Below are 72,089 nucleotides of genomic sequence, written 5' to 3'. Positions count from 1 at the left end.
GTCAAATTTCTGATAAATGGGTTTATTAACAATTTCCATAAAAATGAATGAGTTTAATCGCTTCAACTTAAAAAGGAGTGATTTAAAGGACCATGATCTAATACACTTGCACTAATTTATTTCTGCTTTGTGAATTAAGAGCATAAAGCAACCTGCTTGATAATCCCTTGACAGACAAATAAATGAGAACCGGGTTTTTAAAACAGAAAAGTTGATATAATTAGAAAGCTATTAACTTTTTCTCCTACTCCAGCATCATGGAATAAGGAAGCCACGGGGGACCTGTCCTTCAAAATAATTAAATTTCCAAATTAGCTTTTTGGTTTAAGAATGATCTGATTTAATCATTTTGTTAAGTTGAAGTGTGTAACTGTGGTATTTGGAAGCTAGTTCCTGGTTTTTTTTTCCTCCCTATAATTTTGGGAGCTTCAAAGCATGTACTTAGGGATTGCCATGTGCTAAGCTGGTGCCTCCTGCTAGGTAGGTTTTTTTTTTTTTTTTTTTAAAGATTTTATTTATTTATTTGACAGAGAGATCACAAGCAGGCAGAGAGGCAGGCAGAGAGAGAGGAGGAAGCAGGCTCCCCGAGAGAGCAGAGAGCCCGATGCGGGGCTCAATCCCAGGACTCCGAGATCATGACCTGAGCCGAAGGCAGCGGCTTAACCCACTGAGCCACCCAGGCGCCCCTAGGTAGGGTTTTTTGACCTGCACAGCACTCTGATGACATAGAGAGTAGTAGCATTCCCATTTATAGGTGGGGACACTGAGGCACAGAAAGTTGAAGTTACTTTGAGTCCTGGGGCTTCAATCCATGTTCTTAAGTGATTCTCTCCACTGTCCTGTTAAATAAATACATAAGCATGTAGGAAAATTGAGATGGATATTTGACTAAATCTCAGGCAACAAAAGCCAGAATCCTTGAGGGAGGGAGAATAGAGTGGCCCTTGACATTCCAGATTGGTTCCCCAGGTCCCCCTCTAGGATTCTGAGGACAGATTCCATGGATTGACATTCCCCAGGTCCCCCTCTAGGATTCTGAGGACAGATTCCATGGATTGACATTCCCCAGGTCCCCCTCTAGGATTCCAAGAACAAATTCCATGGATTGACATTCCAGATCGATTCCTCAGGTCCTACTCTAGTAGGATACCAAGAGCAAATCCACCATTGGCTGAAGCACCTCTGGGTGTCTTTAGTGTTTCCTTCTTGAAGGTCTTCTTATTTTAGGAAGGCCTTTTCATAGTTCTTCGTCTTGCTCATCCCAAAGGGAACTCTGTAAGGGTGCTCATTTCCCTGTCCTTGCACCTTCTGCAGGGCGCCCACACTCCTCATCTTTTCCATCTCCAAAGCCGGTGTCATAGGCCTGGCTCTTCTGCCTCTCCTGCATTTAAGGACCTTCTGATTACATTGGGACCCCCAGGGTGATCCAGGCTCATGTCTCCCTCTTAAGGTCATCTCCCTAGTAACTGTAATAGCATCGGCAGCCTTCCCTCTGCTTTGCCATGTAACCTGGCATATTCGTAGTTTCAGGGACCACGGTTGGGATATTCCGGGGGGACAGTATTCTGCCAACCAGAGTGGGAGGACAGAGGCTTTCCAGGAGAAGCCACAGGGACACCTCGTTACTTGCACGAGGCGCCCTGAGTCGGGGCAGGGCCTCACCAACGCTGCTGTCCCTGTTTTGTCTCTACTTTATTTCCCCATTGAAATGATAAGATCCTCTGGGCTGGTTTCATTTCATGCCATTTTTCAGTGGAAATACTCCAACTGCAAATCTTGAATGAAATGGCTGTCTAGAAATTGAGGAGCTTGGGCAGAAGGAAAAGGCTCATGGTTCTTTCTTTTACTTCCATTCGGGAATCGCGTGCCATTGTGCTGGTATCAAGAACTGAGTATCATCTTCCACGCCTTCCAACTGTGAGCTCCGATCCGTGTTTCCCATGAGATTTTCTCCACCGTCCGTGAGGCCACATTTGCTCTAGGAAACATTTTCCAACAGTACCAAGCAGCCAAAACAAGGACGGTTTCCTAAGTCCCCGGCATTAAAGCACAATTTATTTTCTCTTTCAGTCACCATTTCTGGAAGGCAGGCACAAGTTAAAAATCCCAATTTGTTGGTTAGAGCTAGGGCCGCCCCGTGGCAGTCCTGTGTAACAGATCGTGTAAATGGATCTAAATGCGAGTTTCTTTGTTTCCCCTTATCCTCTGGATAGGAGCTACCAGGGCACTCTATGCGCTTTATCTTAAGGACGTCTGTAATTGTTGCTAAGGTTTGCAGAGCAGAACAGTTGTAAACAGATCACAGGTGATGTCATTTTGCAGCTGAGAGGGGTGTGGTGGGTCTCCTTCGGGGGCTTTGCTTCTCCCTGGAGTTAATAAGTATTAATAAGGCAGAAATACAAAATGCTGTGTATCCTTTGACAGCTTTTAAGTTTACCTTTCTCTCTGAGAATCTCTCTTTTTTTTTTTCCTTTCTGTAAGTCAGTTTCTCTTACCATTATGGTTAATTTCTCTAAGTGCTCCTTTGCAGGCACAATGAATCCAGGGGGAGGTGCTTTCTTGCCCCCCATACGTATCATTGCCTGGCTGGCGACCTCCCGCATGGCGGGGCCATGGGACATCTTTCTGGTTGCTTTCCTACTTGGGGTTGAGATTGAGTGACACCACGGTGTCTGTAAGTGACAATAAGTTCTCCATCAGCCCTCTTCTCCTCTCCCCAGGTCTTCTGAATTTGGGGAACTTTCTGAGATGCGATGGCTTGGGGAGGCAGCTGTGGCATTCTGCCTGTCCTGAGAGTCAGCCTGGCTGCTGTGGCCCTCGGAACTGAGATGGAGTTGGTTCTACGGAGAATCGAGTGTGACTGTCCCAGGCTGATTTTGGCCTTGCCCGTCTGTAGTTGCAAGAGCTGTCATGGACTCTTTGGCTCAACCAAATGATACCTTCCAGTTAACCAGTTCAAGGGCAAGAGCATAGACCCACCTATGTCATTTCAGCAGTAAGTGTTCAGATGCCTTCTTGCTCGAAGGCTTGAGGAGGATCTTAGAATTCTAACTGCCTCTGTCTTTTCTGCTTCATGGCATCACTGTAATTCAGATACTCTGCTCCGTGCATTCTGGGGTGTGGTGCGTTCTGCAGACAGCAGTTCTCAGAGGAGCAATATCCCTTATGTCACATTTGGGTTAGGTTCCTGAGCAGGCCTGCACTATGAAACTCTTCCCTCAAGCTATAGCGTAAACTTCACTTTGGGTGAAAATCATCTGAACTCTTCCTGCTAGGAATGCACCATGGGGCTCCGCTGGAAGGTCCCATGGCTGATCTTGTGGTTACACATGCAGCGGGTCACGTATGTCGAGAAATGTGCCCACAGGGGAAAATGCTACCTGTGGAACTTCTAGAGTGTGTGCTCTCTGGTCTGCATTTTGCCCACGGATGTGATCCCATTTAATCCTCACAAACTGCTGAGGTCGGCCATGCTTTTATTTCCAGTTTCCCCAGTTTCCAGATGTGGTCACTTTTCCAGGGCTATCCATGGACTGGGTGATGGACGCAGGGTTCAAAACCGCATCTTACTCCAAAGTTCATGCTTTTTACCACATCTACAGGCTTCCTCCAAGGAGGAGAGACTCTCCAGGGCAAGGGGTCTATAGATGAGGAAGTATTCATACATAGATATAAAACTGGGTCCAGCCTACCCTCCTGCTTCAAACAACGAGAAACATCAACAGCATGGGGCATTAGGAAATGTAAATTAAAACTATAGCTAGAACAACTGCACACATGGTGGGTAATGCCCGGGGCTGTGAAGACATATGTCATCTGGGCAGGGGTGGGGGGAGGAAGGCTGGTTCTAACCGATCAGGCGTTGATCAGAGCCAGAGCCCCGTTTCTGTGGCGGGCTGTCAGGGCCCCGGCACTGTTGTGGGCCACATACGACACCGCCCGTGCAGGGAGCCCCACCCGCCTGCGTGCACCAGCCCGTGTGATGCAGGAGACGGGTCTTGCGGTGTCCTCCATGGGGTCTCAGCGTCATCTGTGAAGTTACGCTGCGTGGAGTTATAGCCCCATGGAGCCGAGTGTGCGACAGAGCCTGGTTCCCCGGGGTAGGTGCTCCGGCTTGCTGTGGGCCTGCTGGCGGGAGCAGACTGTCTTCTCACTCCTTGAGAGAATCTTCTGTTTCATTCTTTACGCTGCACATCATCATGTTTTCCCCCCTCCGTATGCCGTGTGTTGTCATTTTCTTCTCCCTAGTGGGTGCAAGCACCCATCGGGATGAAGTTACCGCAGGAGCAGGGCAATGACAGCATGCCGTTAACGACAGGTGCTAGCCTAAATCCAGCAACTGAAGCGAGCCACAGCTGTACGCGCCCAGGTGTGCAGCAGCCACAGCGAGAGAAGCTCAGCCAGTGTCTCAGATCATGAGGCTCCAGAGCAGCCCTGACCGCTAGAACTTTCTGCCATTATGGTAATGGTCTGGGTCTGTGCTATTCAATATGACAGCCACTGGCTCAGGAAGCTTTAGCCAGAGGGGACTTCACTCACAACCCTCGGGCCTGCCCCCCATGCCCAAATGGTTTTAGGCGGGTCTGGTATCACCACCTGGTGGTGACGTCTAGTTACCATCCTGAAGCAGCGTGAAAGGCCTCCGTCCAGACCCCTGAGCCCTTCAAGTGGTGCTGGGAGTGACAGAGAGGGGTCCCTGCCTGTGTGCAGTCCGGGCTGAGGGTTGGGATGAAGACAGGGGGACTTGTGTGACCTCTGGAGCGCTGCCTGCCGTGAGAACCTCATGTACTGACGCTGTCCTCTGGTCGCCGAGGGCAGCGACCCCGTGATGTTCCGACCCAGGGTATTCTTATCCCTCCCTGAACTGGACGAAACCAGCCGAGTGAAGTTTAGCAACTCACCTGAGGCCACACGGGTCGTTTCCAACTGTGGATAACCCGGGAAGTTGCAGTGTAACCGGGACTCCCGTGATTACAAATGACAGCAAATCCAGCTCCTAATGGCTTGCTTAATAAAGATAATTACAGGCTCACGGAACTACAAAGCCCAGGCACCGAAGGAGCTGAAAACTTCTGTCCCCACAAAAACCTGCACCTGGATGTTTATCGCAGCTTTGCTCATAACTGCCAAAACTTGGAAGCAACCATGTAGGTGGATGGATAAACAGACTGTAGCCCGTCCAGACAACGGACCGTTATTCCTGGATGCCAAGGAATGAGCTAGCAAGCCAGGAAAAGACAGAAACCTCACGTGAATATTACAGAGCAAAAGAAGCCAGTCTGAAAAGGCTACTGGCTGTAGGATTCCAACTCTGGGACATTCAGGAAAAGGCAAGGCTCTGGAGACAGCCAAAGGAGCCATGGTTGTCAGCGCTAATGGGGAGGGATGGCAGCTGGAGCACCGGGGATTTGGGGGGCAGTGAAACTAGTCTGCGTGACATTCTAATGGTAGACACATGTCATTACCCATTTGCCAGAACTCCTAGAACATATAAGAGTGAGCCTTGTCGGGTGACCATCGTGTGTCACTGTAGGTTCATCGATTATAGCAAGTGTCCCATTCTGGTGAGGGTGTTGGTGATGGGCTCTGTATGCGTGGGGGCAGGCAGGACATGGGAAAGCTCTGTCCTTGCTGCTCAATTTTGTGGTGAACCTGAACCTTCTCTAAAAAGTCAAGTCTATGAGGGGCACCTGGGTGGTCAGTTGGTTAAATGTTCAGCTATTGGTTTCCACTCAGGTCATCATCTCAGGGTTGTGGGATCGAGTCCCGTGTGGGGCTCTGCTCACCAGGGAGTCTGCTTGAGATTCTTTCTCCCTCCCCTCTGCCCATCTCTGTCTCTCTCTAAAATAAGTCTTTTTCCTTTTAAATAAAGTCTTTAAAACGGAGGCACAACTGGACCCAGGATCTAAATGTTGCCATCGGGACGAACTTTTTGACCATCTTTTGGCTGACTTCCTGTGTCAGCTTCACCTCCAGAAGACTTGCTTTCTTCTTTCTTTCTTTCTTTCTTCTTCTTTTTTTATTTTTAATTTACTTATTCGTTAGAGAGATAGAGAGCCAGCACAAACAGGAGGAACAGCGGGCAGAGAGAGAAGCTGGCTCCTTCCTGAGCAGGGAGCCTGAAATGGGACTTGATCCCAGGACCCTGGGATCATGACTTGAGCCGAAGGCAGACGCTTAACTGACTGAGCCCCCCTTGGCCCCCCTCGGCCCCCCTCCAGCAGACTTTCTTTGTATACTGACAGCTGGAAGCCCCCGGCTCACCTCCCCATAGCTCTAAATCCCAGAGCAGAGAGATGCTCTTCACCTACGACTTCCGTAAGCTTTTCTTTTAACCTCCTGCCTGCAACTCCCTGCCCTAAGCAGTCTGGTGGGCATCTCCACCCACGTGGATAGAATGATCTGATGTGCAGGGCGAAGGCCCCGTACTCCCTCCTGCACTTGGGGAGCAGGGACAACCCTACCCACACTGCGTGGAAGCGGGGAGGGCTGGGATGAGAAGCAGTCGGGACCAGCTCACATATCCAGCCTGTGTGCCTGAGCCGTGGTTTGTGAGTGGGTACACTTTTGCGTAGAGCGATTTCACGGCTGGTAGCAGCCTCCAGGCTGGAAACATTTGGCTCCAGGCGCTCAGGAACTGTTTGCTTACTGTGAATGAGCCCAAACAGAGATTCTAGGGAGTTTCCTAGGTAGATCACAGCGGTGAGTTTTATTGTGTGAATCTGGACAGAGGCCTCAGAAGGAGAAGCCGTCCATTATGCTGTCCGTTTGGAAGTTGTGCTTGTAATTAAAAAATGTGGCTTCATGACCATTTAACCAGTCAGTGACTAGCTTGCAATTTCTGAAAGCATTTTCAAAATGTGATCTTGGAAAGAAAGGAAAATGTAGGCTTGCCAAGATCCCTCCTGCCATCATTTTGACTTGTTAACGATCTCCTGTGGCAGGGAGCTAGCCTGCTCTGTGGTGTAGGGACGTGTTCTGCTCAGATGGCCGGGAAAATAATTAGAGCGACAATAAATACAAATGTAATTCAAATGAGGCTATTAAGAATTGAAACTTAACATTTCACTGTTTAGCATTATTAGTTATATGTGTAACAAGCCACCGCACTAAAAACAAAATGATAGATCAGCTAGTGTAAATTAAAACATCCCATTCACCCTGCATAGAGTTTGCTGCTCCCCTTTCTTGCTAATCAGTCTGTTAAGCATGATGGCCATTCTTGGTCAGTGGCATCTCATCACGCTCAGAGTGTGGTTATCAGCAAGTGTTACCAATATGTGGTGTGACTCTCCGGCACAGAAATAGCAGAGACGAGGCCATCTGTACGCGGATGATGTAAACGGCAGCTGGGCTGCTCCTGGGCAGGAGGGCTCAGAGGGCAGCTTTCAGGGTCCCCTTGAGTTCAGATGGATTCTGGCTTCGGAGACCTGACTCCCCTGAGGGGAAGGAGGAGCCCTCAGGAGGGTCCTTGTCCCTGCGGCAGCACACACACGGTGGGCATGGGCTGCTTGACTCTGAGTCCCGTCTCCATGCTCTGGGTGCTTCCATTCTGACTGTATTAGCTCCAGATGAGGCTTGGTAAGCACACTGGGTATGTCTGCAGGGGCCCCACAGGGCAGCCCTTCCTCCTCTTCAACCTCCTACTTGTCTCTTCCCACCTGCGCCCTTGTGTTAAGGGTGTGCGTGTGCGTGTGTGCATGTGTGTGTAGATTGCTCAGATATGACGTGCTGTTGCTACCTCAGGGCCTTTGCTCTTGCTGTTCCCATGTCTCAAGCCCCGAGATTTCAACTCAGATGTCATACCCTCAGAAAAGCTTCCCTGCATGGAGTTCTACTTCTTCTGAATCATTATCTCCTCCTTCACATCTTCGTGTTTGCATGATCTCTGAGTCGGCCTCGTAGACCAGCTCATGCTGAGGTCCAGCAACTTTGAAGTGTCAGTGACTGTAAATAACACAGGTTTATTTCTCCCTCAGACCATGGGGTCATCTCGGGCCAGCTGGGTGGCTCTGATCACCAAAGTTGGCCAAGGGACGAGGCTCCAGGAACAGCTGTTGATTTGAATGTTGCTGGGCCTCGGGGGGTCTTTAATGCGATGAGTGTGAGTGAGACATGTCGCTGCTGCTCCCAGAGTAGTTGGAGAGCTTCCACGGGGCTCACCAGCCACGGGGGCCAGGAAGTACACCATGTGCCGGTAAGGTGGGGAACCGGAGGTATCTGGGGAGGGGCACTCAGGATGGTCAGGCACACTGCCTACGAATTACCTCCTCCCACTCAAGGAGCAGGGGCCACTCTTGCCTTGGTCACCACCCTTGACCGCGTGTCTGGGATGCCAGTCTGTCCGAGGCGCATGCTCACGTGGGACCAGCAGTGGCAACTGGGGGTCCTCGGAGTCAATGTCTCATCATAGAGGTGCTGACCTGGAGTTTCTCTGACCACCCCAACTTCAGATGTTCTGCTCCTTCAATAAGGCAATGCCTAAAAGACTACATGATTGGATTACCTATATCTAGAGTACATGGTCTCTGCACTCTGGCCCCCTTCTTTGGCACAAGTCAGTCAGCCTGCATCAGAGAGAGGACACGTTTTTGCTCTGGGGCTCAATAGAGTTTTTAAAGATGCTAGCTCCCAAGGCTCTGACCTTGACTCTTGTCAGCTGAAGTAGAAATTCACTCTTTGTTGAGATGCTGGCTCCATTTATATGCCAGTGTGCTCTCGACCCTCCCCCGTGGTGTGGCCCTCCGCGAGTGGCCAGGAGAGGGAAGCGTGCTCCTGATGGCAAAGGTCAGGCTCCCCCATGGCCACTGAATGGCCCACAGCCCCTCATTAGTGCAGAGAGGATGGCGCCGGGCCAGCTCAGCCAGGAGACGGGACGTCACCTTTCATTCTGGGGCTCATTAGTGGCCTTCGTCCTTCAGGTCTGGCCTGACACCAACTCCCATCCAGAATTTGTCACTACCTGGCATCTCTGTCATGTCTGAAAATACGCTACTGAAGCTGTCCCTGAAAACCCTCTCTCTAGCTCTGCCAGTGTGTTCCCGATCACTGGACTCGTTCTCCCCTCTCCTGGAACCCAGGAAAACAGTTCCTCAAGTGATGAACGCGGAGGCCATTTCTTATCCCAAACCACTTTGGTTTTCAGTGACAAGAGGGAGGCATACCACTTTGATCACCATGTGTCATCGCCTCCTACATGCATTTCACTCCTAATTACTCAGTTGGAACAAATGAATTTTTTCTCATTGAACAATTGCCGGTGAGGCTATATTTTCCACATAAAATATTTTGGGAGAGTTGGAGTGGATCCAATCAGCAAAGGAGAAGTAGGAGAGTCACAGACACATCGTTCTTTCTACCTGCCTGGTTAGACTGAATTACTTTAGAATAATTATCCTTGGCCGGTGGTTTGCACTGAGGCCATTTTGTCCCCAGGAGGTCATTGGGCGATGTGTAGACACACTGCTGGTTGTCACACTGGGATGTTACTGGCATCTACTGGGTAGAATCCCGAGGAGTCTTGAACATCCTACAGAGCCCAGGGCAGCACCCGCCTCCCGCCTTACCAAAAATAATTATCTGGTCTATCATATCAGTAGTGCCCAGGTTGAGAAACCCTGTCCTCTAAAAATGAGTTTGAGGCTTTTGTAATTAACACAATGAACCCAGGAGGAGATGTGACCGAATTATTGGATTTTCATTAATTGGAGACAGAGTATTTCATTTCTTCTGAAGGAGAGCTCATCACTTAGGACTATTTACACACTTTGGGTTTACAAGAGCCAGCAAATCCCTTCCATTGAATTTCTGCCCAGATGAGAAGTGCTGGAGAGACCCCAGGTTAATTGAACATTATAAGAATTCTGCTTTGATTTTTTACTCAAATGGCGTTCAGAACGCCATTCCACTTGTGGGCTCATCCTAACTCCCTCCCTAAATCCTCAAGCTTCCTGGAACTGGAGGCACTATTGAGGTCTTTCTCTGTAGCCCCAGTGTCCTTGCACTCAGGGGATGTGTAGAACACATCCTTTCTTTGAATTACAGTTTTGAGTAGTTCATTTGTGCTTGTTTTCCTGAATCTACATGTGTACGTGTGTGTGTACACGTGCACACATGTGTACATGTATGTATATATACATACATATATAGGCACACAGACACATCTTAGTCTGGTGTTTAATTTCTGTCTTTGTTCTAGTGACATTTAAATGATCACCGGTGGTCCCTGGGATTTCTGCTGTGCCAGGAGCTCCGGCTTTCTTGGAGAAAGCTGGCTATGTCTGGCCCTTGTGATCCCCCTGGGAATGGTCGTTTTGATTCTCCTTTTCAGCATTGAGTCAATTCTAACAAGGCCTGCCTTCACAACATGAGAATTTAATTGCTTGCTTTGCTGGTGGACATTAAGTCATCCTTCTTTCTGCTATGATATTCTTCCCATATACTTATCTTAGGTGGATTTCCCTACCTTTTGAGAGTAACAAATATTTATTGAGCATTAATTGCCTCACAGCATCGCAGGGGATTTAGCAACAAACTTGAGCTGGTCTTTGCTTTCAGTAGGTTGAACACATGGCCTCCACAGCCCCCCGAGGCATCAGTATATCCAGCCTTCGTGCCCCAGAGAGGAAGTTGATTCCAGGACCTACAGTCTTCCTTTGTGCTGGGGCTGGCTACTCGTGGGTGCTTAGTAAATGCTCCAGGAGAAGGTCATTGCACCAGGGGCACAGATCCCCATTAAATGCAGGGACCCAGCCTCATACTTGACCACTTGAGATGTCCGTCTGCTGGCCTTACCATTTTCTCCCTCTGGACAGTGGAAATCTCTGCTTCTGTTAAGGGGCAGTGAGGATTAACTTGCCTGCCAAGAGCCTGAACAGAGGAGTGTGGGGAGATGATGGTGGACACAGACCCAAGAGGAGGACAGGGGTGTGGGCAGTGGTGGGCTCCCAGGCGGGGGCTGGAAATTTGAACTGATGGTAAGACCAAGGGATTTAACACAGGGAAGTGGGTTTCCTCTGATGCTCACTGCGGAGCCTTCACTCCTCATTTGTTCCTTCTTCATTCTTCATTCACTTACTTATTCTCAATATAGCTATGGAGTGCCCACTCTGGGTCAGCCACTAGTAGGGGAACAGCAGCCAATGCGGTAGAGAAATTACCTGTACTCATGAAACGTTCCACCCGGGAAGACACACGATAGACGTAGTAAGTGAGTAAAATATCTGGGATGTTAGATGGTAACCTCTCTGCAGTGGAAACAAAGCAGGAGTGGGGGAGCGTGGGGGAGTAGGGAGTACCAACCCAGGGGAGGGGATTTTAGGTGAAGTCATCAGGAAGATCTCACTTAGAAGGGGTCTTGTGAGTGAAGAGCTCCTTACCAGGTATGTGACGTGCAGAATGTTCCACCCATTCTGTGGCCTGTACTAGTCGGCTTTTATAAGTATTTCCTGGGTAGAACTAACTGCAGGCTACTGATGGTGCCATGTGAGCTGCTAAGGACAGATGGGACTTGCAGCCGCTCCGGCCAGTGACGCTGTAGCAGACATGTCATGTGTCACCGCCGGGTCAGGGGTTTCCTTGGCCACTGGAGAACCACCAGAGTTCCTTCTCCCTTTGGGCCAGACTGAGTGTTAGGGCTCTGCATAGTGGATACCCTTTGTGCAGAAACAGGATGAGAAGGACCATGCCCACTTACTCATTGTAGGTGCATTGCCTTATCTTTGCTGGCTTAAGAAACATAACACTTCTGACCTAAAACAGGGGTGTGGGGGAACCGGGGGACAGCCGTGGGAGATGGAGTCCTCACTGTATTACTGCTGTATGTCCTTGGAAATTTTAATTCAGAGTATCACTAAATTAAATGAACCGTAATGCCAATTCCCAGTTCCTGGCTTGGACAAACCCAAAAGCATTCACCCCAGGGACAAGGAGATTACAGACTGAAACCCATTTGTTGCGAACTCTGTCAGGGTCTATCGCATTCTTTCTTAAGTCAGTAAGCTCAGATTTCATATTCCACGTTAGTAGACTCAGAAATAGCTACACTTCCAAGGGATATATAAATTATTATGCATGATAAGAGCCTTCATTCAGGACATTAATGGGGAAATCGGAGAGAGGGGCAACTCCTACAGGCGACATTTAGAGAATCCGTGTAAGATGATTTCTGCACCTCCCTTTCCTGGAAGGCTTTTGGGATGTTGCCAAAGACCGAGATGGAAAAAAAATATGCAACTGGGTCAACCGTCTTAACTGTACCCAGGCTTGTCACGGTGATTTCTGCAAAATCTGGGGAGCCCGGAAGTTAGCACGGGCTGTTAGTGTGAGAAATGGCTGTGGGTTTGGCAGCCAAGGAAACTGAAGCAGCCGCACATTTGCTCATTATCAAGAGTTATTGTTTTTGGCGCTAGAGAAATGTTAGCTAAGCAAAAATAAGGTCACCCGAACCAAACCACAAGGTAGATTGTGCTTTAATAGACTAAAGGAGAGGAAAAACAGAAAGCACTGAAAATAATTTTCCTGTGGTTGTGATACAGGGGCAGGGGCTCAGGGTAGCTGTTATGAGAGGAATTGAGTCGGGGAATTGCTTGGAGCGTTTCTGATGGGGTGTGTCTTCGAGACTCAAATAGCCGAGCACCATCCACAAAAAAATGAGAACCGCGATGACAGCATTCTATTTTTAAGTACTCTGTTTCCTGTTTACCCACAGCCACACACTGCAGTGTGGCAAACAGCCATGCACCTATCATTCTGTTTATCAAATCTTAATATTTTCCCCAATATCCTATAGTTTCTTTAACACCCCATGTTCAAAACTGTTGTGTTTAAGACATAACAGAAGCACTCAAAGCCTAAAGTACCAGTTCCCTAACTGCATCCTGGTCTCTCCCTCCCCGGAGGGAGCTCTTCCGCTGAATTTGGTCATCTTGGAATATAGTATAGATATTCTAAAACATAGTGTGCGTGTATGTGTATATATGTATGTATGTGTTCTCTCTATGTGTGCGACATAGGCACTATGGATGTATACATACATGTGTATGTATACACGAACACATACATACGTTCTAGAGATCAGTTAGCTTTTTCCAGAATTTTATACAGACGGGCATTATGAAATCTTACTTGCAAGCCTTTTTTAAAAATTTGTGTATTTATTAGAGAGAGAGAGAGAAAGAGTGCACACAGGGAGGGAGAGGGGCAGAGGGAAAAGGAGACTCTCAAACAGATTCTCCATGGAGCATGGAGCCCACATGGGGCTCGATCCAGGACCCTGAGATCATGAGCCAAAATCAAGAGTGGGACCCAGGGATCCCAGCCTCCTTCACTCACTGTAGTGACCTCAGGTTTCATCCACGGTGTCCTTTCTTGCTGATGATGCTCCCTATGGGAACATATCAAAACTTGTTTTTTAAATCATCTGTCAGTTGACATTGGAGCTGTTTCTAGTTTTTGGTTTTAAAAACAAAGCTGCTCAACATCCATGCACAAGCCTTTGTGAGCGTGTCGAAGTTGTTTTGCTCTTAGGTAAAATAGCTAGAAGAGGAAAGGCTGGTCGTATGCTGTGTATGTGCTTAACATTAGAAACATGCCTACCTGTTTTCCGAAGGTACTTTGCCTTCTATTATTTCGTCCCCAGTGTCTGAGAACAGCTCCCTGCTTCCTCTCTGCCAGCATTTGCTATGGTCAGTTTGTCTGTTCACTTTAAATTTAGCCACTGTAATGGGTTTGCCACATTCTCTTATTTAGATACTAATTTGCATTTCTCTATTGTCTAATGATTTCAAGTATTCTTCCTGTCCTCACTAACGATTCTTGTTTCCTTTTCTGTAAAGTGTCTTTTCAGATTCTTTGTCCATTTTAATGTTGGGTTGTTTGTTTTGTTGTGAAATTACAAGACCTCTTTGTAGGGCGTCTCTATCTGGTGTATGTGTTGTGAATATTCTAAGCGTGTGGTTAGCCCTTTTGCTTTCTTAATGGTCCTTTTCAAGATCCCAAGTTTTACATTTCAATGAAGTCTGATACGTCATACTCTGTGATTCATACTTTTAGTGTTTCGTCTAAGAAACATTTACCATAGTCAAGATTGCTAAAAATTTGTCATATATTTTCTTACAGAAATTTTATAATTTTATAAGATTATATTTAGCGATATGATACAGCCTGTGTTATTTTTTATGTATGGTATGAGATAGGGATGGTGTTCACTCTTAAATACGGATATCCAGATGACCCACTACCATTTGTTGAAAACACTTTTCTTTCCCCAATTGAATTATCTTGTCATGGTTGTCAAACATCAAGACCACACATGCATAATTATGAAATTACTTTTTTATGAAATTATGAAATCTACTTCTAAATATCCCATGCTATTGATGATTGTGTCTACCTTCTTCAAACATATCTGTTTTAAAACTTTAGAGTAAATCTGGAAATCAGATATGTTAAGTCCTACATCTTTGATTTAAAAAAAATACTTTAGTTATTCTAGGTTGCTTGAATTTCCACACAAACTGTAGGACCACCAGGTCAATTTCTACCCAAGTCTGCTGCTGTTTTGATGTGAGCTACATTGAATTCAGATCAATACATTGAGAATTAACATTGTAATCATTCTGAGGTTTTCTATTTTTACTTAGATAAATTTTACTTCTCTCAGCAATGTTTTGTAGTGTCTAAACCTTGAATGTTTCTGTTAAATTTATTCTTAGAGTATTTATATTTTGTATTTTGGATCCACTGTAACTTTTTTAAGATTCTGTTTTCCAATTGGCTGCTGTTCGTAAATCCAACTGAATATTTTACTTTATTTTTTTATTTTTATTTTTTTCCAACTGAGTATTTTAAATGTTTATATCCATAACCCAGCAAAAATCTTGCAAAAAAAGTTTTAGTAACTGTTTTGTAGATTCTCTGAGATTTTCTCACGTGTAAATAGAACAATTATCTTCTGACCTCCAGACTGATTTTTCTTATTTGATATTATGCTTTCTGTTCCATTCCATTCCATTCCATTCCATTCCATTCCATTCCATTCCATTCCATTCCAATTTTATCTTTCTCAGAGCTCTGAGATCTCCAGAAAAATTTTGAAGAAAGGTAGTAAGAGTGGATGTCCTTGCCTTATTTCAGATTTGAGGGGAAAACAATGATGAAGTCTTTGATCATTGCTTGGGAGGTTTGCCGAGGTTTCACATAACTGTCTTTTACCATTTTGGGGGTCCCAACTTGCCCCTGTTTTCTTAGAGCTTTTATAATGGATGGTACCTGGAGTAGAGGCACTCCCAGGTAATGGAGAGAAAGGCTACCGTGGGATCAGACTGACTTGTCAACCTCCCCACTGTCTCCCGAGCTATCTCTGGCTCTGGAAAATGTTCACTCTTGGATGATAAAATGAGTCATTCTAAGCAATGATTGATGATAAGGTCCTGCTTTCTCTCCAAGCAGAGAGGAGAGCTCACAGATTGAGGCAGTAAATTGGGTCAGATAATAAGCTGCCCAGGCTGTAGAAGACCTAATGGGACAGAGCACAGTCTAATCTCAGAGGGGTCATGCCTCCACACTATGATGGCCGTATCCCAGATTCCCTGTGAATCTCACTTGTGAGCTTCTTTGGATTAGCTCTATATAGCTAGCATCATTTCTTCTGGGTGGATCTGGACACAGTATAAGAAGGCTGTCCTTGTTCCCCAAATCAAGCTGGCTTTGACTTTTCTTCATTCCTTCCTCCCTTTCTCCCTCCCTCCCTTCCTTCCTTCCTTTTTTCTTCCCCCTTTCTTTCTCCTTCCTTCCTTTCCTTCTTTCCTCCCAACCATCCTTCCTCTCTTCCTCCCCCCTCCCTCTTTTTTTTTCTTTCTTTCCCTGCCAAGTTTTAAGGAAACAGGGTTCCAGAGCACTGCTCCCCAAGAGTGGCTGCACCAGACTATGTCTCTATGACCATGTGCTCTCAAAACCCTGCTTGGAGTCATGACATGTCTATGGTAAAAGGAAACTGCTACTCAGAAGGTAGAGGATCTCCAGGGGGAATGTACCAGTGTGAACTTCCAAACTGTGTGGGGGCAAGAAAACTCACCCAGTGAGGACCCCTGCCTGCTATGACTCCTGACTTCTGTGGGGATCATTTTAGCTCCTGAGGGCATGGCCATACTCCTGTGTTTGTGAAACATGGGGCTCAGCACAGGGCTTTGGCATCATCTGTCTAACAGTCTTAAAATATAATTTCTGAGAAGCAGGTGTGTCCCGTAGATGACAGAACGTGATGGAGTGTGAGGGAAATTAGGGAAGAGCAGAGACGGACAGACTAGAGAACATGTGCTTATTTAAATAAAAGAGGCACAGGGACCCAGTCCAGCTGATTACCTATGTGAGGGAAGGGGAGTCAAGGAAGGCCAGAACCTCCATTTTTTTCAAACACAAGCCCTGGCTATTTCAAACACAAAAACTGGCTATTTTTAAAATTAACGTATAATGTATTATTTGCTTCAGGGGTACAGTTCTGTGAATCATCAGTCTTACACAATTCATAGCACTCACCATAGCACATACTCTCCCCAGCGTCTATCACCCAGCCACCCCATCCCTCTCTGACCCAGCAACCCTCACTTTGTTTCCCAAGATTAAGAGTCCCTTATGGTTTGTCTCCCTCCCTGGTCCCATCTTGTTTCATTTTTCCCATCCCTTCCCCCCATGAACCCCTGCGCTACCTATCAAATTCCTCATATCAGAGAGATCATATGATAATTGTATTTCTCTGATTGACTTATTTTCCTTAGGATGATACCCTCTAGTTCCATCTACATCATTGTGAATGGCAAGATTTTGTGGTTTTTTTTGATGGCTGCATAGTATTCCATTGTATATATATACCACTTCTTCTATATCCATTCATCTGTTGATGGACATCTAGGTTCTTTCCATACATTGGCTATTGTGGACGTTGCTGTTATAAACATTGGGGTGCATATGCCCCTTCGGATCACTACATTTGTATTTTTAGGGTAAATATCTGGTAGTGCGATTGCTGGGTCATAAGGTAACTCTATTTTCAACTTTCTGAGGAACCACCATACTGTTTTCCAGAGTGGTTGCACCAGCTTGCATTCCCACCAACAGTGTAGGAGAGTTCCCCTTTCTCCACATCCTCGCCAACATCTGTCATTTCCTGACTTGTTAATTTTAGTCATTCTGGCCAGTGTGAGGTGGTATCTCACTGTGCTTTTGATTTGTATTTTTCCCTGATGCTGAGAGATGTTGAACACTTTTTCATGTGTCTGTTGGCCATTTGGATGTCTTCTTTGCAGAAATGTCTGTTCATGTTTTCTGCCCATTTCTTGATTGGATTATTTGTTCTTTGGGTGTTGAGTTTGATAAGTTCTTTATACTTTAGCCCTTTATCTGATATGCCATTTGCAAATATCTTCTCCCATTCTGTTGGTTGTCTTTTAGTTTTGTTGACTGTTTCCTTTGCTGTGCAAAAGCTTTTGATCTCGATGAAGTCCCAATAGTTCATTTCTGCCCTTGCCTTTGGTGATGTTTCTAGGAAGAAGTTGCTGCCGCTGAGCTCGAAGATGTGGCTTCCTGTGTTCTCTTCAAGGATTTTGATGGATTCCTGTCTCACATTGAGGTCTTTCATCCATTTTGAGTCTATTTTTGATGTGTGGTGTAAGGAAATGGTCCAGTTTCATTTTTTTGCATGTGGCTGTCCAATTTTCCTAGCACCATTTGTTGAAGAGACTTTTTGTCTTTTTTCCATTGGACATTCTTTCCTGCTTTGTCGAAGATTAGTTGACCATAGAGTTGAGGGTCCATTTCTGCGCTCTCTATTCTGTTCCATTCATCTGTGTGTCTGTCTTGATGATTACAGCTTTGTAATAGAGCTTGAAGTGTGGAATTGTGATGCCACCAACTTTGCTTTCCTTTTTCAACATTCCTCTGGATATTCATGGTCTTTTCTGGTTCCATATAAATTTTAAAATTATTTGTTCCATTTCTTTGAAAAAAATTGATGGTATTTTGATAAGGATTGCATTACATATGTAGATTGCTTTAAGTAACATAGATCTGTCCACTTCAGTGAGGGGGGAATTAAAGTCTCCTACTATTATTGTATTATTGTTGATGTGTTTCTTTGATATTGTTATTAATTGGTTTATATAACTGGCTGCTCCCATGTTAGGGTTGTAGATATTTAAAGTTGTTAGATTGTCTTGTTGGACAGACCCTTTAATTACAATATAGTGTCCTTCCTTATCTCTTATTGTAGTCTTTAGCTGAAAATCTAATTTATCTGATATAAGGATTGCTACCCCAGCTTTCTTTTGGTATCACTTATCTCTCGAATTCTCCCCTCATGAGCCAGTAGTTGTTTATCTTTCTTTTTCTAAGCTTCTTTAATCTCCATCATTTGGTCTTCTATATCACTAATTCTCTCTTCTGCCTCATTTATCCTAGCAGTAAGAGTCTCCACTTTTTATTGCACCTCATTAACAGCTTTTTAGATTTCAACTTGGTTGGATTTTAGTTCTTTTATTCTCCAGAAAGGGATTCTGTAGTGTCTTTCATGCTTTTTTGGAGCCCAGCTAGCATCTTGATAATTGTCATTCTGAACCCTAGTTCTCACATCTTACTAACATCCATATTGATTAGGTCTCTAGCCATCAGTACTGCCTCTTGTTCTTTTTTTTTGAGGTGAGTTTTTCCACTTTATCATTTTATCCAGATAAGAATAGATGAATGAGAAAACAAAATAGTAAAAAGGTAGCAACAACCCCAGAAAAATATAGTCTAACTAACCAAATTGGAAGAGACCTGAAACCAGGGGGAGAAGAAAGGAGGGGGGTAAATATACATATATATGTATGTGTATATATATATATGTATATATATATGCATGTATAATATATATATGTTAGATTATATATATATACATATATACATATATGTATATATATATATATGCATGTATAATATATATATGTTAGATTAGACTGGTGAATAGAACAGAGCCACTCAAAATTTTAAAGAAAGAAAAACATGTATATATACACACACACATACATACACAAAATAAGGGTAAACACAGTAGTGAAGGGATGGAATATGACTGTAAAGATGAAAATATAAAAATTTTTTAAAAAAGGAACTGCTAAGATGAGAAGTTGGTTGAAAGAAGAAAAAAAAAAAGAGGAAAGAATGTGATCAAGCTGGAGACTAGAACAAAGCCATGTGCTAGATTTAGGGTATATTTTGATCTGTTAGAAGAAACTGTATCCCAAAATTTTAAAGAAAGAAAAACCTATATGTATGTATAAAATAAGGTTAAGTACAATGAAGGGATAGAATATGGCTATAACAATGAAAATTGAAAAAGATTTTTTAAAAAGGTATTGATAAGATAAAACAGTTTAAAAAGGTTAAAATAGGAAAGGGGAAAAATAATAAAAAATAGAATAAGAAAAAAATTTTAAATTTAACTTTGAAAGACTAAAGGATCATGGGGAAAACCCATGAATTCTATGTGCTGAATTCCCCTAGCACTGGAGTTCCGCAGTTCTCGTTCATCGGTGAACTTGGTCTTGGCTGGATGTTCTTGCTGATCTTCTGGGGGAGGGGCCTGTTGCCGTGATTCTCAAGTGTCTTTTCCTGAGGCAGAACTGGACCGCCCTTGCCAGGGGCCAGGCTAAGTCATCTGCTCAGGTTTGCTCTCAGGAACTTTTGTTCCCTGAACACTTTCCATACCAGTTTGTAGGACGACAATGAAAATGGGGGCCTCCCAATCTCTGACCATGTAGGATCCGAGAGCTCCGGGGCCTCCTCCTCAGTGTGTCCTCAGAGAAAAGCAGTTAATCCCTCCCATCTCTCTGGTCTCCGACCACACTCCATGCTCACCCAGCCTGTGATGGAGCATTTTTATCTCTGGTGCACGGCCCTGTTTGGAGTCTCCAAACCCAGCAGTCCCACGCTGCTCTTCCTGAAGGAGGAAGGTTAGTCTCCCTGGATCTGCCACTTGTGGTCCCTGCTCGAAAAGCAGTGTCCCAACTGTGTCTTGGATCACAGTTGAAGGTGACCCCAAGCTGAAAGCCCCCCTTCAGCTCCGTGTCTGCAGTCGGCTTACCCACTCTGAAACCTGGGGGCTCTGCCACTCAGTCACCCCTGGTCTTTCTGTGACCCCGGGGGCCTGAGACCATGCTGTCCTCGCAAGGGCTACCCCCCACCCCCTTAGCCTCTGGAGTGAAGTCCCTCCATGGAGCTGACTTCTAAAGTTCCGATTTTGTGCTCTGCTGCTCCACCGCTTGCTGGGAGCTGGCCGGCCCCTCCCCCCACCATCTCTCTTCCCGTATGTCGCCTCGGATTCACGTCTCCGCATGTCCTGCCTTCCAGAAAGTGGTCGCTTTTCGGTTCCTAGAACTGCTGCTCTTCTTCTCTTCGATCTCCTGTTGAGTTCATAGGTGTTCGGGATGGTTTGATAACTAACTAGCTGAGCTCCTGGGACCTATGATATTTAGGTCTCCTATTCCTCTGCCATCTTGCTCCTCTCACAACTGGCTATTTTTTTTTTAAATTTACTTATTTTAAAAATTGATTGAAAGAAACAGCACCCACATTGGCAAGCTCTGGAAGGTTATGGGTCAGCAAAGAGCATGGACAGTACCTGATGGGTTTTCATCTGCATGGTCTGCAGAGTGCCAGTGCAAGGGAGGGACTTCGAGGGACTGTGTCCACCTATCCCTGGGGAGTGCTGCGTCCCACGGCCCAGCCATATTGCTCATAAGATCCTGTGCAGGTGGGACGTGGGTGTGGCTGAGAAGAGGGCATGTGTAAACCACCCTCCCTGACCAACTTGCCCATATGGGGTCTGGGCTGCCCCACCATGGGCTGGAAGGTGGACGGGGAAGAGTCTCTGAATCTGAGGTGGTGTGACAGGGCGCTGGGGTGTCAGGGGAGCCAGTGCTGAAGGAGAGTTGCAGGGAAATCATGAGAGGAACCAAGGATCCCGACAGTTTCGGGAGAGTTGTCTTCCCCGACAGTGGGCCAGGGTGATTGCTTCCACTGTGAAGCTCTGTGGTTGCGCATTCTGATCCATGTCTGTCCTTACGCAGTTGTCCTCAGCCTGGGGGATCCTGCTGCGGGAGACAGAGACATCTGCCCCTTCACAGCTGGGAAGCATGTGGACCCACATGTCATGGGACCGAGGTTGAGACATTCTGCTTCAGGGACGCTGAGGCCCCGAGATATTGTGGCCACCCTGATCAATGTGCCTACAGTGGCCCCGTGAGTGTTGATTTCAGTTTTTAACCAACCCGAGTCCCCTGCTTTGAGGGAAAGGCCCTGATCTCTTTTTAGTCTTCCCTACAGGTGACTCTGAAGGTGATCAAAAGCCACATTTCTGGGTGGCAGGCACTCAGCAAGACAATCCCCATGCATGACCACTAACTGTCACCTGTGAGGCCCGAAGACAGTGTGCTGGGCTTTTTCCATGGGAAATCCGTAACTCCAGGTAAGTAATAAGAGACAAGCATTTATGGAGAGATTACCAGGGCCAGTGATGCCTCTGTTGCTTCCTGTCCTGTTGGTGGAGGAAGGGGAGATGAAGCAGAGAGAGAAGACACCCTTGCCTCCATGGACAGGACAGGCCACACGGGTTAGTGCCTTTCTGGTAAGCTCTAGCAGGAAGGCGGGAGAGGGGGGATATGGCACCTCGGTGACGGTCAGTGCGCTCTGAACCAGCTCACCATGTTTAATTAAGCATGATTTCTGTCTGTAGCACATGGATGTATACAGACCCAAACAGAGACGTCTGTTGGGGAAGCAACAGCTTTTACTTAACACATAGCAGGTGCATCGCCAGTGCAAGCCACTGGGGCTGGGTCATCCTGTGATGGGCTGTTCTGGATGCTTGCTCCTGGCAGAGGGTGGGATGCTAGGAGCAGATCCACCTGCCAGGGTCTGCTGCAGACACCACAGCATCATCTGGTCCTGTCGCCACTTTGGCTGTCATCTGTCTCTGAGCAGGAGAGCTTGACCAGTCGATGCAGCTGGAGGAGAAGTGGAAGGAGAGGTAGGGAACACTGCAGTTCAGAGACTTGTACCCAGGTTCAGGAAAATCTACATTCAGATCTCTGCTGGGCTGTGAGCACCAGGCAGGTTCCCCTGAGCCTCAGTCTTCCCAGCTGGTTATGGGGATGGTGCAGCTCGGCTAAGAGGGTCCAGCACAATGTCTGGGTCAGTTGTAGAGGAACTGTGTTGTTGACGCACAGCGCTGAGTTTCGTGCCCGCCTCAGTCTGTGTGCTGTGCATTTCGGGTTCTCGGCAGAGGTGGCCTGCGGGCACACTGGGTTTGACCATGCAACATATCACATCTTGTGCATTCATTTTCAAGACTGGAGGTTAGGAATCTTACCCAATGTTGAGATTTCTGACTTGAGATAGTTGGAGATCTGGTGACTCTGACCAATGGGCTTGTAGCAGGTGGAGGCACAATATAGTCACCTGAGTACATGGCCATCGTGTGGTGTGTGCTCTTGGAAGGGTGGATTTTTCTCCAAATTGCCCCAAGTGTGCAGACGTCTTGATAAGCAACACCTGACTTCCCGCGTGTGACATCGATTTCAGCCCTTGTTCTGGAACTGAAAAGGCCAATGCTTCCATTTATCTCAGAGCTTTCTAGTTCTGTCCTTTGTTTGAATTCCTTCTGGACAGTTCTGTTTGGTGTTTGGCGGTGATGTTCATCACAAGGGCAGAGCTGAAGAGGAAGCTTTTGATCTCATAAAGTGGTACAGGCGGCCAGGTGATAATGACCGTCTGCGTTATTACAGGGATCCCTCCTTCCCAAGTGCTCGGTTACACAGCCTCTGATGTGATTCTCACCTCTGAGGTGCCTAGGGAAGAAATGACGACACTTCTTCTCAGCATCTGACGAAGCTGATAGCTTGATCCTCATTCAGACATTTTGTTCATGTCCCATCTAGGACTCTCCTCTTCCTCTCAGCTTTTTAGAAGGTGTCCTGGGGTCCAGCAAAGCTGGAAGACCCCTGATGGGACGAGCCATATCTGTCTCCTCTTGCTGCTATAGCAAATTAACTACAGACAGTGGCTTAAAACAAAGCAAATGTATTATCTTACAGCTCAGGGTATCTGAAGTCTTACATGGGCCCCCTGGGGCTCTAATGAAGGTGTGGGCAAGGCTGTATTCCCCCCAGGGTCTGTAGGGCAGAATTCGTTCTCTTGCCTTTCCCAGTGTCCAGAGGCTGCCTGCATCCCTTGGCTGGGGATGCCTTCCATCTTTGAACTGGCCAGACTGGTCGAGGCCTTCTCAAGCTACTTATGATGCTGACATTCCTGTTCCTCTCTTCACTTATAAGGACCCTCGTGATTACATTGGGCAACATAGTCACAACTTCTGAGGACTGGGATGTGGGCATCCTGGGGAACGTTATTCTGTTTATTGCATGAACTTAAATAGGTTCGTTACTGATGAACTACTCAGAGCCTTTAATATACAAAAGGCGTGTGCTAATCCACAAAGGGAGCAGTGGTTAGTGTCCCCACGGCCACAGGCCTCACCCACTATCCCACTTACAGTGCTGTCTTGTGTTCCATCATGCTCGGAGCACATCCCACTTTCTCCATTGGGAGCCATTGGGAGCAGTTCCCTGCCTCCCACTTCAGTGTTACATTGAGACAACCTCCTTGTCCCCTGCTGAGGGGCAGAAGGCACTGGCTTTCTGCTCTTCTGTTGTGAGCACCCGGCTCGACTCTGACTTCAGCTGTTGCACGAGGGTTCCCGGGAGAGCCTGCTCCCTAAGGCATTTTCCTAGTAAGCCTATGTCTCATTCAAGTCTCTGCTCAGCTGTCATCTTCCCAGAGTCTACAGTGGATCCTTCTCGAGTGCCCCTCCCCAGTGAGAGGCTGGTTGGAAGAGGAACTCAAGGGGCCATAGAGCCAACGCTCTGAGCTGACTCATATCAACCCATCGAGTAGCGCTGAGTTACAACTTGGTCAGTCTGAACCCCTGCCAAGCGAGGGAAATCTTTAGTGGACGGTCGTGATGCTCTGTGTCCGTGCTTTCACCTAGCAATGCATTTGGGATCAATGTGAAGCTGTCTTTAATGATTTCATATGTGTTTGTTTATTTGTTCTTCAAGTGGGGGGATTAGTGCCTTCTCTAGACCCAAGTCAGCCAATGAGTATGTTTAGATCGATTTGTATTCCCCAGGACCAGTCCCACGGGCCAGAGATCGACCAGGAAAGCCTGTGGTCCAGGGACTGTGGGGATGCCTGATGAGAACTTTGCTTGGCTCATCCTTTGTTTTGCTTTGTAGCATTTTCCTTCCAAAACAGGTCTCACCCACGCTGTGTGCTGTGTGTTGGGGGCTTCCCTGAGGCCGTCCCCTGAAAGCCCCTCATTAATGACAAAGCACAAGTGGGTGTGAAATTTTGCCTTACAAGTTCTGTGTGGTGTGCGACACTGTCCTAATCTGGGTTTACCTCTCCCCAGCACTAGTACCCTTTATAAGACAGATCTCTGTATGGGCATGCTCCTGTCTGTGCCAGGACGAGGGAGAGGACGCCGAGTCTCTAGAAACGCCTGTCAGTGCAGAGTCGACAGCAGCCCCCCAACCTTGCTCAGTGTGCTCTCCCACTAACTCCCCAAACCTGGCTCCTTCCCTGAGCCCAACTTCTTTCGTCTTTAGCCTGAGATGGTGTTTAAAGGGATGGCTTGGGCCATTTGGGGGAGTACTGTTTTCCTGGATCTCTCCCAGTACAGGAGGTAGCATGTTCTTAAACCTGTTTTTTTTTTTTTTCTCCTGTTAACCTGTTAGTGCCCAGGGATCTCAGCCGAGAACCTGGAAGGGCAGAGGGGAAATTATTTTCCCTCCCCTATGTAGTCATTAGTGCTGTTCACAGATCTTTCCAGGTTTAGGGCACAGGGATCCTATGATGTAGGGCAGTGCAACTGAAGATTGATGTGTGACCAGAAATCAACCATGTGGCTTGTGGGCTGGATGCGTTATTGCCATCATGAGAAAGCCCTGAGATTTCCTTGCATGTGCATGTCACTGTCCCATGGAGGGGCTTCTGTCAGCCCGCGTCCCGGCGCATGGACCCAGCATATCTGCGTGTGCGTGTACGACAGCCTTTAGCTAACCTGCGATGGACACGTAGGTGAGGGGGAAATCGACCTTTGCTGTTTGAAGCCCTGATATGCAAGGGATTTTTATTTTTTAAATTAATTATTTTATTTTATTTTTTTACAGCAGGGTGTCTCCTCTGCCCTGTTGGATTCACCGTCTTGTAGGGGTGTCTCCAGCACAAATCAGTAAGAAGCATGGAGGGCCAGAGGGGGGCCTCCCATGTGGGAGTGACCGGAAAACACAGCCCCTCGACTGTGTGTGGTAGGTCTGCTGGAGCTTGGTGCTCTGACTGGCCAGCCTGTCATAGCTGGAGGGGACGCAGTGAGAGTGGGTGACCTCTTCAGAAGAGGCAGCGAGCCCAGTCCACACTAGATGCTGAAGATGCTGTTGGCACTGTGATCTGCTGGGGAGAGCTCTGGATGGGGAGTCAGGAGGCCAAGCCCACGGCTAGGGAGACCCCTTGAGAGCTCTGTTTGGTGGCCCACAGCTGTGGCAGGAGGGGTTGGAGTAGGTGGGCTCTCATCTCATCTTACCCCAGTGACGTCTAAACTGGGTCTTTAGTCACACACAGGGTAGCTTCTCTGTCTCGCTGTTTCAGAGTGTGGTTCTATGGAAGCTTCTGTCCCATCTGAGGGGGAGCAGAGCAAAGGACCACAAAATGTGCCACTTTGCCACGTGGGTTACTTTTGAGCTGAAGCGATGAAGAGCTAGCAGCCTCAAGAACAACTTTTACCTCCCCCTTAACTACCTATAAGAATTTAGATCAAGAATTAGTCCCAGAGATCGCTTTTTCTCTGAAAGACTGATCTGTGTGGCAGACTCCTAATCACCTGACACTTCCCTACCACCTCGTCCTGGGAGTCAGCCTCCTCCCCTTTGCAGCCCCAAGCCCTCTCCCCTTCCTCGGCTCAGGATGGCACATAAGCCCCAGCTGCCCTGCTTGCCTTGAGTCTCCTATCTTCGGGGAGCTCCTATACTTACAAAATGAAATCTGTTTTCCTTCTGTTAGTCTTCCTCATGTCAATGTGGTTATTAGACCAGAGAACCTAGAAGAGAATGATCTCATCTAGAGATAAATAACCTAGAGAATTATCTGGCCAGAGAACCTAGAGGAGAAGAAGGGAAAATTTTCCCACCCCTGCAGATTAGAAGGAGGACCCATCCTGTTGCCTGAGGGACCATTTGGGCTGGGAGACCCTGCACTGTGGGGCCGAGAGAATCCTGGCTCTCCCCTCCTTCTAGCTCTGGGACCCTGGTGAGCTTGTCCACATTCTTCAAGCTAACTTCCATTTCCTTGTGCACAAAGTCATTTGGTAACTTGGTGCAGTGAAATAATTTTGGATTCTGAGGCTATGCCAGGCACGGTTCTAGGCAGAGGAACAGGGAGCAAACACCACATGGAGTTTACAGCATAGTGAGTGCAGTCGTACTTTTATTTCTTTTTTATTACGTTATGTTAGTCACCATACAGTACATCATTAGTTTTTGATGTAGTGTCCATGATTCATTGTTTGCGTATAATACCCAGCGCTCCATGCAATCCGTGCCCTCCTTCATACTCACCACCGGGCGACCCATCCCCCACCCCCATCCCCTCTGAAGACCTCAGTTTGTTTCTCAGAGTCCACAGTCTCTCATGATCTGTCTCTCCTTCCAGTTTCCCCCTGTTCATTTCCCCCTTCCTTCTCCTAATGTCCTCCATACTATTCCTTATGTTCCACACATGAATGAAACCATATGATAATTGTCTTTCTCTGCTTGACTTGTTCCACTCAGCATAATCCCCTCCAGTTCCACCCGTGTTGATGCAAAAGTTGAGTATTCATTGTTTCTGATTATCTGAGTAATATTCCATTGTATATATGGACCACATCTTCTCTATCCATTCGTCCATTGAAGGGCATCTCAGCTCTATCCACAGTTTGGCTACTGTGGACATTGCTGCTAGGAACATTGGGGCACAGGTGCCCCTTCTTTTGGCTACTTCTGTATCTTTGGGGTAAATACCCAGTGAGGTTGTATCTTAATCTGTAGATCCTTTTGGCAGTGGGGGAGGGGAGCATCCTGTAGACTTGGCTCACGTTCGTGTGCTTAAATGCATACTTAAAATACATAGCATTGTGAAGGCAATGAATTACGCGGAGATGGAGTTACCAAACTCTGTGAAATAGGAGCACATGCACTGCTCTATTATTGAATTAGTAACAAGATCGAGTGGCAGGTCCAACAGCTACTGTAATTTTGCAGTAGTGCTGGGTGTAATTGACGTTTTGAAACATCTGCTGTGACTATAAGATGATAGGAAAATATCTGTAATTTCCACTGGTGATAAAGTCGCAGATACTGCTAAAACTACCACTATGGTTTGTTGCTTATATTTATAATAGAATCCTGCAAGGGAAATGTTAAATTTACATTAGAAGTTTATGAACATAAAAACACCATTTTTATTGGACCCAAGATCATGAAATCCATCTCTGGATTCCCCAGTGTCTTCAGATCAATAATCCTTAAAGTGGGGAGATGAAAAATTGAAAGACCCAGAAATAAATATATGCAATGACAGGATGTGTATGTTATAAGTCAAAATCAATCAGGGGCCAAGGGAGAGTGGGTCGGGGTGAGAGGGTTGCTCTGGGGTATGGTCACGGAGAGACTGGCAGGCGAGTGGTGTCCAAGCAGAGAGCTGGAGGCAGTGAAGGAGGGAGTAGGTCTTTATCTGGAAAAGACCCCTTCCCAGGACAGGGAAGGAAAAGACCCCTTCCCAGGACAGTGCAAAGGGCCTGAGGTGGGGGCGTGTTTGGTGTATTTGGGGAACTGGAAAGTGTTTATATTCACGGTGGAACAAGTGGCAGCAATGGGGCCTGTGCCTAGACAGTTCACATGGGGGTGGCACGCAGGGTGGGCTTACAAACTGGGGGCACTTGTGCCGCCGTCAGTGTGCTGCGGACGGAACCGAGTATGCAAGAGCTTTGAGGTTTCTGTGGGGACCGAAAGCACTGTGACAGGGTGACGGGTGGCATCATAAGTAAGATCATTAGGAGGTGTTCATTGCTCAGTCCCTCTCCCCCTTAAATAGATTTCAACTCAGAGACCAATTTTAGGGTTGTGGAAAACTGGGTGGAAAGTGCAGAGTTCCCTCATTGCCCTGTTGCCCAGCCTTCCTTGGTGTTCAGTCCAACCCAGGAGTCGTGCCTTCCTGACGATCCTTCTTTCTAAACCCAGCTGTGCCCTTCAGCCTCAGCCTCTCGGAGCCATAGGACCCACCTTCAGCTTATAGGACTGGGTTTCTCTCGCCACGTCATTTTCAAGTTTCCGTTTGTGGGTGACAAGGGATGCCGACATTTTCCAGTTATGTAACAGGAAACGTTAGAATACTTTTATTTAGGGCGGCCTGGGTGGCTCAGTCAGTGAAGCATCTGCCTTTAGCTCCAGTCACGATCCCAAAGTCATGGGATGGAGTACCGCATTGGGGGCTCCCTGCTCAGTGGGGAGTCTGCTTCTCCAACCCCCCGAGATCCTTCTCACTCTTGCTCTCTCTCAAATAAAATCTTAAAAAAAAAAAAAAAAAAAAAAAAAAAAAGCTCACCTGCTCCAGCACAGTGGTGGACATCTGCTGGAGGTGAGAGGTCTTGGTCTTGGGAAGGGGCAGGTGGCCTAGCAGAGGCATTCCAAAGGTCTGAGGACCAGGGTGCTGCCCAAGGGGGGTCGCTCCCGATCCGTGCTGGGGGAGGACGTCCTTCTCTTTCAACCAGCATGACCAGCCGTATTCTTCCACGTGGCCCCCTGAGCCCTGGACTCAGGACTTCCTTGCTGTGTGACCTCGGGAGAAGCCCTCCCTGTCTCTGGGCCTCAGTTTCCACTCTGAAATGTGACTGTGGACCAGATGGTTTGTTTCTTTTCACTTCTTGTTTTTATTCTCCCAACGTTTTATATCTGCAGAATATTCAGCATATCCTGCTCTATGTGCCTCTGACTGTAGTTGCCTTCCGGCTACACACACGCATTTACAGGGTTTCCCTGTTTGCTTCCGATGGCTCATTTTATATGTTGACAAGAATGCGTTCATTCTCCACGCACGTCTTTACAGCTTAACACTTCCCACTAGAGGTCAGTAGAGGAGACCTGAAGCCTTCTGTCTGTCATAGTTCGTAATTCCAATATACATAATTTATTCCACCTTCCATTTTATTCAGACGTTCACACTATTCCCAGGTTTGGGTTTTATTTTGTCTGTCTTTTTAAAAAAGATTTTATTTATTTATTTGTCAGAGAGTGAGCGAGCGAGCGAGAGCACAAGCAGGGGAGCAGCAGGCAGAGAGAAGCGGGCTCCCCATGGAGCAGGGAGCCCAATGCAAGTCTCGATCCCAGGACCCCGGGGTCATGACTTGAGCTGAAGGCAGATACCCAACTGTCTGAGCCACCCAGATGCCCCTATTTTGTCTGGTTTTGGTTCTCTCCAAACAAGGAGGCCACAAGCCACGTATTTCCCACAACCTCCTGTTACTCATGCTGATAATTTTTTCACACCTGGAGATCAGACAGCAGGATCACAATGTTTGCATCCTGGCTCCCGTTAATTCTGCCAGGTTCGTTTTCTTGCGAGCAGCATGGAGGATACAGATTCCTTCCCACCCTTGGCTGTGAGCTGTCACTCTGTTTGAAAATCTTGCCAACCTGGTGAGTGGTTAGACCCCAAAGTTCCATCTGACAGCCCCCGCATGCCAAGGTCCTTAAACAAACAAACAAACAAACGAGAAAACCACATGTGAAGATCAAGGTCACACAACAGCAGCAGCTCAGGCCATTAAAGCCACTCGTGGGGACCATGGGTTGGGGTGCAGAGAAGCCCCAACTTGAGACCCAGATGGTCGGGCACGTAGCAGCCCAGCTTGTCCCATGCACAGAGCTGTGACATGGGGACCTGGTGGGAACATGCAGAGCAGTGTCGGCTCAGGTCTGGCAGATGGCCCTGTGCTGAGGCGTTCTGAGCCTGAAGATCTCAAGGTAGAGCAGCCACGGGGGCCCTGGGGGGCAGGTGTCATTGTGGCAGCAGCTCCAGGTGGGGAGGGTGGGCAACACAGGGACTCTGGCAGCCCGGCTCAGCATTGGTGAAAACTGTGGGGTCCATTGTAGCAAAAGGGGGAGTGGGTGTGGGGGGGTTTCCTGGTGGCGAAATCCCTCATAGCGACCCTCGACACTTGACCCTCATGGCTCTCAGGTCCTGAGGACTGGGGAATGGGGTGCTGCATCCTTCGCTTTTCCTCACGTCCATTCCATCCTCTGTTTGGAGTCCGCACTTTCCGGGCTGCTTCCCCCGGCCCGGAGCTTCCCCAGGGCGATGCTGGTGGTTGCGGCGTTTACTTGTTCTTGCTGTTCGGACGCGCAGGCCACCCGGCCCTCTGACCTTGTGCCCCCCTGTGGGAAGATCCGTTGACCGTGTGTGCATTCATTCAGGGGCCGTCTGTCTGTCTGTCTTCTGTCGCTCTGTGTCAGCTTATGCCTGCCCATGCCATGTCGGTTATTATGACTGTGATACCGTTGGAGGCCGGGAATGGGAGCCTCCAGCTTTGTTCTTCCTCTAGGTGGTTTGAGGTTTCGTTTGTTTACAGGTAGTCAGCTCCCACACGAGCAGCGGCAGTGTGACAGCGAGGCCCGCGGGCACCGTACGGTCTAAGTCACCCGATCTGGCAACGGCCTGGGCCCTTCCCGTGTGTGTCCCTGGCCGCCCAGCGTCGCACGCGAGCCCTACACTGCTTGTGTCAAATGGGAACGCGCATGACATTTCCTTCCAGGAACGGCACCGGCTTCCAACAAATGACTGACATTGTCTTCGGGGCCTCCTTCCAGACGGAGCTTACAAGAATTGGTGACATGGGCTACATGCTTAGCGGAAATCTCCAGCTGGGCCCATTTAACGGGGTCCTCTCATTGTCCATCTCCTCTCATTTCCATTCCCAGGGTGGCGCAGCTGGCATCCACCGCAGCGTGTTTGTAGGGAGGGACCCCTTGAGCACAGCGAGGAACAAGGTTATTATGAAGCAAACGCATTTCAGACCTTCAGTTCCCGTTGGCTTCTGCATCCCAGCGGGTGGCGTCTTTTAGGGAAGAGTGTGTGATCGTCAGCTTTGACTAGGACAGGGGTAGTAGCAGACACTGCTCAATTAATGGTCCGGGGCTCTTATAAAAGTAGACACACGTCCTAATCGAGGGGCGATCCTTGGAAGCATTGGGGCTGCCTTTAAGATCGCTGCCGGTTGGTAGGGGGCCAAATACTGTGATTCTGTAACAGAGACCGAGCCGCCTGCCTCGGACAGTCCATCCTTCTGGGTTTTAAGAGTCCTTTGTAAAATCAGAAAAGCAAATAAAAAGCCAAAATGAACAGTTTCCTCCTGTCTTGTTAAAGGCTGAGAGAGGCTGGGTTTTTCTTTTAATAAGTGTTTTTCTAAAGAGGAACGGGACTGTTTACTACCCGTGCTATTTTAGGGGGTCTTAAGAAAAATATCAATGGATATTCAACTGTGTGGGGCAGGATCATGGCCACACATGGAGATCTGAATTCAAATCACTTCAAAACTCAGTTTCTTGGTCACACTGGCCACATGGCCAGTGCTCAGTAGCTCAACTCTGCCTGTTAGGCCCAGGGATAGAGCATTGTCATCTCACTGCACAAAGGTCTGCTGCAGGGTGAAGACACGATGCCGTTGGATGGGACGGGATGCGGGAAGCTGAGAACGGCCTTTTGCGGGAAGCACTTCCATACCTCTGCCCCCCTGTCCTGAAGTATGACGTGAGTGTGTCCGGAAGGCACGGCAGAATTTCTTGGGATTACAATAATTGAGCAGAGCGTCTGACTTAGACATTAAGCTGCTTCTGTTGATTAATATTATTGCTGACCCCTTCTCTTTGAAGGAGAAGTCAGTTAATTGTGGATCAAACAGAAAAAGAAAATATTTGTCCTAATTGTCCTCATAAGTTTTTATTTTGTAAATGAGGCAATAGAACAATTCCTTCATGTTCTTCTGACATGCATGCTCTCAGGCTCCACCAACCACCACATGCTCCCTTTTGGTGAGTTAGATGTGGCAGAAGCAGTCCTGTAACTTGTAACCTCCAGTGACGTGTAATTCACATCAGTGTAAGTTTCAAAGAACATTGTTCCTTGCCCTGTTCTTCTCCAGAAGAGACGGGTTGAGTTGATTTTGATGAAGGGAAGGGATCAACATTCTCCATTATATTTTCCCTCGAGGATAGTGTTTTTCTCTTCTTTTTTTAAACAGCAGGGTATTCCCCAGGTGGGTCGTAACTGTTTCTACTCTGCTGCGATGCTGGCTCTTGAGTCACTGTGGAAGGTCCTGGGCTGGGGAAGGGGACAGTGTGCTTTGCCCTACCCCTCCACACACCCCCGGTACCGGACCCTCAACCTCAGACACGAGTCCACAGAAGACGACCTGTGCTGTTCTGTGTTCTGTCCTGAGGTGCCCCCTGGGTTTCGGGCCCTCCCCCACACGTTGGCACACAGAATTAGCGTCAACATCTTCTTTACCTTGGCAGCTCCCAGGGCAGCCTGGGGGGCAGGCAGACATGGGGCCTTTATTGGGGATGGGACGTTAACCCCAGAGCAGCCATTGGACCCCGCTGGGCACCAGCCGACTTACAGTTTCTACGACTTATTTAAATAATGTCTTTACTTCAGGCTCGATTTTTAACAGTTTTATGCCTTCCCTCTGGAGTGTTTTCCCTCTGTGGTGCCATCTAATCAAGTTTTAAGCTTTAATTAAACATCTGTCATTTGCTTGTTAGTCCTGTGGCAACCTGGATGTTTTATTAAATTTTAATCCAGCCCAAGCTGGGGGAGATTTTTTCAGACAACGAAGACATGCTGTTAACAGGGGGTGGTAAAGAAGAGCAGAGCCGGCAGGAGTGCGAGGCAGGGGCAGCGAAGGGACTGGAGATAAGCTTGGAAGGAATTATCAGGAAGCAGGGGCGCGTGTGGGTGAGTGGGGGCGGATGGACAGCACAGAGGCTGGAGACCAAAGGTTACGCTGGCCTGTTCTCTGCCGTGGCCCCACTGCCCCTCCAGCTCCCGTCTCTGCCTTCCCCTCCTTCTGGGTCTCCAAACCTGAGCCTCCTCCCCGCACATCAGTCTGTGCCTGTCCGTCTCTGCTTATCTACACATCTAACCTTCACTCCCTTTCATTGTTCCTCCTTCTGTCCCAGGATAAGCCCGCTGAGGAGTGGGTGACTGACAGCAGGGATGCTCCCAGGTTCTGGAGGAAGCCTTCCCTCCCCCTGTGATAGAATTACCTTGCTCGTGAGCAGAAATAACGTTCCCAGGGGCGGTATTCCCTGATGTGTGTTCATGCCACCTTCACGGTTTGGCCAACGGCACACAATGCTGTGCCTTTATATAGTTTCTTGTTTTTCTTTAAATGAATTCACCTTTTAGACTTAAAAAAAAAAAAAAAACAACTCCCCCACTGCCAAAACACCTTAATTTAGCGACACTGCAAGTTGCCAGTCCAGAAACATGAGTTTTGTGTACATTACATTTCGTAATACATGTTAAAATGTAGGGGCCCCCAGGTGGCTCAGTTGGTTAAGCATCAGACTCTTGATTTCCGCTCAGGTCACGATCTCAGGGTCGTTAGATCGAGCCCCACATCAGACTCCATAATCAGAGTAGAGTCTGCTTGGGTTTCTGCCTGTCCCTCTCCTCCTCCCCCTGCACATTCTCCCTTGTTCTCTCTCTAGATAAATAAATAAATAAAATCTTTTTAAAAATTTTAAAAATACATGTAAAAAGTAAAAAGTAAAAAAACATGTAAAAAGTAAAAAAAAACAACAACAACAAATTAATTAAAGAAATAAAACCACAAACCAAAACCAAAGATGAATCCATCTATGTGATGAATTATACTTGGCTCAGTCACAGACTCGTGAGGAGAGAATGGAAGCCCGGTTGAGGATGCTTTCCCAGGGTCGAGCAGGTCTGGGAGGAATTTCAGCCACCCTTCAGTGGAGGCCTTCGAAGGCAGCCATACCTCCCACTGGGGAAAACTTTGGTAGCCCACATACCCAAATGGACAATTTCAGAAAGCTCAATTTCTGCTTCTCCTGACGAGCTTAAGCGAGGGTCAACTCCTGGGTGGGCAACATCACCCCAGACTGCCTAGCACCTGACCCCGTCACACAACACCTGTACCCTCCAGCCCACCTGAGTGTCCCCCAGCAGCATGGGGTCCTCTCCATGGGGCGTTTCTCACCACACTTCTAATAGGACAGTTCACTGAAAAGTGGAAAATTCTTATACACTGGTCTCTATTAAAAAGTGGGCAAAAATGACAGACCTCACTCTGTCCCCCTCGGTCCCCCCTCTGTCCCCCCCGCCCTGTCCCAGGATTCTGTCTCATTCCAGCTCATGAAAGTGATGCTGGGCAATGGGAACATACTCATCCAGAGAGCATTTGGGGTGCTGAGGGCTCAGGGAATAGGATGACTGGAGAAAAAGGTGAGGGATGTAAAGTGCTCAGCCATCCCCGGCATGTAGTCTTTGGCCAGAGTTTTAGGCGTGATTTCAAATGTGACTTCACGGCTTTGTGGCTCTTCAAACTTTGGCAGGTTCCACTAAATCTTGATGCCTTAACATCCTTTGTGTGGCAGGGAGAGAACAGTGGTCTAGCTGAATCCACCTATGCACAGGTTATCCCTGCATCAGAGCATGTAAGGCAGACCCGCCAAGCATCAAACGAACCTCTGAAATTCCTTATATTAAATTTCACTCACAACGATTTGGGCTCTTTGAGACTCCAGACGCAAGAGTTAATCCCCTTTATTCTCCTTTTGCATTTGGTTGTTTCTTATTTCCTTGGGTCCTTATGGGCCAGACGTCGTGGAGGAAGTTTAAGGGGGTATAGGAGGAGTCCCAGATAGATTTCGTTTTTCTCTCTCTTTAATTCTTAGCATATGTAATTGAATTGCCACATGTTAAATGTGTAAGTCGTTCGCTCCCTTCTGGGGGAGAACCAGGGAAGGCTGCATTTGTAAAAAAGACCTCACAAATGTTTGACTTGCCATATGTACTTCTAGGTATTTGTATGTGCTTACGTTTTCATCTCACCCGATTGGAAGCTTCATGGGCTCTAGGATTGGGTCACAGGGGAGGGAGGAAAGAGGAAGGGAAGGGGGAAAGACAAGCTGAAAGATCCAATGATGACATGAGCACCTACATGAGTTGTCCCATGCTAGATATTTCCTGGAACATCGGGGAATTCCTTCTCACTGGAGGTGATCCTAGAAATATGGAGCCTCTATGGTCAAGTGGGTTTTCGGTGGGTCAGGGCTTGGACCTAGTTAGATACCATGATCCAAGTTCTCTCTGGTCCCCACGGAGCGCCTGTAATCCAGAGAATACGGAACCTCCGTCTTCACAGAACCTCTACTGTATAGTGTAATGCTTTCTGCTCTGAGTAGCAGGACATAGACAATGGGTATTAGTAGTGAGACTTTCTTGTTGGCCAAGCCCCATTAGATGCACGTCAGCTGAGTCCGCTCATTTATGCCTCCAGCAGGACTTTAAGGTAAGGAATGCTACTAGCTCAGTTTTACAGATGAGATAAATGACTTCTCCCAGGTCTTCTGGAGTCAGAGTTCCCAGCAGGAAGCTCGCTCCGAGCCTGTGCGTGATTCCTCCATCATCGTTTGGGGTTGTGGAGGACAAGGTGAGAGACACCGTCCCCACCACTCCCCCATCAGAGGGGTCAGCGGGCTGAAAGTGAGCTTTGCTGCATTTGTAACATGCTCTGGTTTTCAGGCACACCACCTTAAAGACACATTTTCTTTTCGTTGCCTTGAAGATCTTCCCAGGAAGGATGAGACATGCATTTCCAAAGTGGTGATCTTTTCACACCTCTTTTTCTGGTGAAGGGAGGGGTTTTGCTTTTATGGGCTAGTAAATTACACTGTGCCTAAATTATAGCTCCTGGGACTCCCAAAGCCCACCATTCATCATTAGCAGGCCCTTCACTCTTTTCCTTTTTGAAAAAGAAATATAGAAAATTCCGTGCTGGCCCAGAGACAGTGCCCACCAACTTATCTTGGCCATAATTGCATCCAGGCCTCTGGTTTCTGCTGGACTAGACAATAATGAGATGCTAAAGACCTAATAAGAAGATGTTAATGTGTTTAAGACTTCCCTGCCCCAGGGAAGTCCTTTGTTTTTGAGTCTGGTTTGTGAGCGCTTAAAGCAGTGTCTTCTGATGGATGAGCTGTTGTATGGAAAATTAAAATGTCCCTGCTCTTTGTTCAACAATGTGCAGAAAGCTGGCTTCTAAGGGAGAAAGATTTTGGCTTTGAAATAGCATCTGCATCCCATGGGTTAAGGCCCCGCACTGAGGAATGAGCTCCTGGAGGCTGGGTGGACAGAGCGTAAGATGACAGGAGTGTGTTTTCTGAATGGGACCCCCTAGAGAGGACACTTTGAACCCTAGGAACCCACACAAAAGCCTCGCTAAAGATTTAGGTGGAGAAGTCACAGACAGTTGTGGGAGGCAGGATCCGGCAGCTCTCACACAGGTCTCAACATTAATTAGACTATTTTTGTACAAATGAGGAAAACTCACATCGCATTTTGTTACGCTTAAAAAGGACATTGGTTGGATCATGGAGCTGATGTGGGCTGGTAAGGTTTATGGCGACGCTGGATTCAGGGCTTTCTTAGGGCTTGCTCTCTCTGTTCCCTCCCCCTGATTCCTCTGCGCTGTCCTCATTCGCTGTTGGGCTCCACTCGAGCTGGGACCCCCACAGTATTAGGGCTTACATCATGGTATCTTTGAGTCCAGCGGGAGGAGAGCCTTGGTTCCCAGCCATTTCAACACGAAGCCCTTGCTCTTGGGCCCGGTGTGAAGCAGCCGCTCTGTGGCCATGTGCTGGACTGTGCTAGCCGGCCAGACTGAGCTTGCGCATCCAGACGTGGGACTGTGAGGAGAGCTCAGCGGAACACAGCCACTAGGGGCACGCGCTCTGGGCAGGCCGAGAATGACGGACATGGATTGGGTTCCCCAGGAAGAGTGCCTGTGAATGTTCCCTTTCCTCTAGGAAGAACACAGCCAGCAGGCGCTGCTAGAAAGCCCACCATGGACAGGCACCACGGCGGATCTCCAGATCTCTATCTGCTAACAACTGGAGAAATGCTCCACACCGCCCAAGACTGACAGAAGGTCTCACTACATAACACATCACCCACAACTTAGCTACTCAGGAAAATATGCATGTATTAACACAGACTTCGAGTGGGTCAGGAATCTGGGAATGGCTCAGCTGCTCTGGGGAGTTACTCTGTCCCGTGAATCTCTTCAAAAGGGCCACTTAGTTGTTCTTGAGACATGACAGCTGGATTCCCCAGAGTGAGCGATTTGAGAGAGACGGAGACAGACGCAGAGAGGGAGGGAGGGAGAATTCACAGAGACTTCAGTGCCTTAATTTCAAGGACACGCACTGTGACTTCTGACATACTGTATTCAAGACAAGCTACTCAATCCAGCCCACCTTCAGTGAGAGGGTGTCATTCTCCACCTGTTAGAGGGAGAAGTGTTGAAGACTTGTGGACACACCTTAAAGAGCTAACCAAAGTCTACCCTCTGGCCCCAGATGATGTATATTCCTCCTCTATGCAAAATACGCTTACCCCTTCCCAAGACCCAGAAACTCACCCTTCCAGAGCACCAGCTCAAAATCCAGGACAGTGGAATCCATACCAGATGAGGGGCTCAGCGTGACCCATCAGGGAATCATATTTGTCCCAGCAAAGGATACCCTGTGTCCGAGAGGAGAGCAGGGATTTGGAGTTAGGCTGACTTCAGTTCTGTTCTTGGCTCGGTTCTCACTGCGGAGCACTGTGATCATGTGATGGGCCGGGCACAGGCAGCCACAGGGACCGCCTGTGTATGTAACAGTGTCTGCGAGGGTGTGTGCTGATCAGACCCTTCCTGTGTGCTAACGTCCCAGGCGCTGTTCTCCGTGCTGCTTGTGTTCTAACTCATGTAGCCTTCCAATGACACCGTGGGGAGAATACTATTGGGAATCCTGTTTTCCTGGCTCGGGAAACGGGTGCGTGGGGAAGGTGGGTGGTGTGCCCCAGGCGGCCCAGATGGCAAGGGACTGAGGTCGGCTGTGAGCTCCAGTGCCTGCCGAGTTCGTCTCCCCCATCCCATGAGCAGGCACCCTGGCCTTCCGCAGAGTACAGCCCAGAGTGAAGGGTGGTGTCACTTTTCATGGGCACTTCTGTTTTATTTTCTTGCTCTGGAATTGTCCACCAAATAACTTGTTTTAAGTAAGATCTGACAGTTTCGAGTTAACGGTTTGTCAGAGCTGGACACGTATCCTCTTCTTTCTAAAGCATCGCAAACAGCTGAATGTATATTGGCTTAGATACAGAATTAAGGAACACACAAGATCCGGCAGAGAAGATCCTGAAATCTTTCCTTGTCAAAAAGCATTTGCACCGCCTGAGGCAGAGATGAGAGAGGACGCCTCTCTTACTGCTCCTTGAATATGCAGGGAGTTTAGTGACTTAGTGGCTTTTTATTGATGCATATCACTTAGATCATACGGATGCTGAGAAGGTAGTTCTGGCTTTAGGAGCTGGAGGAAACATAAATCATAGCTGAACTGAGAACCCCATGAAATGATACAGCAAGAGGAGATTTTGGATTTACGTAGCTCAGCCATTAAGCGGGGAAGAGATTTTCTCTTCTAGTTATCAAGTGGGAAAAGCAGCCGGCAGAAACGATCGTTTCCATCCATCTCCTTTGTTCCTTCTCTTCTGATCACTTCTCCTAAACTGCTGTTTGCATTTACCGTGGAAGTCGCCGGGCCGCTAGGGCTGGGCCACACCGGTGGGGGCACCGCGCGCCTTCGTCCGTAACTCCTCTTCACGCTCACGGCATGCGTCCGCCTTCTGGAAGGTCGCCTCTCCCAGATCAGTCAGCACGGTGACAAATCAGGTGTGTCTGTGTTACTGAACTTTGCTAAAGCCCCGTTGTCCCGACCTTATGTGATTTTTTTTTTCCCCAAATTAAAGCACTGGCCCACGTTCTGAATAAAGTCAACTTCGAACACTTCCTCTGGCCAGCAGCTCTGCTTGTTAACCAAGGGTTTCAACCTTGCCATGTCCCAGGAGACATGTCACCCAGCGCGGGGAGGCAAGTAAATAACATATGGCCTAACATCCTTTGAGTGTATCGTTCAGTGAATACGTGGGTTACACTCTTGATGTGTTTTGAATACGGTTGTGCACAGACATCCTAGACATCCATTATCTGAGAACCCACTGTGGGGTTTGCGTTTCCCGTACTCCCCATCCGCAGCCCTACGTGCTGGTGATCACAGGACTATGAGAAACTGCAGATTTGCTGGCTACAGATCTCCTTCCCGATACTGCAGCCTCTCCAGGGGCAGAAGGAACTGTGGCCTGGAGTATCGGGTCCCCACCAGAAATTTGTGATGCCTTAAACAAAACAGTTACATTAAGCTTCTCTGGACAAACAGAACCAATACACTATACGCAGACACATAGAAAAAGGTTTGTTATGAGAGATGGATTCAACAAATCATGCAGGCTGAGAAGTTCCGTGATCCGCCCTGTGCAAGCCAGAGGCCCAGGAAATGCTATGGATTCAAAGGCTAATCTCGTCCAGAAACGCCCTCACAGACACACCCATAAATAATGTCTGACCAGCTGTCGGGGCTCCCCTCAGCCCAGTCAGGCTGACACATGAAATTAACCATTGCAAAAGTGTATTAAAAATAACCTATTACAGAGCCTGCCAAATGGTAAGCCACCAATAACCGTTAATAATCATCCCTATGATTGCACATTCTTTTCATACAGATTTCTTCTTTTTTTTATAAAGAGATGGATAGTAGGAAAAACCCGATAGATCAGGGTGTCTACCTCCTGCTTTGCCCTATTGGTGCTGCCCACCTGCTGTTAGCCAACCACCAAGCATCTCTGCCTTTTTTTTTTTTTTTTAATTTTTAAAATTTATTTTCAGCGTGACAGTATTCATTGTTTTTGCACCACACCCAGTGCTCCATGCATACGTGCCCTCTCCAATACCCACCACCTGGTTCCCCAACCTCCCACCCCCCGCCCCTTCAAAACCTTCAAATTTGAAGTTCACGGTTCACCTCCCCTTCCAATTTCCCTCAACTCCCTTCTCCTCTCTAATTCCCCTTGTCCTCCTTGCTATTTGTTATGCTCCATAAATAAGTGAAACCATAGGGTAATCGACTCTCTCTGCTTGACTTATTCCACTCAGCATAATCTCTTCCAGTCCCGTCCATGTTGCTACAAAAGTTGGGTCTTCATCCTTTCTGATGGAGGCATCATACTCCATAGTGTATATGGACCACATCTTCCTTATCCATTCGTCCATTGAAGGGCATCTTGGTTCTTTCCACAGTTTGACGACCGTGGCCATTGCTGCTATGAACATTAACAAGACAGGAAACAACATGTGTTGGAGAGGACGTGGAGAAAGGGGAACCTTCTTACACTGTTGGTGGGAATGCAAGTTGTGCAGCCACTTTGGAGAACAGTGTGGAGATTCCTCAAGAAATTAAAACTAGAGCTTCCCTATGACCCTGCAATTGCACTACTGGGTATTTACCCCAAAGATACAGATGTAGTGAAAAGAAGGGCCATCTATACCCCAATGTTTATAGCATCTCTGCCCTCATTTTACTCTTCTGCCAAAAAGCGGCGGCAGTATCTGGCCCGGCTACCTCAAGCAGAAAAAATTCTTATGGCCCCTAACCATCTATAGAATGCAAGGGGGATTTATCTCCCCGTATAAGTAAATATGTGCCATCCTGGACTTGCAAAGTGAGACCATTACAACTGTGTGCCACTGTGTCATCTTCCCGCGGCTGGACAGCAGGGCCTCCCCCAACACCTTCCCTCTTCCCTGTGGCCAAGATCTAGGTCCACACCATATATTCAGAGAGCTAATAAATCTAGATGAAAATCTGTCAGTCTTCTTACTAAGAATTATTTGTTTAAAATTTTCTAGTCCCCTCCCCCCCTTTCAGAGGGCTCTTCCTCACCCCCCACCCCCCAATTCTGAAGCAGGACAGAACAGAGACTCAGATTTACCACGTATCTTCCAGGGGCTTGATGCTCTGGGTGGGCTGTTTCATGGGAAAGCCACAGTAATTATTTATAATGAGTAATATTGCCTCAATTTTCTGGACAAGGAGATGAAGGCTCAGAGCGGCTTCGTGTCTAATGGAAATGGATCTTGATTTTGGGTTTACCTTACTCTGGGATATGTGCTCTGTTGGGTGTGTGGTGGAGGCCATGATCCATTCCATAACATTTATGAAAGACTTAGTGGATCTCAAGGATTTCTCATTGGAGTTAGGCTGTGTTCTTTGTGCTTTGGAGATGATGGCAGGTACCCAGCATCTTTCCACTGAAGGCTGAAGGATATGGTACCCATGAATGCTGTGGTTAATCAGGGCTCTAAAATGACAATTTGATTCCCTGGAAAAGACTGGGCGAGAGCAAACACTTTCCTCTTGGACCACCCAGTACACGAGAGTCATTCTCTTCACAGAGCAATTGCATCTTACTGCTGGCCGAAAGGGAACAGACGGCCAGAGACTACCGGGACCTCTCCCTGCTAAAGAAGACATCCTTCTTGTTTGGATCAATGGGAATCTACTTGTTGTGTGCATTGTTTACTGGTCCACTGAAGAGAAATCAGTGATTTGCACTAATCTATAGAACATTAGTGACGGCGGCCTGTTAGACAACACAAAGCCCCAAAGCCAGCAGGAAAGTAAACAGCCACTCTAATCGAAGAGTGCGATATTTGGAGCTCAATCGATAGGACCCCATTTCTAGTCTGAATAAAACATGAAACCCTAACAGAGTTATTTCAGAAAGTCAAGTCTAATGGGCCCTGTAGTTCCCAGATTTAACTGTAAAGATCAGCTGTAATGATTATAAGAATAGGGACAAACGGGATGAATGAAATGCATTCACCGTTGGTTCTGGTGCAGGCAATGTGCAAATGGAAAGCAGTTGACCGGAAGCAAAATCTTCCCCCTTTGTAGTGCCATCACTGATTCCCCACAATGTGGATTCTCCTCGATAGGGAGAGCAGGGCACCACAACAGCCTTCAGGATTAGCAGGAAAAGTGAATGAATCCAGATTCCTAGCCTCCCAAAACAGTTGGGTAAGGAAGAATTTATCCGCCATCAGACATGGGGTCCTCGTGGTGAGAGTTAGAAGAAGATGACGCACGTCAGGGTTCTTTCTGTTTCTTTCTATGCAGCAGTTTTATTTCCCCAGACAAACTAACTCTTCCACAAGGAAGACATTGAGGCCAAATGCACAACAAGGCTCCTATTTGTACAGACTTGGAGGAGGACGAAGTAAGGCATTTTAATACCAGTTCCAGTTTGAGCTTCCTGGGGAAGAGCTCTCACCCTGCTTGGGCTCCCAGCCTACGGCCCAGGCCAGTTGCTGGCAGGGAGGACTGCTGAGGGCTGGCTCGGGCACCCGCTCCTCTGCACAGGGATTCATGCATGGCCTGCCGAGAGTGGAGGCATTGGCAGGCAGTCACAGAAAAGGAGAGCCCTTCTGCAAGGGTTTTTGTTCCAGAGAAACGAGTTGCAGACGTGAAGCTGTTTCCAAGCTTAGCCACCGATGTGGGAAATTCAGACACAAAGGCATTGACTCTAAGTTACTGGAAACTTCTTTGAGAATTCAGAAGTGGAAGAAACATAGATGTAGAATTGGTTGTTACTAAACTCTATTTTGATGACTTAGGGGAAAGTCTGAATTTGGTCTTAATGGTTATATGAGCGTGAAGTAGATAGTGAAAAAAGAGTCTCCTCTCGAAGGAACAGGTTTATTTATTTGAGAGAGAGCGAGAGAGAGCAAGAGAGTGCAGGGCATGAGTGGTGGTGGGGGGGAGCGGACAGAGGGAGAAGGAGAAGCAGGGTCCCCTCTGAGCAGGGAACCTGATCCTGGGCTCCATCCCAGGATCCTGAGATCACAACCTGAGCTGAAGGCAGATGCTTCACTGACTGAGATACCCAGGCTCCCCAAGGAACAGCTTTAATAAAATCTTGCCTCCCTGGCAGGAGTGCACAGATTATAGGGGGCAGGTCAGGGGGTGAGGTGGGGAGGGCATAGGGGCCAGACTGGGACAGTCACATCAGTCAGGGGTGGACTGTATCCTGTCACCACTGGAGAAGCACTAGGGAATGTCAATTGGGAGAAGATTTTAAGAAAGTCCCGGAAACAAATGAAATTTGGCAGGATGTGGATTGGAGAGGATAAGAAATCCTTGAAAAGTTTCTTTCTTCTCTCTGAGGAAGAAAAATCCACTGGAACACTCAAGTGGGGGGAAGAAAAAGTAATTATGGGATAATTCGGTTGAAAGGTTAATGACCCAGCAGAACGGGAACGATGTGGTCTTCACAAGTTCTGCTGGCCTTTACTTGTTTAAAGGTAAACAAGTACCTTGTTGGCCTAGAGTGGGAACTCTAGGCCAACAAGGCTCCAAAAGACCTTCCTCTGTACACATTTTCTTGGTGAGGGTCTCTCCATGCCACTGTCAAGAATCACAGAGGGGCTGAGATTCCAGCAATCTATCTTCCTCATTTCCAGGACTGCTCACAGAAGACATGAGACTCTAGGGCCAGAGACAAATGACTATGAGTCCCAACATGCTGTACATCTGCCTCATTTCTCCCTGTGCCCCATGACTCTCACAGGCGGGATGCAGAAGGGCATCTGTTTCCATCAAGGAGCAGAGTTCATTCCCCCTACGATGCTTCTCCTGTCACAGTAGACAAAGCTTATGGCTGTACGTGCTAGCAGTGGAAACGTGTTTAAAAGACCCATATCCACTTTGGCAATGTGGAGGATAAAGGGGGAGCTTGGCAATGAAGGGAAATAATTTAATAGCTAACACACTCCTCAAAAGACTCTGGTAGTCAAATGAGGTAATTCAGTGTTCTCTAAAGTGAGGTCAAATGGTTTAGAGGAAGCAGATATCCTTTTTAAAAATAATACTCGGGTGGGGTTTTTCAGTATATACCTTCACTGATAAGGCTTTAGCATTTGATTAAAGAAAAGAGAACCAAGCCAATTTAAAGGGAATTCTTAAGAAGCATTAAACTGATATTAAAGGTGGTGCCAGGTATGGAGATGGTCTGGAATATGGCACACAAATGGCCGAGGTTTAGGAATAACCACAATGGTTGAATGAACTCACCTTGAAAGGAACTCAGTTTTATCAATGGTGCTATTTTGCTTTTATTTTCATTATAATTATTACTAAGATAAAGGATGCTAAAAAGACACAAAGTAGCTGAGATTGTAGCATCAGGCAGACAACTTGGGATTTAGGTGTGGAGTGAGGGAGACACTACAGAATTGGAGCTCTGTGTTTCCTGGTTGAGTTTCCTTTGCCTCCTTTTGGAATAGCGACACGTGTTCTTGGTGGACAAAGGAAGCGGCGCTCGGATGGGCACTCAGGATTTCAGTGCACGAGATCAGACAAAGCACCCGAACCCCTTTCCTGGAGAAGGCTCTATCCCTGTGTGTTCTGCAGGCTATTCCGGGCCTTGACGTCACCCAGGCCTCTTGCCTACTCTAGCATTTAGTGGGGACCCGGCTTCTTTGTGGTAGGCGGTGCTGGTGACCTCCTTCGACAAGGATGCCCAGGGGCCATTAGGCATGGGTGTCCATATATTAAAAATGATTACTGTGATTGTGAATTGTACTTCTCTGTGATAAAAGGGAGAATCGATAACTAATTCCATTTGTAAAGGAATAAAAGAGCATTATGCAGGCTGCAGTCTTGTTCCAATAAAACTGCTCTGCATCGGCTGCGAGAGGCTGGTATTTAGGATATAAGGACTGTGTGTCACACCATCTGTTTGAGCGATCTTCATGATTCTCACCAAGGAGGAAGCGCTGTATTCCTGGGGCTTCTGCTTAATTGTCCATAAAGAAGATATCCTCAAGTCAACGGCATCTTCAGCATGATGGATGGCTCATCTGTGCAATGTGTCAAATGGTGTGCTTTCAAGAACAAATCACTGAAATCATTGTTTCCCCAAGCATGGTGCATATGCCACTGGAGGCCTATAATGTGGATTTTGGTGATATAGGGACAAGCTTGTGTTTTTATTTAATATGTATTTGAATATGTGTCAGAAATTAGTGTAAGCATAACATGAAATCAATGGCTAAGGGAAATGAGTGCTGGGATTATAGGTATGTGGGCAGGTGTGTCCATGGATGTCAAACTTTGGCACGTAAACATTGCCTTTCATCTCAGCAGATGGAAGGAGAGAGATCGGGTCATGAAGCAGCAGCTGAGTTCCTCACTTTCTAAATTTAGAGCACCATACTAGGTTGTGTTCTTTTCAGTGTCACATAAAAATTGTGAGTGATTTCTAATATGTGGATATGGCAGAAATTGTGACAGAATCACACGAATAACCAAATTTTGGGGAAATTTGACTTAAGAGAAGTCATTGACTTGCATTTCTGTGTGGTATGGAGTAATCACTTCATCCATCCCATCTACCCATCAACCCATCCACCCATCCTCCCATTCACCCACTCATCTGTCCATCCGTCCATCCATCCATCCATCTGTCCATCCATCCATCCACCCATCCACATATCTGTCCAACCATCCATCCATCTACCTGTTCATCAATCCATCCATCTATCCATCTACCCACCCACCTGTCTGTCCATCCATCCATCCATCCATCCACTCACCCACCCAGCCACCCACCCACCCACCCACCCACCAGTCCATCCAAAAGCACAGGATCTGTTTCTGCCTAGATGCTAGGGATACACAGGTGATTAAGACATGATTTATGACCCTGAATAGCTCACACTGTATTAGGAGAGACATAAGACCATTTAAAAAAATTCCCTGTAAACATGGGCACAAAGCATAGTGGGACATAGAAGAATCAAAACCAGAGAGCTAGGGAAAATACACAAAGGAAGTGCCTTTGAATCCAGTGGTGAATTTGAGTGGGAGCTGAGCAGGCAAACAAGATTAAGCAAGGATGGCATTTCGGACAGTGAAACTCGTATCAAAAGTTGGGGGCATGTAGGAATGTGGTATGTGATACATCTTTTTGTAATGGAGTGCAGGGCAGGGAGGTTGTATGAGGTACACATTGGGGGAAAGGTATTGGCAGCATATGAGGCTATAAATATGGGTGAGGTCTTCAGAAACTTTGAAATGTGTGTTGGAATTTGGACTCTATTTGCAAGCCCAGAATGGCAGAGATAAGACATGCGTGTGGCCATCCTCCCTAGTGTGTGCTCGTGGCAGACGTAACTGACCAGTCCCAGTGCTGCTTCCTGTGAGAGCCCATTCCTTCTCAAGACAGAGCTCTCTCCAGCTGCCATTGGAGATCGCTTTGACATGCAAGTGGGGTGAAACCCATCTCCTGTTTCTGGCAGAGCATGGAGCTGGAAGGAGCTTGTAATAAGGACTGGAGCGTGATGCAGATGAGGCCAAGATGGGTGCTCCGAAGTTTTTACACTTAAAACAAGCAAGTGAGCAAACTAATAGGAAAAAAAATGAAATCGCCACGTCCGTGCCTTTCTGGTGGAATCAAAATGGCCCAATCAGGGGTTACAGAATGATGATTCTTGAGGCAAATATAGCTTCAGATCTGCATTGTTTGCTTTAGAAAACATTTGATGATTTTTTTTTTCTTACTGATAATGAAAAACTAGGAGAGTCTCAATAGGAGAGTTTCAATTTCTTGAAAACATTAGATTTTTTTTTTTTTTTTTACCAATAATGAAAAATAAGAAGATTCTCAATTTCTTGTTTTTCTTGAAAAGTTTGAAAATTCGCAGGCACTGTGTCAGCATTCCCATCTGGCAACACTTGGGCCCATTTGATCAGTGCTGTTCTTCTGGTGGGAGCAGGATCACTCCCACTGGCCGCCGTGGACAGCGTCCTCTAACACTGATCCTGGGCCTGCTTCACGGATTCCTGTTATTCACCTGGACCATATACGGATTTTTTTTTTTTTTAAATTTTAGCTCCTGCTTATGTGTCCAACAGTATCTCATGAACTATTCCTAGATAGTGATGCTGAAAAAATTATGGACAGATGACCTTTTGTAAATCGGATATTGAATTCTGTTACAGTTAGATGAATTTGAGGTTTTGTTTTTTGTTTGTGTGGTTTTTGCTCATGCAAATTCAGGTTTTCCCATATCATAGCCTTTCAAATGAAGGGATTCTGAAGTTTTGTTCTGAGAGGATAAATTCTCAGGCTGTGTACAACAAGACAGCCGTGGATTCTTACCAACCCTTTTAACAGCAAACACAACTGAACACAGCAACTTATAATAAGGCTTTCATTTCTTTTGCATGAAGAGAGGCTTAAGATTTTCAAAGCTGGGGTACTTGCGTGGCTCAGTCAGTTAAGCATCTGCCTTCGGCTCAGGTCATGATCTCAGGGTCCTGGGATTGAGCCCCGTGTCGGGGTCCCTCCTCAGTGGGGGTCTGCTTCTCCCCCTCTCTCTGCCCTTCTCCCCTGCTCATGAGCGTGTGCATACTCTCACGCTCTTGTGCACTCTCTCTCTCAAATAAGTAAATAAAATCTACCCCAAAGATACAGATGTAGTAAAAAGAAGGGCCACCTGCACCCCAATGTTCATAGCAGCAATGGCCACGGTCGCCAAACTGTGGAAAGAGCCAAGATGCCCTTCAACGGACGAATGGATAAGGAAGATGTGGTCCGTATACACTATGGAGTATGATGCCTCCATCAGAAAGGATGAATCCCCAACTTTTGTATCAACATGGACGGGACTGGAAGAGATTATGCTGAGTGGAATAAGTCAAGCAGAGAGAGTCAGTTATCATACGGGTTCACTTACTTGTGGAGCATAAGAAATAACACGGAGGATATTGGGAGATGGAGAGAAGTGAGATGGGGGACACTGGAGGGGGAGACAAACCATGAGAGACTATGGACTCTGAGAAACAAACTGAGGGTTTTGGAAGGAAGGGGGTTTGGGGGGTTGGTGGTGGGTATTAAGGAGGGCACGTATTGCATCAAGTACTGGGTGTGGTGCATAAACAATGACTTTTGGAACACTGACACACATAAAAATTAAATTTAAAAAAAATCTTATAAAAGAAAAAAAAAAAAAGATTTCCAAAGCTAGTTCTTATCCTGTGGTTAACATGGACTATGTTTGGGATTCCATGTCTGTCTCAGTCAGTAGAGACATCCAACTCTTGATCTTGGGGTTGTGAGTTCAAGGCCCATATTGTGAGTAGAGATTACTTAAAAAAAAAAAAAGAAAAAAATAGGATGTAATGAAAATGCCTTGAAATGTTGGCAAAGGTACAAATTTTCAGTTATGAGATGAGTAAGTTCTAGGAACTAGATGTGCCATGTGGTGACTACACTTGATACTGCCTTGTGTGTTTGCTTTTGGCCAGGAGAGTAGATCTGAAGTCTTCTCACCACATGTGAATGCGTGCAAACACACACACACAGACACACACAGACACACACATAGACACACACATACTAACTATATGAGGTCTTGGATGTGTAAACTCGTAATCATTTCACAATGTATGTAATGTATGCATGTATGTAATATGTATCAAATCATTGCACTGCAAACCCTAAACTTTCACACTTCTTACTAGTCAATTCTACCTTGGTGCAGCCAGGAGAAATGTCTTGAATCAGAAATTGGGGAGGTAGGTTGGGGAGCGAGCAGACATGGAACAGGTGGGGGTGAATGAGAATTGGAAATCTCTTCAAATGAAGTAACTTGAATTTATTGCTGTCTGCAGCAGGAAGAAGAAAGTTCTAGAAATAGCTCCTGAGAACCTGGGGATATAATGCACTTGGGTGTTTTCTTCAACACAAAACCCTTCTTGCTTGTCGGTGGGCACACTGGCAAGATGAAACTCTGAGTCCTGACATCTGGGACGGGTTCCCGTGACCCCTGGCTGCTCCCAGAGCTGTGCTGTGGGTGGGGGACGAGGGGCTCCTCTCTGGGGGTGTCCACAGTCCCCCGCCCGAGGCTGCGTCGTTTGGTCTCCACGCTGTCAGCACCAAATGCTTTTCAGATATCGGGAACATGGTCAGCTCCTCCTGCTTTCTGTGCTCCTTGCAAGTCCTGTTATCATTTGCTTTTTACAATCCTGGACACAGTAATGAGGTTTTACATCCCTCAAACGTGTTCTAAAAGGCAGTTACCAGCTCTCTTAGTGTGACCTTTTCAGCGCCCCATGATTTACGTGGTTGGCCATTTGTCTTCCTCCTTTTTAAATAACAGCAATCAAAGGAAGGGATGGGAAGTCAAGAGCCTGTTTTGGTGGGGACGCAGAAGGTTGACAAATGCTCTTCCACTATCACCCAACAGCCTTCGGCATTTCAAAGGCCTGACGGGGTTTTATTGGGCTGTAGTTTGTTCCCTGGAAACCTGTGTAGCTACAAATCTAGGAGGACTTCACCTCCCGTGCTGTCACCTACCACCTACTGGTGACCTTGGAGGTTGTCTCTGGATACCCCCCTTTCTCTAGGGAGGAATGACATTCTCTCTTCTGGAGAGCCTTTGACAATATACTTAGGAGCCACTGAATGTCCAAGTCACTGGGTTTTTAAATTGTTATTAATTTATTTTTTAAAGATTTTATATATTTATTTGAGAGAGAGCGTGAGAGAGCAGCAGAGGGAAAGGAACAATCGGGCTCCCCGCTGAGCAGGGAGCCCGATGCGGGGCTCGATGCGGGGCTCGATCCCACAACCCTGGGATCATGACCGGAGCCCAAGACAGACACTTAATCGACTGAGCCACCCAAGCGACCCCCAAGTCATTAGTTTTTTTAAGCCCACTTTGTGGAGGTACAATGAGCATACAGTAAGCTGTACATGTGGAGTGTATACAGCCGGAGGAGTTTGCAAAGAAAGGACACACCCTGAAGCCATCACCCCATCCTATGCTGTAAACGCGGCCGTCATGCCCAAGAGCTTCCTCCATCCCCCTCATTTGTAGTTGCCGTGAGCCTTTGCTGTGATGTGAGCACTTACGGAATGCTAGAGCCTCCTGACTTAATCGCTAATCGTCTCAGGGGCGGTGCACGACTCCACTTAACCGACAGGGCCCTTCTGATCTTCATGTGAATTCTTTTGTTTGGGGGAATTTCTTCAATGCCATTGTCTATCTCTCTAGTAGAAATTGGATCGTTTTGAAATCTCAAGCTGCTTCAGACAGTTTTGGTGGATTTTAGTACTAAATAGCGTAGACCGTAGTGCTTGAACTACTCCTGCAATTGTAGGAATTTACCCAACCTCTTTATCACCAACGCCTGAAGGAGGCGGGCCGGACGCAACCTTCTTTGGTGTCTGGTCTGCTGCCCCAGGTGCAGGTGGATGAGGTCACAAAACCCGAGGCTGACAAGAGCCAGGCACGTAGCACCAGGAGCTGAATGGATCACTTTGCGTTTTGTTTGCCTATTAAACCCACAGATGTATTACTGACTTTATAGAGCGCTGTGTCGGGCCTACTTTTGTAGGTATGGCTATCGAGTCATTCTGGTCACGTTGAGCCTGTGACCCGGGACCAGTTACGTAACCTCCCTGTTCCTCAGTTTCCCCCATGCACAAAGTTGGGGAGGGTGACTCCATGTGGAGTCATTCTGAAGTGTTACTGTAATAATGTGAAGAGCACCCTTACAGTGACGCTTGCGACGTGGGAGGCGTCTGAGGAATGTCACACATTTTGACTGCATCAGTTACGACAGTGTATTTTACTGTACTCGTTAAAATCCTGCTGTAGGAATGAGAGCCTGTGGGGAGCCATGGTTCAGACACAGCAGGAGTGACTCTTCCCCAAACAGTAGCTCTGGGCTATGGGCTGCCCTCCCGTGTGCAGGGACCCGAGCCCCAGCGGGGACACTTCTGGAGACTCAGCACAGCCTGCTGCGTCCTCCGGCTGGCAGAAAGGGGAGAACGTGAAGGATGCAAAGCGCTTTTCCTTTTTTCCCTCTAAGATTTTATTTATTTAGTTAGTTATTTGTTTATTTATTTATTTAAAGATTTTATTTATTTGATGGAGAGAGAGACACAGCGAGAGAGGGAACACAAGCACGGGGAGTGGGAGAGGGAGAGGCAGGCTTTCTACTGAGCAAGGAGCCCGATGTGGGGCTCGATCCCAGGACCCTGGGATCATGACCTGAGCCGAAGGCAGACGCTTCACCAACTGAAACCCCCAGGTGCCCCAGAAGGAGCCAAAGCACTTTTCAAATGGCCCATACCATGTTCTCTCACACATCCTCTCCCATGGGGTGTGGGGGCAGGCGGTGTTGGGAAATGAAAACCGTCCCGTCCGCAGCTTCCCATTGGCTGCTGGACAGGGTAAGGGAGGAGGGATTCAGAGAAGCCGGCTGTCTCCCTCATGATCCCCTTATGAGCATCTTAAATGCCAAGACGTGGTCCTTGTTTGAAAAGAAGAGAATGTTCCCCCTTGTGTTGGGTCCCCAGGAACTGGCCACCATTCGGGGTCTCTGGACGTTCTGTAGGCTGTAGGAACTACACACAGACACCACTTTCTAGTGACCGGTTAGGATATCGTAAATTGTCCTGACCTTGGGTCACACGGCCCTTCAGTTTCTGCTCAGACCACGGGGTGTCTCGAAGCCACGTTCTCCCCCCACAGAGAAAGGAAGCCAAAAGCCGCCAGAGCACAGCAGTCTTCCCTGGGGCGAGGTGTGTCAGCGTGTGTTACTGCAGAAAACTTCAGGGTCTGGGGGAAAAGATAAGATAAAACACAAATTACAGGCTGATAGAGATTCATAGCTCTTGGAATTATTCAGCAACTTTGCCTTAGGAGAAGTATATTAATAACATACCTCAGAAAATATTTTTATTCCTCGAATTGAGGAGACATTTTCTCCTCAAAGAGAAATCTCTCAAGATGGTATTAGGTTAATACTCCCCACCTATGGTAGGAAGAGAACATTCTTCATTTGGTCTGATCCTGAGGAGTCTAGGAAATTATGTAATTTTTAAAAGATTTTATTTATTTGACAGAGAGAGACACAGCGAGAAAGGGAACACAAGCAGGGGGAGTGGGAGAGGGAGAAGCAGGCACCCCACTGAGCAGGGAGCCTGACACGGGGCTCGATCCCAGGACCCTGGGATCATGACCTGAGCCGAAGGCAGACGCTTGATGACTGAGCCACCCAGGCATCCCAGGAAATTATGGATTTTGTGCCCAGAACCTGCACTGTTCAAGAATGTGATCACTGGCCTGAAGGAGGGAAGCTTAAAAACATGAGTTTCTTTAGGGCCTAATTTAAAATTTTGGGTTCAAAATAAAATTACAAAAATACATGGCAAAATCTAATTTTTACCCCATTTATGCCCATCCCATGCTATCCCACCTGAAGGGAAACTGTTTCTATTAACTTATATTGTGTCCTCTTACTTGATTGTGCCAATAAAGGATAATAGTCACCCTTCTATCCCGAACCCCTGGATCTTATGCAGAACGTAGCACGCCGCACATTGTCCTGCAGTCTGCTGTTTGACTGAATGATAGATGCTGGGGCGCTTTCCATGTCTGTAGGGAGAGTGCCCTCGTTCTTGTCCAGGGTCGGATACAACAGACATGGCTTTCGGTTTTTAATACCGTCTGTCTGTCAAGCCCACCAGTTGCATTCGCGGCTCTAGGAGCTCTCCATTTATAATCCTCCTAACCTGACGCCTCCAGCAGTTGGAAAGGTAAGCACCAAGACCCCCCTGCCCAGCCCAGAGGGAGGTTGCACAGCCTCTAACCCCAGCACAGCCTCCACGTCCCCCACAGCCATCCCCGGGACCTCCGGTCTCAGGTGCACCACGGGAGGGCTGCCTGCACCTGGCACTCCCTTGGACATCTTCTAGCTGCTGCCCCATGCTCTTGAACTTGACTTGTCACTTGCCTCGAGATCTCCAACTCTCCTGAACTGCATCAAGTCCAAAGTGTCCATTACGACAGAGAGGTAGACGTGAGGCCCCACCAGTCTCTGAGCCACCCCCCCACCCCTTGACGTTTAAGTATTCTTCAAGAACAGGAAAGAGAAGTCAACTGATTTTTTTTTCTACTGAAGAAAACAGTATGAACAGCTAGAAGAACGAGGTCCAGGCCATAGTGGGGCTCGAGGGGTCACCCCCAAAGTCTGTGTGAGCGTAGAGGAAGGAAGCCTGCGTGGTAGGTGTTTCACACAAGGGACAGAAGCTCATGGAGTCCCCGAGCCTGTGGGTCATGCTCCCTGGGACCTGGCGCTGCTTGTGGGGTCAGTAGAGAGACCCCGCCCGTGACACCCCAATGCCCAGGTGTGCAGTGCCATGCAGGAGACTTTCCAGAGGGAAGCCAGCACTCACTCCAAACTCTCCAGCCAGAAGTCAAAGAGATGGTTGAAAGAAGTGGAGTTGGAAAGAGCAAAGCCTGAGGGGGTCCAGGCAGATGCCAGGGGAGTGCCCTGGAGGCAGGTGCCGGGATGCAGGGGAAAGGACTTATGTGGCCGCCTGGAATTAAACCAGTGTGTCCCCAGGTGGGGTCGCCCTTTCCTCTTTGGCTTTCTCCCTCCACTCCCTCAGGTCCACAGCCTCCTGGAACGCTGAGAGTGGTCCCTGGCCCCGGAGGAAGGGGGATTGGGTTAACTCTGTGTGTGGAAGGGCTTGTTTGCCCCAGCCGTAATTACAGCAGCAGCCTTCTCTACCTCCCCTCATTCACAAGGAGCACTGCACCCACTCACTCCCTGGATCCTGATGTCATGCTCGTGAGGGGTGCAAGGGACGGAGGCTGTTACCTTTTACAAGGTACAGAAAAGGGAGTGTTTCAGATGTTGAGCTGTCTTGCTTGGGTCACAGAGCTAGTCAGTGATGGAAACACACATCCAGACGGGTCTTCTGTCTTCAAGTCCTTTTTTCCCACCACCGAGACCGAGGTTTCTGTCTTCATTGCCTCCTTCTGAAAAGACTTAAATATTTTAATAGAAATTCCACCACCGCAACCCTTAAAGAGTCTAATTTAACAAACGTTTGGTATGAGGTGGGGCCCTGGAAATGATGGATTTTTAGAGAATTCCCCTGGCAATGATAAGACTTGGACATCACTGGGTTGTCCTTGTGTAGCTAAGTCTCCTACAGAGAAAAAGTTTCCCTACTCAACCCCTGAACGATGGTGGCCTGGCCAGCCTTGTCAGTGACAGCACTTAGAACAGAAAGGAGTTGCATTTTTGTGATTTCTTTCTGTGTTGCTTCTCCCGTGATTGTCAGGCTTTGGCTCTGAGTCAGAGTCTTTATCTTTCCTTTCTGCTTTGTGACAGTCACCGCTTCCTTCATTCAATAAATATTTTATCTGTAGCTCAGAGCAAACGGCTGTGGCCCACCCCAGCAGGGATAAACCAATGAATACGTTATGCTTCCTTTACTCAAAGGATACGTGCATCGTCTGTTTCTTCTAGAAGAGAAACGGATGCTTAATAACAGCCTCCGCAGTGTAGAAAATACTGATTTATTTTCCAGGACACTTCTAACCCCGGAGGCAAGCTTGCTGAAGGTCTTGCCCATCCCTGCACCTGAGGCAGGCTCTGGACAGTTTATCCAAAGGCACGGAGGTTAGTCAGCTGGGGAGTGTGAGTTAGGAGAGGGTATGAAGCCAGAGGGACCTGGGCCAATGGCGGAGAGGACACCGAGGCAGAGCGGGCACTCAGTAGCCGGCATGTCCCCCATCGGTGGAGGTGTTTTCAGCAGTAAAAGACAGTTCCATCTTTTGTTCGAGGTAGTGAGGTAGGGCATAGGGAGTTGGACGTAGAGGCAGGGGATGGGCTTGGAATAAACCCAGGATGTGTGCCCTTCCCCTGCCTCTCCGCTGTTACTGATGAATGATGTGCATTTGGAGAACACGGCGGATGGATCTGAGCCCCGAGGCACGGCCCCAACCTGCAGAAGGTGAAAGTCATGTTCCAGAGCCAGTGGGATTGTTACTGGAGGGCAGGGCACAGAGCCAGGGATGCATATACACCCTTATTTCACGGAGAGGGGATTCTGCCTACTGGGGGCTCTAGTCTCATGGAGCAGCAGCATCAGCTGGAGGAGGAACAAGGTGTCAGTGGGACACAAGATTCAGGCCAGTGACCCAGGCTGTTCCATTCCGAGCCTGTGTTCATGCATTCCCTTTGCCCAGACAACTCCTGAGGCAGATTGGCACCCATCGCTATGACCTGAATTTCACTGCAGGACATCAGCTCAGAGAGGACTGGTGCCCCACACCGGGAGGGTTGCTCAGGTTGGATACTGCGATTCGAAGTCTGTGGTTTCTGCTGTTGCTGTAAAACAATTTACAGCATCCACAATTCACTTTTATAACGGTGGTCCCACAAAGCGGCATATCAGAGAACCTATAAAAGGGAGGTGCATTGTAAACACATTAGAAGTAAAAGAAAAAATCCCTCCCCAAATACCATCACAAGTAAGTGTTTTCTTTTCCTTAGTGTTGGAAAACATTATCTGCTCAGGAAATCAAGAGTCTTGAAGCAGTGAATTCTCCAGCACAGGGGCGCAATGAGAGACCCCAGGAGTGTCTTGGGAGCCATATTGGACTTTCAAGGCAGAAAAAAAACCAGAGTGAAGGGCAGAACAGGGTCCCCCGTGGCGCAGCTACAGTGGGAATTAAATGGACAAGGCTTTATATTGAGTTACGTCTTCTGACTCCCTGTTTGGACGGAGCTGACTGAGAAGGCGGCGATGGCTGCTTGTGGCCGCTCTGCTCATCCCTCAGCTTGGCAGCTGGTCAGATTAGGAAAGGACAGAGCGAGGAGTCTGGCTGCTGCTCAGGCCGGTCCTGAGGCCATAGCGTTGGGCTACCTGCCTCCATAGGGGAGGCCCCACCGCCTTTGGGAGGTGGTGGTGAATGAGAACGTAGGAGGCAAGAGCAGTTGATACAAAGGCTGGGGCCCCAGGACCCGGCCGTGTGCCTCCTTCTGTAGGCGCTGTTCGTGTAAACTTACTTAATCATCCCAGTGATCCCAGGCGATATGCGTTCTATTAAGAGCTCCGTTTTACAGATTGGGGTTGGGGGCAGTAATCTGAAACGTTCTGCCCAAATACCAGTCAGTTGAAAGGTGTAAAGACGGGATGAGAAGTCAAGCAGTTTGGCATCAAACCGTTCTGTCCCCTGGTAATAGGCCAGTGCAGGGAAATCTGCTTATTCCCTAGCTCCTGGCTCTGTGTGGACTTCTCTCTCCATTCCTCGTTCCCACGTTTCTCTGCCAACAGATCTGCCCTTGACCTTGGTTCCCAAGCACATCTGGAAAGTATGACGGGCATTACCTCAACCTCTCGCTCAGCGTATTGAAGGGGGAGCAGTCAGGGTACCCACGGCCCCTCTCAGAAGACGGTGTCCCCCAATGGGACTCAGTCACGTTTAAACTGGGGGGCCATGCTCAGTGCCCCCCCCCCCCCCCGCCAGAGGCTCCCCTCCTCATCGGCATAACACAGTTTGGGAAAACTCATCTGAACTAGTTCACACTCTGACAGCAACTCAAGGAGATCCTCCAAACCAGCATTGGGGCGGGGGTGGGGGGCGGCGGGGATTGGCACTGTTTCATTTAACTGCCCTAGAAACAGGGCGGAGTGTGAGGACAGCGGGACCCCAGGGCTCAGGCAGTCTTTGGAGCCCTCCTCCCTCCTCCTCCTTTTCCTCACTTCTAGTAGCTTCTGTCTCTGGGCTGCCAATGGGCTTTTGCTAAGCCATAGGAAATACACTTTTGGACAATTCTAGACTCGTACGGGAAAAGTCACACCTCCATGGAAGAAAAAAAGGTCTTCCCATCAGACCTAAATAGAAAAACCAGGGAAGGACTCTGATTGGCTCATCCTGGGCCCCGTACCCACCTTTGGACCAATCACTGCATTTGGAGGATTGAACTCTGCAAACATTTCTGCTTAGTGTCTGTCCATGATCAGGGCACTGGACCCTCGTGTCAGTGTCCTATTGCTGCTATAACAAATTTCCACAAATTCAAGGGCTTGAAACAACAAAAATGTGTCCTTCTATAGATCTGGAGATCATCAGTTTGAAATGGCAATTACTGGGTGAAATCAAGGTGTCAACAGAGCTGCATTCCCTCTGGAAGACTGTTTCCCTGCATTTTCTGTCTTCCAGAGACCACCTGCATCCTTGGCTCATGGCCCCTTTCTCCATCTTCCAGGCCAGGAGCACAGCATCTTCCAGTGTCTCCGACACTCACCATCTGCTTCTGCCCACAGGCCCCACTCTTGGAGTCTCCTGCCCACCTCTGTTTGCTTATAATGATCCTTTTTATCTGTACTCTCCCCATTTCGGGCCTACTTGTGTTCCCCCCAAATTCACAGTTGAAGCTCTAACCCCGAGTTTCTCCGTATGTGCCTGTATTTGGAGACAGGGCCTTGAAAAAGATAATTAAATAAAAACCAGGTCTTTGGGGGTAGGGATGAATGCAGTCTGGCTGATGGCCTTCCAAGAGACATGAGATGCACAGACACCGGTGGCCTCAAGTACAGAGCGGAGACGTGTGAGGATGCAGCCAGAAGACAAGCAACTGCAAGCCAAGGAGAGAGGCTTCCAGCCCTGTGGACCTGGGCGTGTAGCTGGTCTCCTGTCCTGCAGCCTCGCAGCGGACACAAGAGCCTTCATCTCGGTGGTGGCTTCCCAGGATGTTCTCCAAGCCCCACAGCTGGTGGGATTCCAGGGTCCTTTTGTTCCTGATCAACTGAGATAGATCATTCTTGGTTATCACATCCTGCAAAGGAGGTCAGTAGAGCACTTGCAGTCAGGACTGGTGATTCTTGAAGTTTCTTCCTTCTTCTTACCCAGTCTGTCCTGGATCCTTCCTCCTCTCTTCCACTTTCAGATGCCTACCTCATGTTCTCGCGTGGGTGCTTTCCATTACGCTTCTCTGTGCCAGACCTGGTCTGCTGCTAGACCGTGTCTGAAGGATTAGATTTCCCCCTTTTTTGTCGAAGCAGGTGTTTTTGATACTAGAAAATGCCATTTCAGCTCCTTGAACAAGCATAACTCATAAGCTCCAGATTGCTTTAATAATTGTCAATGCTAACATTTCTCACTATTTTTAAGACTTAAGCAAATGATTAGGAAAGGAGGCCAGGGCCTTGTCTTTCATGCTCGCCTGTCTCCACTGAGGCATCTCTGCCAGGAGCTTCTGGCCAGCACGTGTCTTGGTTCACCTGGGGGACTCCTGGCCTCTCACACTGTTTTTTAAATAGAAAGTTAGGAATGTTCAGACTTTTCGTAGAACTCTGTTTGATTTATATACATCGTTTGTTTGGTGGAATCTACCACATAAGCTGCCCATTTTGATTTCGTTTGCTCCATTTTTTCACACTCTACTGTTTAGAGGAAGTATCCACGAAGCTTTTTGACAATCTGACTTGCCTTCTTTTCCTCTTTAAAGTCTCATTGGACAACGGTAATTTGAAAACTTCATCCTTATATTATAAACATGATTGGTCATCATACCAGAGCAGAATTAATGTTTTTTTTTAAGATTTTATTATTTTTAAGTAATCTCTACACCCAACATGGGGTTCAAACTCATGAGCCCAAGATCAAGAGTCACAGGCTCACCTGACTGAGTCAGCCAGGCTCCCCCAGAATCGATGATCTGAGAAAAGAACACACGGTTGCCTGGGGAGAAATACACAGATTTCACAATGTGTAACCGGATTCTGTGTCAAGCCCAGAAGCACATACAGTTCTTTAAACACATGGATGCAACTTTAAGTTCAAGAGGGATGTGATTTTTAAAGTCTCTTATAGAAATTCTAAAATTAATGCAAAACAGACTGAACAGGAAAGCTGAGAAACATGCATAGATTCTTAGAGACATTCTGCTGGCTTCTCAGGGCCTAGTGTCTTCATTTATAATTAACTGGGGTGATATTCACGCTGTCCCAAGATGCTTGTAGAGTGACGGCAAGATAATCACAACCAGTTGAAGTCCCCTGTGTAAACAGAAGATTGCTTTCTAGGGACTCTGGTTCTAACATCTCAGCGGGGTTTTGTAAACCCCACTAATTAATCTAACTGGTAATTGTTAATGAGGATCATTTTTTAGCAACTCTTTTCTTTCCTTTCTTTCTTTTTTTTTCCTTTTTTTGCTTGGGAAAAGAATGTGAACCCCCGGCAGGCTAATTTTTGTCCTCTGACAGTTGGAAAATTATGGGGAAAGAGCAAAGCCTCCTCACTGGTAGAGAATAAAATTCCAATTAAACTGGCCAGATTTATGCAATCACTTTATAATCAATAGATGTTATTATCCAAACAAAATTTGAGAATTACCATCGATGTGCCTGAAAGAGATATAGCCTAGGAAATAAATTCTGATCAAAGTTGTCAGTATACTGGGGTGGAGAGCGGGGAGAAGGAATGATGGTTCTGTTTTCCTGCATTTAGAAATCTATCTGTAAAAACGATCACAGTTGTGACTCTGGAAAAAAATACGACCTCACGGTGTGTGGGCCGAGGGATAAAACCAGGGGGCGTTTTCAAAACGGGCAAAGTCTTTGTTTCGAAAGCAAAGAAGCAGCTGTTGTGGGGAAGACAGAGGACAGAAACTCAAAGTGCAAGAGAACAAGAAATGTCAAGACCTGTGCAAAATTTTTAGATGAGAAAATATTCGTGAAAGGATAGCGTAATAATCTGAAATAAATAAATTGAAGGATTCCGGAAGAGGAGTATGGTGTGAGCCTCCATTGCCTAAGACAGGCTTAGCTGTTGGGACAGTACTGGCCTAGCCTGGCTTACTGGGGGCTCCGTGGATCTTTGGCCTCTCAGAGCAGAAGGATGCCAAGGAGCAGGAGTTGGCTGGAGTGCCATGATGTCACTGGAGCCAGTGATGTGACCCCACATGGCTGGTGACCGAGTTATTCAGAGAACCTCATCGCCCACTTATTGTAGATTTTCAGGGGTGGGAACACTGTGAACCAGCCCAAGTTTTATCACGCAGACAGGCAAGGAGCTCTTTTTTCTCTTGGTGGATTGCCATCTGTTTTGGGACCAGGTATAATCGCAGGTGGTCCTGAGCCCTGGGCATCCACATTCAGTGGGCTCTGCAAGTGTTCCAGCCACCACGGAAGTAGACACTGATAAAGCCAGAGCCCTTGTGGAGTGATTAGAACTGGTCACCCAGGTAGGGTTTGTCCCCCCAGGGGACACTTGGGATTATCTGGAAAAATCTGAAATGGTCAGGACTGGCATGGGAGCAGCGGGGGCTGACTGCTGGCATCTAGATTCCAGGAATAGGGCTAGACGGCCTACTACGGGCTGGCCAGTCTCCCTCAGAGCCCTGTCCCCCTCCCAACAAAAATTAAAAAAAAAATTAAAATATAGTTATCTGGCCCCAAATGTCAATCGTGTGGTGCTGAGAAACCCTGGTGCAGAAAATGAATCCAGGAGACCTGAGTGCTTTTCCAAAACCTCACGGTAGCCCTTAATCAACTACCATGGTCCCCAATATACGTGCTTATGGCAATAGGATTAGGCCACCTGCTCTGTTCAGAAGACGGCTTCAGCGTCTCTGCAGGCAGGTCCTCCGGAACTGGAAAGGCATGCTCGGACTCCATTTCTGTGACTGAATGGCTTCAGCCATGCAGGGCTGGGTCGGGGTGGGCCTGGCAGCCTCCTGGAGAGTGGGGACTGCTGGGGAGGGACCCGTGGCCGATGCTGTGCACTAGTGAGTGCTGAGTGTGAGCACAGCAGCCTGCAGACACACACCCATCTCCAGGGCTCCCCTCTGTGAGGTCCAGTGTGCCAGCGACTCCACAGAGCCTGGGCTCCATGGCCCCACGGAAGCTTTGGGAGGAGACCTTGTGGACCAGAGCTGGCACGAGCCGCACAGCCTTGGCGCCCCCACCATGTTTACTGCTGAAACTCCAGCATTCCCAGGGGAGGAAATGCGCCTCAGGGCTGGAAAGCAAATGAAAAGTCCATGGGAAACCAGGGTGACGTTGAACTGGTCTCCGATTCAGCATCGAAAACGTTCAGTCAAACAACGTCATGAGACGCTGATCTGCTCTAATGGTTCCGTGTAATTTAATCAGGCGCCAGAGCTGGATCCCTATCCTCTTTTTCTTCTTCCTGGACAAGTCCATTGACAATAAACAGGTGTTAGATCCTGCTGCCTGCAAACAGAGGAGGGAGAGAGGAACGTGATAGTCCCTGTCTGCGGCTCTCCGGAGGGTCAGAGCCCCTTCTCCCTGAATTAATCCACGGTCGAATTACTGATTGGAAAATGTGTGGGTCCAGTCCCTGTCTTTTCTACTGGGTGGAATGGCTAGGACAAAGGCAGAGCGGGGTGCTACTCTTCCCAGCTTGAGAGGACAGCAAGCCTGCCACCTTGTGACGACTCAAGTGGGAGGTCTGGATTCCACCAGAAGACCACACAGCCCAAAAGGTGAGAATGGACCAGCTCAGATCCCAGAGCCCAGGGATATTGCTATCGAAACGGGTGCTTTGGAAATACATTCAAAATATTCGGATGGAGGAGACACAGCTATACAAAGTACCAGATTTTAAACTCATAGCTACATAAAACTTGAGAAGAGACAGAAATGGAAAACACTAGATGTTTTTCTTTTTTGGGAATGGATAACATCTTTAGCAATCCACAAAAATGTGAGAGGCATCTTTGCATGTTCAGTGCAGAATGGTAGGACTGTGGTGAAGGCTCAAAGAGCAGCAAACAGGTGGGTAAAATCATCTCGAATCGACTCGTAATTGAGACAGTTTTTTTTTTCCTCCCCTCAGATAATAATTCTACTCCTGATTCTCTCTATAGACACAACATACACGATTCTTAAACGAAGCAGACCTACTTCTCCTGTAAAATCAGTCCTAGATCATGTAGTGCATATTATCTTTTTGAGCAAAGAGCAGTATTTTAAAGGGATGATGGGAAGATATGCTATGATACACCTGGCAGAGTGTCCCGCGTGCAGTGCAGGGAACATACCAGAAGGCTACAGGGCACGTTGCAATAACAGCGTCTTTAAATCAGAGTGTGCACTAGGCTTCAGGCTACCCCCCGGGCTGGAGGCATTCTCGGTGCTTGAAACACAGAGGCTGCGACCTGCAAGGCAGTCGCCCCTCAGCAAGACAAAATGTCACCTTACAGTCCCGCCCCTCGTACTCTTTTCTAGCTACACCAACCTTCTTTAGTTTCTGTTTTTGCTGCTTTACTTTGGAACATGCCAAAACTTAGCATCTTTTTATTTGCTTTTTTAATTGCTGTTTTATTTGTCTAGAATGACTTCTCCCTGATCTTTGCAGAACTGGTTCTATCCACATGGTTCTTTAGTTCTTAACCCAAAGCCGCAGGTCCTTAAGCAGCCCCCTCCCCCACAGGTAGGCTCACCAGCTACCACTGGCCCCAGTATTTGACTATCTGGCTTTATTTTCTTCTCACCATGTGACACTTGCTGAAATAATCTCCTTAATTTTACGATAGAACAGGTCACATATTTATATGCGATAATACAGGTCATATATCAATTATAATCATGCTTAAACAGCATATACTGCATATGTACTCTGTATTATATTTGCAAACATTAAATATGTTCTTATACCGTGTTTATTATTATATATTAGCACATATCTCTTATATATTCATCCATAGCTCCCAGTGAGTAAGTGAATGTGGCCATTAAGCATCATTGGTTGTTAAGATAAATAAGTAAAGCGACACCTTGAATTTTGCTAAACTAACTGTAATTCTTCCAAATACATTAAACCCAAGTGTTACCCAACTGCCTGTTTTCAGGGAATTATAAAAAAAGAGAAGAGCAAGCTGCAGGTCTGGGAACTGTCACAGGTCACGGAGCTCTGATTCTTCAACAGATAAATTCAAGAAACCTGGGGGATGGAGGGTAATCCTATAGATTAAAAGAGATTTGAAGGAGATCTAATTTTTTAAAAGGAGACGAGACTTAACTGCTTTGAATAGGGATACATTGTGAGTGATAAAACAATAAAAGAAAGGGAGCTGTCTTTTCAAGCCATAGGTGGGCTCTTGATCACACACCTGCTTCCTACCAAGGAAGCAAGTGGGAGCCAAAGCTCAAAGGATGGTTGTCTTTCCATCTCACCCTCACCCCCAGGGGGACCAGAATCCAAAGAGGGGACAGTGACAGGGGTGTCTATGGCTTGATGCCTTCCACGGCAGCCAGTAGCCCACAGCCGATGTCCGCCAGGTTCCTTTCCACTGGGAGGTGCTCCTTGTTTCTGGATAGAGACAGATGCCCTGGGGCCGTCCCAAGCACAGACTGATTTTGCCCGGGGGTGGAGGGGGTAAATCTGGGGAGGGCACACATAGTTAGATATGGGGGCTTCTGCCCATGTAGTTCCATTATATAAGACAACCTTTGGTAAAGAAATAAATATTCTTAATAAATGATTCTCTATTGAATCTAACAAAATCAAATGCTGTTGAATAACCCAAAAATATCTACATCTGTGGTTGCGTCTATATCTATAAATCATCTATATCTCTCTATATATCATTTATAGTTGTATTGTATATACCTAAAATAGATTTACTGAAATATATGTATTTTGTATATATATACATTCCAAATGTATTATAAATATATAAACATAAATATATTTAAATATATAAATACAATGAATATAAATATTAAATATAAATCTATAGGGGCACCTGGGTGGCTCAGTGGGTTAAAGCCTCTGTCTTCAGCTTGGGTCATGATCTCAGGGTCCTGGAATTGAGTCCCGCATCCGGCTCTCTGCTCAGCAGGGAGCTTGCTTCCCCGTCTCTCTCTCTCTCTCTCTGCCTGCCTCTCTGCCTACTTGTGATCTCTGCCTGTCAAATAAATAAATTTTTTTAAAATCATAAAAAATATAAATATAAATATATTATATGTAAGTATATAAATATGTATATAAATATATAAATATGAAATATTTGTATATATTTTTAAGGTGGTTTTATTCATAACCCCAGTCTATTCACAATTTGGCAAGAGCACAACCAGCAAATATTATTGTGTCTGTCAAAATGTGGCCTTGGGCCCAACTCACACTTTTGAGTCATGCTCTGTTCGAGCATCAGAGCAAGAGCCCTGAACTGACATCAACAAAGACCGTATTTATATGTATAAAATGGGTCAAGACATGGCAGGATGACCGAGGGTGGGAGGCAGAATAGAAACCTTTCTTTTGAAGCTGCTTGTAGGGAATCAGTTCCTGGGGGAACCTCCACACATCCACCCTCTCGTGGAGGCTGCAGCCCCCTTACTGACACTCAGCCTTCAGGGGAGAAGTGCGTAGAAAAGGCAGCTGATTTAAAGGAAAGGACAAAATACCCTATTAATGTCTTCTCTGGAGGCCGAAGAGGGAGGGGAAGGGAGGTCAGCTCAGTCACGGGGGCGAGAGTTGGGTTTCTGTATTCGATGTTCATTAATGTATTTTCTCCTTCCTTCTGACAACAGCCACGGATTGAATCCCTACTGTGTGATGGTCATTTCCCCAGGAATCAGGACATGTTGTGAAACCATTACATAAAGATCCTTGTCTTGAGAGTTTATACAGTTATGTGTGTCCGTATGTATGAGGGAGAAAACCCATTTGAACAATTAACAAGTAAGGGTTTAAGGTCAGGTGCAGCTAAGTATGAAGGAAAACAAAGGAGCAGACAGTACATGGAAAGTGCCTAGCCATGGAGAAACATCATTGATAAGCTGATGTGGGAAGATGGACCTCGAAGAAGAAGAGAATTGATAAGCCATGGGACGTATGGAGGAAAGGAGTGCTCTGGAGAGAAGGAAGAAAGGTTTCAGAGGTCCTAAGCGGGGAGCATGGCTGCTGTATTAACAGAACAAGAGATCTGTGTGATCCCAAAGGTGGGGGGGTGCAGGAGATGCAACCCTTGGGAGGTTGGATGATGGAGACAGCAATGTGGCATCCCCAGTTTTACATTCGACCTTCCTGCCGTGTGTCCCCCCTGCCTTATGGCACGCTTAGCGCCTGCTCATGATGAATAGAGCAAGAACAGTCACGTGTTGCTGCATAAAAACAGTGTCAGGAATTAGAATCTTACAACATTTCTCTTTGGGAAAGAGTGGATGGTACCAATAGTTACTGTGACTATAGGAATGTTAGACAAAAAAAGTTTTTTTTTTCACCAAAATAGAGGGTGATCAAAAATATTTGGAGGGGCGCCTGAGTGGCTCAGTGGGTTAGGCTGCTGCCTTCGGCTCAGGTCATGGTCTCGGGGGTCCTGGGATCGAGTCCCGCATCGGGCTCTCTGCTTGGCGGGGAGCCTGCTTCCCTCTCTCTCTCTGCCTGCCTCTCTGCCTACTTGTGATCTCTCTCTGTCAAATAAATAAATAAAATCTTTAAAAAAAATTTTGGAAACTGTATCAGTATTATTATTCCAGGGCACCTGGGTGGCTCAGTCAGTTAAGCATCTGCCTTCAGCTCAGATCATGATCCTGGGGTCCTGGGATGGAGTCCCGTGTTGGGATCCCCACTCAGCAGGGAATCTGCTTCTCCCTCTGCCTCTCCCTCTGCAGCTTCCCCTTCCTTGTGCTCTCTCTGTGTCAAATAAATAAATATAAAACTTAAAAAAAAAACCCAACAACCAAGTATTACTATTCCAGGAGGAATAACGCAGAGCATTTGAGATAGACATTATTGTTATTTCCAACCAAGTACTCTCTGGCATTCTTATGTGACCAGAATGGACCTGTTGCCTTCTGAAGTGATTCTTGGTTAACTGACTGAGTTGCTAGCAGAAAACATGTGAGAGTAATACAATGATTAAACATAAATCTTAAGAATTTCATGTGTAGTCAAGAAATAGGATAATAGAACATGAAATGGAAGAAATAAGAAAATCAATAATTTAAAATGGACTCAAAATGACAAAATTAGTAGACAGAGTATTAAAACAATTATTTTAACCTTATTACATACAACTGAGAAACTCTAAGAAACTGAACATATTAAATAAAATTGCTTTTTTTTAGATCACATTTGAGAGATAAAAACAGCAGTATCTGAGATGAAAAATGCATCAGGCAGGATTAATAGTAGCTATTGAGGGAGAATACAAGATTAATAAAGTGAAGATATATCAATAGAAACTATCCAAAAATGGAACACTAACAGTAGAGAAATCTGAAAAAAATATAGCGCACAAGTTAACAGCAAGAAATTCGCAAGTAGCCAAAGAGATATAAAATTGGAGTCCCTCCAAAACAGGAAAGAGAAAAATGGGATTTTTTTAAAAACTTGAAGAAATTACAGATAGTAGTCATTTTCCAAATCTGATTTTAGAAGAGAAAAAGAAAAGAAAAGAAAAGAACAAAACACTGTCATAACCTAGAGAACGAAAGAGTTCAACGGACCCAAGCAGGAAAACCTTGAGGAAATCACACTAAGATATGCCGTAATCAATTTGCTTAAAAGAATGAGCTCTCCGCTAAGGAGAAATCTTTTTTTTTTTTTTTTTTAAGATTTTATTTATTTATTTATTGACAGAGAGAGCGAGAGATCACAAGTAGGCAGAGAGGCAGGCAGAGAGAGGAGGAAGCAGGCTCACTGCCGAGCAGAGAGCCCGATGCAGGGCTCGATCCCAGGACCCTGAGATCATGACCTGAGCTGAAGGCAGAGGCTTAACCCACTGAGCCACCCAGGTGCCCCAACTAAGGAGAAATCTTAAATCAAAAAGATGCCTTGCATCCAGAGGGACACAGAGAGGACAGCAGATTTTTCACTGGATACAATGGAGGCTAAAGGAAGGTGTAATGGCATCTTCCCATCAGGGAAAGGAAACAAAGAAGCAACTGTTGACCTAGATGTCTTCAGATGAAAACATCTTTTAGGACACAGGTGAAAATGTTTTCACCAGAATTATAATACAAAAAAAGAAAAAATTCTTGCAAGTAGATGACGTGACACCAGCTGGAAACATGGAGCTACCAAAGGAAATGAAGACCACTGGAAATCATGCTCTCACAAGTAAACATAAAGACATTTGTCTTATTACTTAAATAACTTAAAAAATCAACGGCTTAAAGCCAATACAGCAATAGTATGTCCTCATGGGGTTCATAACAGATGCAGAAGTAAATGTGTTACAACAACAGCAACTACAAGGAGAAGAAAAGGAAACATACCATTTTAATATTCTTACGTCAGATACGAATGAGTGTATTGTTGCTGGAGTGCCAAACATGCATACTCCAAACCTTAAAATCCAAACTCAAGTAACAAAACATAGAAGGGCTGCTAATAAGTCTCCAAAGAAAGTAATTACACTGAATCATAAAAGTGACACAATCTTTAAAAACAGAAATGGAGGGAAGAAAGGGAACAGATGGGACAAAGAGAAATCAAATTGCAGGGCAGAGATTCAGTTGACCCCATCATTAGTCACTTTTTTTTTTTTTTAAGATTTTATTTATTTGTCAGAGAGGAGAAGGAGCGAGCACAGGCAGACAGAATGGCAGGCAGAGGCAGAGGGAGAAGCAGGCTCCCCGCCAAGCAAGCAGCCCGATGTGGGACTCGATCCCAGGACGCTGGGATCATGACCTGAGCCGAAGGCAGCGGCTTAACCAACTGAGCCACCCAGGCGTCCCTCATTAGTTACTTTTAATGTAGATGGTCTAAGCTCCCCCAAATGAAAGCCAGAGATTGTCAGTTTGGCTTACAAAGGCAGATTCAACTAAAAATATTAGAAATTTTTTTTCTAATTTTCTTTGCAACTTACTCTTTAAACCATTGGCCAACAAGAAGTTTGTTGTTTCATTTCTGTATTTGAGATTATTTGGATATCATTCTGTTATAGATATGAGTTAATTCTATTATAGTCAGAGAAGATACTTTGCATGATTTCAAGGAAATACAATTTGTCCACTTTTGTTATTTGGTCTGGATTATGACATCATTTAATAAATATCCCATGTGCCCCTGAAAATAAAATTATTTTCTGCTCTTGTTGGGTAGAATATTCCAAAACCGCTTTTTGGTTGTGTCTCTATATTGTTGGCTGTTATGTTTCCTCCCTTCATTCTCTTACTTTCACTGCTTTACTGAGGTATGATTGCCACACAATAAATGAAGTGTTTTTAAATGTTAAATTTGATGTTCAGATGTGTATACACATCCATAAAACCTACAGCACAATGGACAAAAGTTAACATACCCATCCCAACACCCTCAAAAGTTTCACCATCCATCCTGATCCTTCTCATTCTCCATCCCCAGGCAAACACTGAGACGCTTTCTCTCACCAGAGATAACTTTGAACTTTCTCAGATTTTATATAAACTCTATGGCAGCATAAAATATTTTTTAAATTCCCCATGTTCTCATCCAGCATAATGAATCTGAGATTTATACATGTTGTGTGTTTTCGACAATGTGCTCCTATGAATTACTATGTAGCCATCGACTACATGAATATCCCACAATTTTTGTCCATTCACCCTGTTTGGGTTGTTTCCACTTTGGGGGTATTAAATGAACATTTGTGCACCAGTACTCGGGTGAAAAGATGTTTTCAGTCCTCATTGTGGATAGTGGTCATCGAAGACTGTGTACCATTTGTCACACTTGATAGAACGATACACCGAAAAGGGTAAATTTCACTGAATGTCAACTTAGAAGAGGCATCACATAGGATGCTGTAAATGTCCCCACTCTTTCCTTCTCCCCCTTCAATTCCCTTATTTGTTACGGCTCAGCAACTGCGCAGAAAGACCTTACATCCACCTGCCACGCAGTCTCTTGACGTTCACGATCCGAAAACAAACTGGCAGCCCCTTCGGCCACACGGCAAGAACATTGATGCACCCGTCTTGATCCAGATGTATTTTAATGATCTATCAGATTTATAGCCACAGGCTTCAGAAAGATGACGAATTTCATATTGTAAATAACTCCCTGTATTTAAAAGACAAAGAAGCTTTTCCTTTGTGCAAGGAATCAACTCGCTGTTTCTTTTTGTCAGGCTCCTGCTCAGCGTGTGACGACGTACTGTAATTATTAGGGTTTGATAGAAAGTGACATTTCCCCTGCTACCTGTAGATCCCGCTCCTGTCTTTTAGGTGGATTCCAGTCTTCAGGCTCTAGTGGCTTTCACGTTACTGCCAGGAAGAATGTCCCAGCAGGCTGGGAATGGCAGAGTGGCTTCCAGAGCTCAGTGTGAGATCCAGAGACCTGGGTAATTAGATCAACAGCCAGGTCTAATTATGAACACGTAATGGAATAATATTCAGGCTGATTAACTGTGCAAACCTATTATTTGCTCTAATGGAAAGTTCACATTCCTCTTCACGAGCCGAATCTGACTCACGGATGGGTTCGCAGGTGGTGGGGGTGTGTGTCCTTCAGACTCTGGCTCAGCCGCAACTTGGTGCTTGGGCTCGTGTGCAGGGCAGACGGCCTGGAGGGGGGCGAAGTGGGTGGGGCAGGTTGTGGTGAGGACAGGGCTCCTCTCTGCCTTTACTTACATTTTGATGCTTTGCTCCTCGTTCATAGAGTTGGACTAATTATGATCATTAAATATTGCTGTAAGATATTACTTACCTAGATGACCGAGGATTTGGTTTGTTTTGCTCCCCTTAAATTTTGCAGTTTGCTTTGGTCTCCTCACCCTGGTCCCGGCCTGAGTGCCAGGTGTGTGTTACGTGTGGGTGTGGACACACCCAGTCCTGCTTCCTAAGACCCACGCAACGCACCACTGGCAGCGAGAGGCAGGGCCCACTGCTCTGCTGTGCTCCTTTGGTGAGCAGAGTTTCCTGGACAGGCTGCTGGGAAAAACCATGTCTCCCAGTGGCCTGTGGGTGAGAAGCCAGAGCGGGATTTATTCTCCAGGTTCCTCCCATCTTCCATTTTCCCTTGGACGAAACTCCCCACTGTTCTGGTTTCACCATGTGACCTGGCTGAGAAGCCTAGCTCATTACAGGGAAGTGTCCCTGCCCCTCCTCTACCCAGGGCTGGAGGAGGCTGGAGGAGGCTGGAGGAGGCTGGAGGAGGCTGGAGGGGGCTGGGAGAGGCTGGGGGAGGCTGGGGGAGGCTGGAGGAGGCTGGAGGGGCTGGGGGAGGCTAGAGGAGGCTGGAGGGGCCAGCCACCACAAGTGTTTCTGAGATGCCATCCAGGCAAAGGCCAGGACTCCCAGGTAAGGGGCTGGTAGGGCCCTGGCAGGTGGCGGGGTGACCTGGTAGCACAGGAGCCCCTCTCCAGAGGTCTCTGGTGTTTGCTTTTTTGTTTGTTTTGTTTTGCTTTTGTATTCTGTGCTGTGTTTAGTGTAATGTATGGGAAAGGAAGCTGCGATAGGCTTATTCCTTCTTCCCTTCAAGTCTTAATTATGAATAGAAACAATGGTCAGGACCTAAATTAACCAAAGCTTGGTCTCCTCTGTAATTGTGAACATAAAAGCCACGAGGTCTGTTGGACTTTTCCTGCAGGAGCAGGGGAAATTAGCCCCGGTTAATTCATTTAAAGGCGCCAGGGAGAAGCAGTGTTTGGCCACGTACTACACACTTAGGTTTAGTCCATTAGTTGCTCATGGATTTGGGAGGAAATGTGCAGAGATACGTGTTATGAACAGCATCACAGTGTCCAGATCATGAACTGCCTTTTCTTCTCGGGTCCATGCTGTCCCAGGCTGTCCCCAGCACGGGGAGGTCACAGCATGGCTGAGACTGGCTTCTGCTTTCCCTGTGTGACTTCAAACCCCAGGGCAATGGGAGGTGTTGGTTCAAATCTTACAGCGACTCAGCATTTTAAAAGTCATTTCATGTGACTTTTCTGGGGCCCACGGGAAAGGTCAGATGAGCTGGCATTTACCTTGTGAGTGGGGAGACCAAGCCCCTGTAACTTGCCCAGCTTCTCTGAGAGCTGATGGAAGATCTTCGGTCAGGACTCAAGTCCTCACACTTTCCAGGTGGTTACTGATCTGACCCCAACGTGACACCAGGTGGAGAGTGAGGCTTCAGGGCTGTGCCGCAAAGGTCAGCAGACGGACACAGGGCCACCCCTGAGCCTTTCATGAAGTGCTCTGGCTGGAGGAAGGCTGGGCTGTTGGCAAGGATGCAAATCAGACAAAAACCTCAAGCTCCCTAGAGTGGAGGCTCTTCCCAGGCAGCCCTGCCTGAACGCCTGAGCACAACCCATCTGTCCCACCCCGAGGAGGAAGAGGGGGGAGATGCCCCAGGGTGGGCTGTGGGGGATGATGGTCTTTCATTTGCTCCTGAAACCAGAGAGTCAAACCCAAGTCCAGCTCCAATAAACGCTCGTCTATCAGGATAGTTAGATGCCACGGTTACAGTGACATCACTACCAGAGGGAGAAGGGCTCGCTCTCGCTCTCGCTCTCGGAGGCTGGGGAAGCTTGGGAACCGGTCCTGAATGGATTAGCATCTCATCTGAATAATGCGGGCGTGCTATTTATTTTACATTGGCTTCCCAGAGATAAGCAACAAGGCTCCCTCCTACGGAATGCCTGGGGTGTGGGCTGGCTGGCTGAGCATCCCTGGGAGGAGGAAGGGAGTTATTTTTAACTCACCATTCCAGGAGGAAACACACACACATAGGAAACGCTGTGGGGGTGACTCTCAGCTGTCCCGCAGAGAAATGGCCTGGGGTCTGCCATGCATCATTTTCCAACTATTCTGATCCGGGTCATCGCTGTAAACACCGCAGGCATCTAAGATTCAGCCCATTTGGGCTCCTTAAATTATACCCTCGCAGTCCGTCCTGGAGCGATTGTTTAATGAAATCTACTTTTATCGGGCAGGGAAACCAAGGCAGATGGCATTCTGATGGG

At 47.1% G+C, this 72,089-nt stretch overlaps 1 long non-coding RNA gene across 1 annotated transcript; it reads left to right on the top strand.

The window, feature by feature from the left end:
- Nucleotides 1-21,103: 21,103 nt before the first annotated feature.
- On the top strand, nucleotides 21,104-49,818 carry LOC125082395 (uncharacterized). The gene is made up of 3 exons (XR_007121962.1): nucleotides 21,104-21,273; nucleotides 21,358-21,499; nucleotides 49,041-49,818. It is a non-coding gene; the product is annotated as an uncharacterized LOC125082395 (long non-coding RNA).
- Nucleotides 49,819-72,089: the final 22,271 nt, after the last annotated feature.

The sequence above is a fragment of the Lutra lutra genome, chromosome 12 (assembly GCF_902655055.1).
Source record: "Lutra lutra chromosome 12, mLutLut1.2, whole genome shotgun sequence".
Classification (NCBI taxonomy): domain Eukaryota; kingdom Metazoa; phylum Chordata; class Mammalia; order Carnivora; family Mustelidae; genus Lutra; species Lutra lutra.
Note: the sequence above shows the minus strand (reverse complement) of the source record. Positions and strands in the feature narration are given on the sequence as shown.